The sequence below is a fragment of the Sorex araneus genome, chromosome 2 (assembly GCF_027595985.1).
Source record: "Sorex araneus isolate mSorAra2 chromosome 2, mSorAra2.pri, whole genome shotgun sequence".
Lineage (NCBI taxonomy): Eukaryota > Metazoa > Chordata > Mammalia > Eulipotyphla > Soricidae > Sorex > Sorex araneus.
This window is the reverse complement of record NC_073303.1, coordinates 104,424,906-104,496,994: the sequence shown is the minus strand read 5'-3', so window position 1 is coordinate 104,496,994 and position 72,089 is coordinate 104,424,906. Positions and strand designations below refer to the sequence as shown.

Sequence of the window (72,089 nt, the reverse complement as noted above, 5' to 3'; positions counted from 1 at the left end):
ACTGCTATTCTCAGATTTCCAGCAAAATACAATATAAATGAATATAAAAAATTTTTATCTGGAGAAATAAAACCTTTCATTCGTGTGTACTATAGGCCTAAACACCTTTCATTTTATATTCGTTCCCAAGCTATAACATCCAAAACACAATGAGTAATGTTGAATTAATGACAGTATATGTTCAAGAGTGACTGAATTATTCTAAGTGACTCAAGGATGGTAACTTAATATAAAGAAATAAGGTTTAAAATAGGCAGAGCGTTTCACTCTGCAGTGACCGAGAGCACTGCTGGATGCAGCCCAAACCCCCTCCCCCTCCTCACCTGCCATCCAAGTAGGGCATCTGAGATAGTATTGTATCCATTTATGTCTATAAACCATAGAAAACTAATGACAACTAACAACAATGAAGAGATCAATAAACTTCTTGGAGTGGGGGTACAGTTTGAGCAACACCCGGCTCTGTGCCCAGGGCATGCCTGGGGACTGTATGTGGTGCTCGGTATCCCTCCTGGGTCAGCAGCGTGCAATGCGAGTGCTCCACCCACTGTCCTGCTGCGCAAGCCAAATAAATCCTGCTCTTAAAACACCAACCCGAAGGGGGAAGAGAGAGTACAGTGGGCAGGGCACTTGCCTTCACCACGGCCAAGGGAGTCTGCTCCCTGACACCGAATGTGGTTCTCTATGCCCCACCAGAAGTGCTCACTGAATACAGCTAAGAGTAACCCCCAAGCACGGCTGGTGTGGTCAAAAACCAAACCAAAAAAGCCAAATCTGTGTAATAAACAAAACACATGTATTTACAGTAGCGTTGACGATACAGAAAAAACTATTCTAAGTTCCCCAAACCACTATAGCATGATTTTTAAAATCTGAGTGTTTCCTTAACTTGTAATAAAACTTCATAAACTTAAGAAACACTAATACTAATCTGGTTAATGTGTTTATTTCTAGGTAGGGCATTTGCCTTGAACGCTGGCCAACCTGGATTTGATTCCTTCGCCCCTCGTGGAGAGCCCGGCAAGCTACTCAGAGTATCCCGCCCACACGACAGAGCCTGGCAAGCTACCCCTGGCGTATTTGATATGCCAAAAACAGTAACAACAATTCTCACAATGGAGACGTTACTGGTGCCTGCTCGAACAAATTAATGAGATGACAGTGACAGTGAAATGAACATAGTATATTTTTGTTACAGGAAATCTCAAAGCAAGATATAAATACAAAAATTGAGGTGATGAGGGGCCAGAGCGATAGTACAGTGGGTAGGGCGTTTGCCTTGCATGCGGCTGACCCGAGTTCAATCCCTGGCATTCCGTATGGTCCCCCAAGCACCACCAGAAATAATTCCTGAGTGCAGAGCCAGGAATAACTCCTGAGCATATCTGGGTGTGATCCAAAAAGCAAAAAAAAAAAAAAAGAAAAGAAAAAAATAAAGAAAAGAAAAAATAGAGGCGATGATAAAGTTGACTTCAATGCACAATTTTATGTTTTAATATCCTTCAGCAAATGGCTATTCCTATTTTATGTATGCACCCCAAAACATACACTGGAAAATCTATATTCTTTTATAAGGGGTTTGTTTACACCCAGAAGTGTTCCAGGCCTACTTTGGACTCTGTGCTCAGACAGTTTTGGGGGAACATAAATAGTTCCAGGGATTGAATTGGGGTCTTAACTCTGTACTATCTCTCTGACCTAGAGAAACATTGATCTACAAGGATAATAAATAGATACTTGATTATTTTCTGCATGAAAAAGTGTAGCTTGGGAAATTACTTAGCATATGCAAAAGGAGGATCATAATTGACTGAAATTACTAAGTTGTAGAGAATATTAGAAGCAATCTTTGTTTAATTTTTTTCATTTTAACAGTTGATTTCAACAAGTGTTTATGAGCATCTACCTGAGGCCCAGAGGCCTCAATAACTGTCAACCCCTGCTGTGTATTGAATCATTTAGGGATACTTTATTTGGTTTGGCAGGTACACCTTACGTTACTCAAAGCATACTCCAGCCTCTATGTTCATCCATAGAGGTGCTCAGAGGACCATATGTGGTGCCAGAGGTTGAACCTGGTTCAACTGCTTGCAAGGCAAGTGCCCTACTTGTACCGTCTCTGTTGCCCCATCTCCTATATATATATTTTTTGCTTTTTGGGTCACACCTGGCTATGCACAGGGGTGACTCCTGGCTCTGCACTCAGGAATTACTCCTAGTGGTGCTCAGGGGACCGTATGGGATGCTGGGAATCAACCTGGGTCGGCCGCGTGCAAGGCAAACGCCTTACCCGCTGTGCTATCGCTCCAGCCCTGCCCCATCTCCTATTTTAAAAAAAATCCTCGGACTAATTTTTAAAAATTCTTTATCTTATTCACTGACATAACTCATTTGATGAGGTATTTACTCTCATCTCTCAATTTTTGGGGCCCACCCAATCTCTCAAAAAAATAGAATTGAATACTAGTTATGAAATTCACAGATATCACCTACTTAAGAATTTAATATTTTGAAAATAATTTTATAGGGTCAGATAAAGCTTTACAGCCTACTGGCTACCCAACAGCTCACTGAGGGGACAAAAGAAGGTTCAACAGTGACTGAAATTTGTATCATTACCAATGGCACCAGCTGCTCCAGTGGAACAATCTCTTAAGAACTAACTGCTGGTATATGGTGTTATCATGGACTGGACACAAATTAGAGAGAGGGTTTTAAGGACTTTTAGGTCAGAAAAAAATGATTTGTATAGAAAAAAATTATTTGTATGGATTTCTTCATAGAAATGAAGTCAAGAATTTGCTGGTTTTGTTCTAGAAATGTTGGGCCAGGTCGGCCCCTAGTGGACATCCTGACTATGACAGTTGCTCATCCTTGAGTGGCTGAGCTGGGTAGTAGAGTTCATTCATTTCCTCAAGAGGTCTCAGAATGGGAGACTAACACCCAAGAGTAGTAGAGATTAGGACCAGGATGTCTGCTCCACGGCTTGGAAACCGGCCTCACATGCTGGAGGAAAAGGCAGATAGAGAAGGGAACACCAAGTAAGGGATGTTGGGAAGACCCATTTGGGTTAAAAGAGACGTGCCAAAAGTAGACTATAGACCGAACATGAAGGCCACTCAATACCTCTACTGCAAACTACAACACCCAAAAGGAGAGAGGGAGCAAAAAGGAATGCCCCGCCACAGAGGTGGGGTAGGATAGAGGGGACGGGGTGGTGGGAGGGTGGGTGGGATGTTGGGACCATTGGTGGTAGAAAATGGGCACTGATGGGTACTGGATCATTATATGATTGAAACGCAAGCACTATAGTTTGTAAGCCTGTAACTGTACCTCATGGTGATTCAGAAAGAAAGAAAGAAAGAAAGAAAGAAAGAAAGAAAGAAAGAAAGAAAGAAAGAAAGAAAGAAAGAAAGAAAGAAAGAAAGAAAGAAAGAAAGAAAGAAAGAAAGAAAGAAGAGGTCACAGAGATCGCTTGTCCAGCTCTCCCAGAAGGGAGTATAACATGACGCCTGCCATAGCAATGCCACCGGACCCTTTGACAGGCTGTTTCACTTGGGGCAGCCCAGATGGGGTGAGAGCCCTCCCCGCCCCAAGGGACCCAGCTTGGCAGCCAAAAACCTCCAGAACCCAACTACTGCCATGCTCAAGGCTGCTCCCCACATGTCCGGCCTGAGCCTCACGCTTGAGTCAAGTTATTTCTAGATCTCGAGACACATTATAAGACACACCCTACCCATACTCCAAGAGTACTGCACCACATTTGATGGGATCCAAATAGTAGGTAACCAATCATAGAGGGACATATATATATATATATATGTTTATATACATATATACACACATATTTTTACAGATATATACATACAAAAGTTCACAAGGCTCAACCTTTAGCAACATGTTAGTGATATCTTATAGAAGATTTTAATGGCCCCTGTCAAAATAGAACAATCGTCACACTCTTTCCTCTATGGATACTTTTTTGTAGCATTTCCAGCAGGTTTTTCAGAGCAAACAATACAAAATACATTATTTCAGTTCTGCTTTGGGGTAGGGATTGGGGTTTGGGATGGAAACATCCCAAATATGGTGATGGGAAGGTGTAATGGTGGTGTTTGAATATTAAATGTAATCAAATATTGTAGACTACCTTATAAATTTTTTTTATAAAAAGAAAGAAAAAGAGGTCACAGAGATTTTTAAACAGAGACTCATTTCAGGTGGCAGAAATATGTTCTTCTCTCCACCACACTTAGCTGCACAGTGTGACTTTCATGACCCTGTCACAGAATATTGGTCTTCCTGTCTGTAAAAGAGAGAATTAGTAAAGACACTCTTCTACAGTTTCCCATCATATGCAGAAGGAAATTCTAGAAAACCCCCTCGCAGAGAAAAATGAATTTCTTGTATCTTGCTTCTTTTCCACTGCTTACACCTTCATTTTATACCTTTTCATAGTTCCATTTGCAGTGTCAGGAGCAGAAGGGAAAAGCATTCCTAAGAGAGGGAATCTATATGCAAAACACCAAAAGAATTCAAGAGTGCATGTTTAGGGAATTGCAAATGGATTAGTGTTTCTGAAGTGAAAAAAAAAATGTAAGAGAGGTTGGACAACTGGTTCTTTCAGTCTAACTCATTTCCTTAACTTGCTGCAGAGACAAGGAGTATTTCTCCATTCCAAAATAAACAGAGTGCAAATGGGCTGACAGCCTCTATACAGGGCCCCTGGGACATAGCCAGGGTGTGGATGAAGGGAAAGTCTAGCTTCTGTCTTAGCCAGGAAATCTGTCCTGACCTGGTGGAGGATTTTCTACATTTTCAGGCAAATCTCCACATCTGGACTTTTAGGATTCTGCTCCCACTGTAACATTATTTGTTTATTCGTTACTGGCTACTTTTCAGGGTATTAAGCCTGGGCATATGGCAAAGAACAAAAGGGGGACACTTTGGGGAGGCGAGTTGATTCCACTTTAATGGGGGAGAAAAATAATTTTAAAACCAAATAAAAAATATTGGATGGGGGAATCAGGTGAAAGTTCAGTAGTAGAGTATGTACTTTGCATCCAAAGGCCCTGAGTTCGATCCTAACACTTGCCCGCATGCTAAGTTCTATCCTGGTGGCCCTGTTCTTTGGGTGTCCTAGTACTGCACCACTGTCATCTCTGGCACTCCACAACGAAGAAGTGTGACCCCTGGGTAATTGCAACAACATCAACAATGGGAAAGGCAAGGAAACAGAATGAAAAACAAATTATTTGGTGGTAGTAAGTGCTATGGAGAATAACTTGGGGAGGAAAATGAGGAGGGCTGCAGAGGTGGTACAGTGTTGAGGAAGGTGGCTGGAGGGAGCCCACAGAGTAGGGCCTAAGAGCTCAGATGTCTTTTTTTTATTTTAAAAATTTTTATTAGAGGGGCCGGAGCGATAGCACAGCGGGTAGGGCGTTTGCCTTGCACGCGGCCGACCCAGGTTCGATCCCCGGCATCCCATATGGTCCCCCAAGCTCCGCCAGGAGTAATTCCTGAGTGCAAAGCCAGGAGTAACCCCTGAGCATTGCTGGGTGTGACCCAAAAAGCAAAAAAAAAAAAAAAAAAAAATTTTTATTAGTGAATCACAGCGAGGTACAGTTACAAGCTTATGAACTTTCGTGTTTGCATTTCAGTCATACAGTGATCATTTACCGATCCCTCCACCAGTGCCCATTCTCCTCCACCAATGTTCCCAGTATCCCTCCACCCCATTCCCCCACCACCCCACCCTGCCTCTGCGACAGGGCATTCCCCCTTGTTCTCTCTCCTTTTGGGTGTTGTAGTTTGCAATAGAGGTACTGAGAGCTCAGATGTCTTGTGACTGGTGCACTCATTGACATAGTGATGTTGATTGAACATTACTAGGGATGGATAAGGATATTTCTTCAGCAGTGGTTATAAATATATATATGTATATATATACACATATATATTAGTTTCATATTATCTCCTTTCCCCTTCCTTTGTACTCTTCATGTATCTTACAATGACCCGGGTTCACACACATACACACACACACACACACACACACACACACACACACACACGGATTTCATTGTGCTGTTTACACATTCTGGCTCTGGTGCTCGCCAGTAGTTACATCCTTTCACTGTAGGGTGACTAGCATATATCAGGCTAGAGTGCAGTTGGAAATGGCTTTCAATTCTGGAGTCACAGAAAGCAGAGCTGCCAGGTATAATCAGTGTAGCTACTAGGATCTCTGCCAGCATATGTGAGTGTCACTGGGGATCAAACTCATGGCCTCACGTTTGTAGGTAGGAACTTAAGCAAGGAAGCCATCTGTTGGCCCCTGAGAGCATTTTCTTGCTGGAATAAGCCAGATACCAAATAGGACAGAGTGAGAGTGAGAGAGAGCAAGAGAGTGAGTGCGAGAGCATGAGAGAGTGAGAGAGCAAGAAAGAGAGTGACAGAGACACACAGAGAGACACAGAGAGAGTCCTTACAACAAGAGAAATAAGCCAAGATGCATCAGAGGATGGAGAAGTGGCCCTGTGGATAGAGAAGCTGGAGAAGGCCAACTAGGAGATAAGGGTGGAATGAGCCAAGTCTACTGTGCAAAGTTCTGGGGAAAGTCATTGAAGGCCAAGAGCATAGCAAGGGCACAAGCTGGCAGGGAGAATAAAGCTCGGTCACAGTGTCCAGTGTCAGGTCTGTGGAGCAAAGCAAACACATATGGTATGAAAACCCACAGCCTGGAGCAGGCTCTTGTGAAACTGTGAAATAGGGAATGTTGATAGTGACTTTTCCTGCTGTTCTCTGTCCTAGACATTATTTCCCTGTCTCTAGGTGCTTCTCTGGCCTCACCTGACCCCACGCTCTTTGTCTTTCTTGCTCTCAGAAAAGGGCACTTAGCTTGTGTATGCTAAAAAATGATAAGGTGATGATTCCTCTTATGGGTATTTACATTCCAAGAATAATGATTTAATTATGAAAATTGATGCATCAGCTGTTTGGGTATCAATCAGAGCAGTTTATGGTTGGGGAAGTATAATAATTTCCTAGGATTCCTATAACAAATTAGTGCAAACTTTGTGGCTTAAAAACAACACAAAGTTATGATCTTAGAGATCTGGAAACTGCATGTCCAAAATGAGTCAGCAGCACAGGGATGGTTTGGCAGCTCTGGGGGAGAATTCGGTTCCTCTGGTTTCTTTTTCAGCTCCAGGAAGCTGCCCACATTTTCTGTCCTGTGGCTCTGTGTCAGTTGCCACCTCCACCCAGAGCTTCCTCCCTCCCTTTTATAAAAATCCTGTGATCACACCAGCTGACTCTGATAATCCAGGATCATCTCTCAGTCTCACGATCCTGACGGTAATCACATATGCAAGGTCCCTGTTGCCATGTGAGATAACACATTCTCCTGTTCCAGCAAGAAGGACACGGACATCTTTGGGGGCCACTATTCTAATGACCACCGGGAGGTATATATTGACACCCGATGGGGGTAGGTATGAAATTAGATCACCCAACAGTCTTCTTACTTTTCAGTTGCTTCTGTTCGCTTTGTTGGAATTTTAGGAATGAAATAGCTGATCTTTGTGAAGGGCAGTTTGCCCAAACCAATGGGTAATTTTCCTAAGTCTCAGTTGGTAAAGTTAGATAAGATGAAATCTCACTGCACTGGTGGTTTTGAACACGTTGTTTGCCCACAAGGCTAACTGAGATGGGAGCTTCTGGGCTGAGACTTCTAAAGCTCTGCAGTTCCTGACCTCTCTGGAATTTGAAAAACAAAGGTCTACTGAAACAGAAACAGGAGCCTCAATTAAATATAGGTGGTTTTTTTTTTTTTAACTGAAAAGCATGATCATGTAAGGAGTGCTGTTTGGGGGGCCCAATAAGAATTCTTCTGTTCCTGGTTTTTCAGCAAAGACCTGGCTCTGTACTTCCTGAAGAGGGAGACACTGACCCCCATGGGTTCACCTAGGGTCTCTGAAGGGCTGTGTTTCCAGTCTCAGTTGGGTCAACTTGGGGCATTGAGGTAAATTGGTATTTTCATTAGCACCCTGTAATTAATAAGCCAAACTCAACTACCGGTTCTTACTCTAAAGAGCTAGTTATTTGGATTCTACTTTCCATACATTTGACCCAGTGTCATTTCCTCCATCAAATTTCCTCTTTTCTCAGCTACTTGCCGAGTTAGAATCTTTTGTATTCACACTCTGGACATTTTCAAAGATTGGCATTTTATTGTCTCAGCAGGTGCATATTCATTCCCACTATCACTGCTATTCTTTTATAGATTTTTTTAATTAAAGAAATGTGATTTATTATGTTATTGATGGTTTGACTTTTAGGCATACAATAATTCAATACCAATCCCTCTACCAGTGTCAATTTCCCTCCACCAGTGTTACCATATTTCCTCCCCACTCCAAGCCCTACCCAATTCCCACCTGTCAACGTGACAGGCACATTATCAAGTTTCAGTGGTTGCAGGTTAGATCTCAGGTTAGATTTCAGTTTATGTTGACTCCGAGTTTTTGGTATATGACTATACCACTCTCCCATATCATCAGTATAACTGAAGCCTTGATGCCTGTTTACTCATTATTCCCCATTGTCTTCTCCCCCCCTTGATTTCTTTTCTGTCTTTGTCCTTCTCCTATCTGAACACTGGGGTCAAGGGTGATCTAGGCATCCCCCTTTTACTACAGTACATTTTTTGATCCAGTATTCTAATATATCACAGAGAAGTGGGATCATCCTATATGTCTTTCTTCTTCTGGTTTATTTCACTCAGCATAGTATCTTCCAGTTCCAACCATGCTGCAACAAGTTGTGATTTCATCTCTCCTTGTAGCTGCATAATATTCCATTGTATATATATATATATATACACATATATACATATATATATACTCCACATCTTCATGACCCATTCATCTGTCATTGGACACCTAGGTTGGTTTCCTATTTTAGCTACTAAAGTTTTTTTCTTCTTGTTGTTATTGTTTTTGAGTTTTTGGACCTCAAAGGCAGCACTCAGGACTTACTCTGGGCTCTGTGCTTAGGAAGCACTCCTGGTGGTGTTCAGAGGATCATATAGGATGATGGGTACTGAACTGGGCCAGCCACATGCTAGGTAAGTGCCTTAATCCATGTACAATCTCTCTGGACCTGCTTCTGTAGTTTTTGATGTGTCCAATTGATGAAAACAAAACAAAAGATGAATTTTCCAGGCACTCACCTGTTTCATCGCTATAATTGACTAAACTAATGGTTTACAGGGATTCAAAAACTATGTTACTTATCATCATTACTTATGCTGCATTATATCTTAGACTTGGGAAGACTATGGATTCTTCTATACTTAAGCTTGTGGTTATCTCAGAAAATCGACTGTTGATTTTTAAATGAGCTCAATAGGAATACTTGGAAGAAGCTGTAGTGACAGCTTAAGTCAAAGAACTGAAAGAGGGGCTGGAGAGATAGCACAGAGGGTAAGGCGTTTGCCTTGCACGTGGCCGATCCAGGTTCAAATCCCAGCATCCCATATGGTCCCCTGAGCACGGCCAGGGGTAATTCCTGAGTGCAGAGCCAGGAGTAACCCCTGTGCATCGCCAGGTGTGACCCAAAAAGCAAAAAAAAAAAAAAAAAAAAGAACTGAAAGAATAGCTGATGTTTGGGGCAGGGGAATGACCTGGGACTGGCAATAAACCTTTGCCATCTTTTGGGCAACCAGGCAGCCTGTAAAGTTTCTTCCTCTATTAAGTAGATTGGAGACAGTGGTATTCTTTCTCTTAATTATGAGGGAAAACAATCTATGACAAAAACGGGGATTTAATCCTTAAAAATAGATGCCCCAGCTTTAGAGAGCTAATGTATGAATCACAAATCAGACAGCAAGTAGAAGGGACTACAAGGAGCAATGCAAAGCAGAAGACTTACATGGACTGACGGAGGGTGGGACCAAATTCTTAGCCAAAGATTATTTTGGGAAAAACCACCTGCCTTAGTGGGAGAGTGTGTGAGATTTGCTCACAGGTGCAAAAAGAACTCAAGGCTTATTGGTTTAAGATTATAGCCCTGGGAATGGCTGAAACTGCTCTATGGTTAGGTCTTAAGACTGGGTGTAGTTGGCAGAATACGTCCACATAGGGCTCCCCCCTTCTATTATTTTTTCTAACTACCACAGCATTGTGTGGGTGTGAGTGTGAGTGTGAATTGTTTTCCTTCACACCCAAAAACTGCCCCAGGCATGTAATCCCATCAACAGCCAAGATCCAGAGACTATAAAACAAAGCTCCCGCATTTGCAACCATGCGACTTCATATAGCCTAGTTCTCCCTCGGGGAGAACCTGGCAAGCTACTGAGAGTATCCTGCCCGTACGGCAGAGCCTGGCAAGCTCCCTGTGGCATATTTCATATGCCAAAAACAGTAACAATGCTGGGTCTCATTCCCCTAACCCTGAAAGAGCCTCCAATGCGGCACCGTTGGGAAGGACAAGTAAAGACAGGCTGCTAAAATCTCAGGGCTAGGACAAATGGAGATGTTACTGGCGCCCACTCGAGCAAATCGATAAACAACGGGATGACAGTGATGATAGTGACAATGATACAGTGATACCACAGCATTGTGTAAGATTTCTGGGGTCAATATTCCACCTTGTGGTGGGCCTGGTGTTTCAGAGCTTGGATGGTAATGTGGTTCTGCTCTGGTCCGTAATTGCTGAGAAATAGGGGCTTAGGATGGGAACAGGTAATGGGCTGAGGTGCTCAGCCAGAGGATGTAAGGCACATGCTCCAGCCCTTTGAGCTACCTCCCCATTGCTCTCCCCATGAACTCTCACCTGTTTCAGCATTACATGGCAGACAGGCAAGCAGTATTTGTCAAATAAATGCTCTGGCCAGAGTTATGACAAGGTCTGTAAACATAGTATTCACAACAGTTATGGGCTCTCCTTATAGTTGGATAATATGAGACAAATAAACCTAACCAGAGAAGCTTGGGTCATTTTTTGTTTCAATTCATCAGGCATTCCATCTGTCTCACTTAATCAATGCATTCATTCCCTTTAAGCTGGCAAGTTCTTGAGGCATGCATCCTGCAGCTTATAAAAAGTTCTGAGGAGGGTGGGGGAGTCTGTACAGGGATAAGATGCTGGTCTTGCCCAGCGTAGATCTGGGTTAAATCCCCAGCAATGCATATAGTCCCCGAGCACTGCCAGGGTTGCTCCCCGCCTGGCCCCCACCACCAAGTTGAGTGTACATCTGTCATTCTCTAAGAAAGCCACTTAGAATCTTGTTTAAACCTAAAAAAATTATTGCAGAAACCAATGAATTTATCTCCAGCTGGGCCAGATAACTGATCGTGGATTTGCTAGGCCAGTTATCAAGGACCTCTGACTAGAACTGATCTGAAGATAGGACAGAGTTCTGCAAAGAGAAGGAACTGTAGAGGCTTGTGCGTGGAGCAGAGAAGAGCAGTCTCCCAGAGGCTCTAAGCCAAAGGTTACCAAGGTCTTAGCACCTCAGCTCCTCGCCTCCCTTGGAGTCTCCCCCATTGTTAGCTACGTTTTTGTAAGAATTCACCTCTGGCCAATCCCTACAGTTTAAGAATTTGGATCTGCGAAGGTGAGTCCAACATCCTGCAAGAAAGGAACTTGGAAGGAAGCGCCATGCAGCTTCTCTGCCCAGTGTGTGTGTGTGTGTGTGTGTGTGTGTGTGTGTGTGTGTGTGTGTGTGTGTGTAGCTCAGACTTGTACATTCTCACGAACCTGGATCCCATCGGGGCTCAGTGTGTGTGTGTGTGTGTGTGTGTGTGTGTGTGTGTGTGTGTGTGAAGCTCAGACTTGTACATTCTCACAAGCTGGATCCCATCTACCTGGGCGGGGTTGACAGTTGGCCATGAAGGACCCCCTTAAGGAGCACACTTCTCCTCCACTCTTGGAAGCTTGCTACCACCTCCTTTCCAAGTTTCTCCTCCTCAGAGAACCCACTCCAGTGTTTGCATCCTCCAGCTCTGGGCCCCTGGGTTCCCGTTTCGGGGAAAGCGGATCATTTATCAACCGTAGGGCGGACCCACGGGACCTCTGATAATCCTCCCATAGCGGGAAGGCAAGGGGACACCCGCTCAACCTGGGGAACCAACCGCACGCCCCCCTCGGCAGACCCACGTGGCCACGCCCCCCAAGCGTGGGGGCGGGGCCAGATCCCTCGGGGCCCCGCCCCTCCGGTCCGGCGGCGCCAGCGGGCGGAAGTGACGCGCGCCCAAAGCCATTTCCGGCGGGTCGAAACTAGGAAGAAACTTGGGAGCTGCCGAGGCGCCCCTGGCTTGCCCGTCGCCGCTGCCCCAGTGCCCCGTGGCCCCGGGGCCGCGCCGAGCTGCCGGGAGCCGTGGCCATGGGGCGGGCCGGGGTTTCCTTCGCGTGAGGCTTGCGGGGCGTCCCCGGGGGCCGGCGGGGGGTGTCGGGGCCGGACGCCGCCGCCGCCGCCGCGGGCCCCGGCTCTCGGCATCATGAACATAGACGTGGAGTTCCACATCCGCCACAACTACCCGTGGAGCAAGTTGCCGGCCAACGTGCGGCAGGTACGGGGCCGGCCCGCAGCCCCCGCGCCTCCCCGGGGCGCGCCCGGTCCGAGCCCGGCGCGAGCCTCGGGGACGCGGGGGCCGGCGGAGGGCGGGCGGGGAGGAGGAGGGATGCTGCGGGCCGAGCGGGAGAAGCGTCGTCAGAGGCGCGCGGGCGCGGGAGGGGGGCTTCGGAGCCCGCCCTCCCCGGAGTGTGGGGACAGGGGGCCGCCGGCGGAGGGGAGCCCCGCGGACGCCCCCCTCTGGGTCGGGCCTCGAAGGTGCTGAGCCAACTTATTATTTTTTTTCCCTTAGCCCTGAACTTTGTCCCGCTACCAAGATGCAGTGATTGTTGTCAGGGAGCCTGGGGAACGGGAGAGTGCGCCGGGACGGCTTGCCGTGTCCCCTCGCGGATGCTCTGCTCGAGGGTCCTTGGGGAGGGTGGCGTGGTCGGAGGCGGTGCGGACCGGGACGTGGGCGTGTGCGTTGCAGTGGACCGACCCACTCTGCAGTGGAGGCGGGAGACCTTCCCGCCCCTCCCTTCTCCCGAGGGTGGCCGGGAAGCTGCGGTCCTGGAGGTGTTTGCAAAGTGTGCGCGGGTGGGTGGTCGGGGACGGTCTGCGGATGGCTTCCCACTCCTGTACTCGGTTTGGGGGCTTCCTTCTAGGGCATGAATAACTTGACGTTCTGGTAGAGACCTCGCGTGTCGCGGCCCAGAAGATGTACGGTTGTGGGTCTGTAATTATCAAGCCGAGAAAGTCGGAGGAGACTTCAGAAACATAGCATTCTTGGATGTCAGTGGCTTTCGGACATTTGTCTTGGCCCGAGAAAACGTTAAGCTCTTTAAACTGGTAAGAGAGAGAGAGAGAGAGAGTTTCCCTTGTTGAATGAGGACTTGGGCAGACACTTCTGTCCTTGCCTCACTTGCCCTAAAACCCCTGGAGCAACTGACAGTTGTATTTTTTGGAAAAGGTTCGGTCCCTACCCTTCTTTTCATGAAAGGGGTGTTCCATACTGGGAGAAAGATGGAGTAGTCTCTGGCGCTGGTCAGCATAAATAGTTGGGCTTAAATTTTGCAGAAGTATTTCCAGTCTGTGACTGTGACATATGACCACAAGTTAGTGTTACTGTTTCATTATAGATGCAAATATGACAGTGGCATCAGTTCATTTTTGTGTGTGTGAGGGGTAAGATTTAATAAAAGAATGGCTTGGGATAAACTCCTATACCAAGATGGTATTGCAAAACCCCTTTTACAAGTTACTGCCGTGGACTTGGTCTGGTCTTGCCACTTGAATTCAGTGGATCAAGCTCCCTATTGGTTACTGCATCTGTTTTCTCGCTGGTCTGATTCCTCAGAGTAAGGCCCTCTCTTTCCTCTCTTTTTTACCTTTTTTTCCCCCTCTCTCTCGCTTTTGAACCACTTTTAGTGGTGTATTTGGGGCTTACTCCTGGCCCTGTGTTCAGGAATCACTCTTGGCATCACATCTGGTGCCAGGAGTTAAACACAGCTTGGCAGCGTGCAAGGCAAGTGCTTTTACCCCCTGTACTAGCGCTCATCCATTTTCACCCTAGGGTAAGGTTCTAAAATGCCTGCTCAATCCTGTCACTGCCACTTACAGAATACTTTTACCTTTCATTTTGCATCGCAGGAACAACACCAGGAAGGGTTTCTTTGCTCTAAGTCTAAATCTGGAGCACTTGACCTTGGGCTGGGTTGTCATTGTGTGTTCTCTTCATAGCACTGACCTCACTGTGTTTTAGTAACATTTTCTGGGTGCATTACTTGCTTTGCTTTTGTATCTTGAGTTCCTGACCTATAGTTTTTAGTGGTCCTTTTTGAAGTGAATGAATGATCATGCCAGCCTGAATTTTTTTTCCCAGGTCAGCTGAAATTCAGCTTAAGTGTGGGAAATACTCCGTGTATGGAAGGAATGTGTCTTTAGGCACTATAGCTACTAGGACTAGAATAGGTTTTCCAATAAGTTTTGATGATGGGTTTAATTTGGAAAGCTCAAAACCTGCCAAGTTTTTCAATTCTGAAAGCTAGGGGATGGTGACTCCAATTTAAAAAAAAAATTCATGCCAGTGTTTTTGATACTGGCCTAATGAAGTTAAATGTTTTTTGTGATACAGGTTATATTGACTGGATTTGACAAAGCAAATTAAGAGGTTATGGATGAGCTCTCTCACCCAGTTCTGCTGGGGTGATGGTCCCTAATGGTCCCTGATACCCAAGACCCTGTGCTTGAACTTTCTGGCCTTGAACTTGATGGCTTAATAATGCTGGGAGTGGCCGCATGGTGGCCCCATGAGCACCGCTTGGGAGATCCCTCCGCCACCCCTCCCCGGGGGGAAAAGCAGTTGTGGATAGAGCCATTCTTTCAGGATATTTTTGAAGTCGATAATTAAAAACCAGTAATACTTTAGGAGAACTTTTATGATGAGTATGGTCCAGATAATTTAAAAATGTGTGTGTTTGGGTACGGGAATGCATGTTGTATTTGGGGTTTAAAGAAGCAATGGCTTTAGAAAAAAATTCTTTGTGCTTTCAGTATAATCTCATGTACAGTGGCTATTTTATTGTTTGTAATACTTTATCAGTTACTGTTTTATTTGAAACTTGTCTTCATTTGTCAGCCCTGCCTCAGAGCAAATTGAGCTCTTCAGTGGTCTTCTGTGTTAAAATGGCATTGGTGAGAACTTTGGGATAGGCATGGGAGAGAAGGAATCTATGTGAACATAGTGAATCTATGTGAACATTGCTGATACTAATATGTGGGTATAAGAATAAAATCTCAAATGTGTGTATATATATATACCATATAATGATTGATCAGTCCAGTTATTAAAATTTTTTTATTAAATCGCACTTACAATGTTGTTCATAATTGGGTTCATCATATCATGTTCCAACACCCACCTCCTCACCAGTGGACATTTCCACCAATGGTCCTAGTACCCCCATCCCCCTGCCTTTATGGCAGTCACTTCTCTCTTTCTCTTTCTTTCTTTCTCTCTCTCTCTCTCTCTCTCTCTCTCTCGCTCGCTCTCTCGCTCTCTTGCTCTGTCACTCTTGCTCTCTCCGTTGTGCCTTATGGTTTGCAACACAGATATTGAAAGGTTATCAGATATATCTTTTACCTACTTTCAACAGATTGTTACTAATGCCTACCAAAAGCCTAGATGTTTGGTTATTTTAAAATTGCTTATGAATGAGGAACCCAATATTTTGTATAAATGGTTTGATTTTTACTTTGATTTGTTTGTTGGCCACATCTGGTTGCATAAGGTTACTCCCTACTTTGTGCTCAGGGATGCTCCCTGCAGTGCTGAGGGGTCCATGAGGCGCCAGGTGTCGGACTGGGCCTGCTCAGCACGCAGAGCCGGCACTCTGTGTATAGCTCTCGCTCAAGTCCCATGGTTATGAATTTTTATGGGTTAGAATAACTACTATTGAACTTAGAAGCAATTTTAAATTTGTTTGAATTTCTTTTTTTCTTTAGAGTCTTGGAAATTCACAAAGAGAATATGAAAAGCAGGTTGTCCTGTATAGTATCCGCAATCAATTACGATATAGGAATAACTTAGGTAAGTAGAAACATTTTGCATTGAGGTGGAAATAACCATTGCTGATTTATTCAGAAACCCATTCTGTTTTTTCAGTACAAATTTCATAGTAATATATTTATCCCATGGATGGAATTTTAGAAGCTGTGCTGACCATCCACCTAGAAAATTTTTACTTTGACTAATAGGCTTATTTCTGATTGAAAATTAGTTTTAGGGAGTTGCTTATAGTTTTGTTTTACTTTCAGAGTTTTAGTTTTGATTTAAATATCCTCTTTCACATAGTACGGGAACAAGTGACCAAAAGCATTGAAACGGAAGATTTTTATCTCTAGAACTTAACTTTCGTTGGGGGGGCGAGGGCAGGACTGTGGGTGTCTCTGGGGATGGGTGTGATGGAAAGTGATTAACAATATTGTAAATCACGGTTCCTCAGTAAAAAGGATGAACGGGGATGGGGGTGGGGGGAAATCCTCTTTTTGCTTTTAAGTTTTTAAGTTGGAGAATATGCCAGGAAAGTACATTGCAGGGTTTTTTTTGTTTGTTTGTTTGTTTTTTAAATAAACCTTCTTTTTCCTTTGTTTCATGGTTGTGATCACTGGGTCACAGTTGTAGTGTTTGCACTTGTGCGTGTTAGGAGTCTGGTTCTTGAATTTGGAGCTCTGCACATTGTGGGTGGAGCACTCCTGAGAATGCACACTTGGGCTTCGCCCATCACTCCAGCTATGTGCTGAACTTTGCATACGCTCTCCTGGCGCTAGGGGTCTCAAGCAGGACTGTGGGTGTCCCCAGGGATCAGACTCGGCACCTTACACTTGGGTGGCAGGTCCTTTTGTCACAGAATCATCCCCGGCTCCCATAAATCATTAGTTTTCAATTTACTTTGATTTTGTTCCCATCAATTTTTCAAATAATGTAACTTGAATGAAAACTATTTATTTTATTTTACGTTATTTTTTAAAAAATTGAATCACTGTCAGACACATAGTTACAAAGTTGTTCATGATTAGAACTGTCATACAGTGTTCTAATACCAGTCCCTTCACTGGTTGTAAGCTATTCCTATAATAAAAAACATACTTTGTTCCAGGATTTAATTGTTTTTTTAATCCCCCCACCCCCTTTTTAAAAATAGGGGTCAGAAGTCCTTCACCAGTTGTAAGCTATTTCTATAATTAAAAATATACTTGGTTCCAGGATTCAATTTTTTTTTTTTAAATCCCCCACCCTCTTTTTTAAAATAGGGGTCAGAGGTACTTTGGGAATCAGGGGCTGTTTCCATTGATACTCAGCCAGAAGTGTGGTCCTGCCAGTTCATTGCGTGGACGGCACTGCTGTGCTTGTCCCAGTGACACTGCGGTCACTAAGGCCACACCTGGCATCCTGGAAGCAGGGACATGCAGTACATGGAGCCATGTTCCTGTCTCTTTTCCCCTCTTTATTCAGTGCTTGTTTTTTATTCGTCACATTAAATTATCCATTGCCCTATTAACTGTTGTGTTACTTTTATTTTAAGCATAGTAGTTCAGAGATGGTTTTTCTGTTTAAAGGCATTCGATGGAAATCAAGTTCTATATGTTTAAAAACAAAAATGGAGTCAGGGATTTGATGAATTACAGTTTATAATCTTTGGTATCTATTGGGTGGACATTTCATGTTTTCTTTGCTTTCTGATTTCTTAAAAATTACTTCTTTATTGGTCTGGCATTTTATAGCCGTTAATTATAGACTATATGAAACATTTTTCTTGTGGTATAATTGTTCCGCATGTACTTTTAAATTAATAATGACTTACAAAGTGTTGCTTATTATATTTGTGTGTAACTTATATGAAAAACGAGAATTTTCCTCTTAATTCCAGTTAAACATGTCAAGAAAGATGAACGCAAATACTATGAGGAATTACTAAAGTATAGTCGAGATCATCTCATGCTGTACCCATATCATTTATCAGACATTATGGTAAAGGGCCTGAGGATAACACCATTTTCTTACTATACTGGGATTATGGAGGTGAGTTTGCAGTGCATGTAACCACTAGAAATGGGTGATGACAACATCAGGGACACTTTTCCTATGATGAGCAACCCTATAGCTCTTAAACACAGGGCACCTTGTTTCTGCATGGATGATGTGAAAAGGACTGTTGGTTGCAAGCTGTTTCAGTCACACTTTATTGTGACTGTCATCTTTTTCTCTGGAAAAAAAACCTGTCTATTCCGTGCTCTTGAAAGCATTGTTGATTCTGCCATTTTAGCACAAATCAGTCATTTATTTCAGCAGAGTATAAAATTTATTGCTCTTGCTGCATGATTAAAGTAAAAAATGTGATTTGGACATTAAACTTAGAGAAACAGTGTATTCACTAACTGCAGAAGAATAAATGATACTTGTAGATTCAGCATTATATAATATGCTAGGAAAAAATATGTTAATAGCCCTTACTCTTAATCTCTTTCTATAATTATTAACTTTTAGGTATTAGACTTTTTCCAAAGGTAATTTTTAGGCCTGTGTTGAACTTTTGGTATGAGTTATATACTGTTTTTAAGTGAGCTTTGTGTTAAGATCAGCAATATTTATTAGTATTCATTTGTTGATTTTATTTGAATCCTGCTGTGTTGTATTACCCTTCTCTTTAAGAGCTACCAGGAATTGGGAAGCTCCAGTGACAGGGAGGTTAGGTCCCGTTCTGATGTGGGGCAATTTTAAGAAGAGCTCCCTTTGCTTTTCTCCTTCAGTCTCTTTAAGGTCATTCTCCCATCCTGTTTCTCCTTTGTCCTTATGTTGGGATGCTGCATCTGGGAAAATCTCAGGTTTCTATTCGTTCTTTTTCTTTAGATCAGCATAATGAAGGCAGCATCTAATCTAGTGTTGTCCGTAGATTTAGGGGAGATAATAGAGGCACTTTTGTTCCAGTTCCAGCTTTCAGTTACATCCAGGTATGCTGTTAGGTATAGCGCCAGGATTGAAAGTGGGTCTCACCAGGAATATTGCTCCATAGTTGGAATCCTATCTCATGAGTGGGGGAGAAGGTAGCTGAAATTGATAGGGGACATACTCAATGATGTTTGGAGGAATTGTTTGGGATGGGAGATATGTGCTGAAGTAGATAAAGGACCAAACGTGATAGCCTCTCAGTATCTATATTGCAAATCATAGTGCCCAAAAGTAGAGAGTATGGGGGAAGTTGTTTGCCATAGAGGTAGGGAGAGGGGTCGGATGAGAGGGCATACTGGGGACATTGGTGGTGGAGAATATGCACTGGTAGAGGGATGAGTGTTTGATCATTGTATGACTGAAATGCAAACATGAGAGTTTCGTAACTGTATCTCAGTGTGATTCAGTTAAAAAAAAAAGTGGACCTCATCTCTAAAGTAGATAGTTGATTTATGATTGGAGAGATAGATGGGCTTGGAAAAAGCTCAGTTCTAAGTGTGACTCTTGCTGGCTTACGTAGCTGAAACCTTAGTTGAGCTGCAGGAATGGGATGCAAGTTGATGGAACTATGACTTTTAATGACATTCCCTCAGGGTGGGAATCTAGGATCAGATATGAAGTGTAAGCTCTACTGGAGGTGCTCCTTGCATATCTTCCACAAGGCAGAGTGACAGAGCAGCTGCCTGGGGTTCATAGAGAGTGCTCTAGGAATCCCATGCCTCTGTCTCCGCTTTGGTAACAAGGCAGGGACCCTTCCTGATAAGTTCCACAGGGTGGCATGCTTAATTTAGGTCACCAGACTTACATATCTCCGTGTGTTACTGTTTAACTGTAATCATATTTATTTCATGTACACTTTTATTGATTTTGCATTTGAAATTCTATTTTCTTTTTAAAAGGACATTATGAACAGTGAGAAAAGTTATGATTCATTGCCCAATTTTACTGCAGCTGACTGTAAGTATTTGGAGAAGTTAATGTTTAGAGTATGTCTTTGTGTGTCTGCATGTCATTGCCTATATAATAATGCCTGCTTTTACATGCAAAAAAATGGGTTTAGACCTTGACCTGACACCATGCACAAAAGTCAGATCAAAATGGATTAAAGACCTCAACATTAGACCACAAACCATAAGGTACATTGAAGACAAGGTCGGCGAAACCCTCCACGATATTGAAGATAAAGGTATCTTCAAAGGTGACACGGAACTAAGCAATCTAGTAAAAACAGAGATCAACAAATGGGACTACATTAAACTAAAAAGCTTCTGCACCGCAAGAGATACAGTGACCAGAATACAAAGACTATCCACAGAATGGGAAAGGATATTTACACAATACCCATCAGATAAGGGGTTGATATCAATGGTATATAAAGCACTGGTTGAGCTCTACAAGAAGAAAACATCCAACCCCATCAAAAAATGGGGCAAAGAAATGAACAGAAACTTTACCAAGGAAGAAATACGAATGGCCAAAAGGCACATGAAAAAGTGCTCTACATCACTAATCATCAGAGAGATGCAGATCAAAACAACCATGAGATACCACCTCACACCACAGAGACTAGCACACATCCAAAAGAACAAAAGCAACCGCTGTTGGAGAGGATGTGGGGAGAAAGGGACCCTTCTTCACTGCTGGTGGGAATGCCGACTGGTTCAGCCCTTCTGGAAAACAATTTGGACGACTCTCAAAAAATTAGATATTGAATTCCCATTTGACCCAGCAATACCACTGCTGGGAATATATCCCAGAGAGGCAAAAAAGTACAATCGAAACAACATCTGCACATGTATGTTCATCGCAGCACTGTTTACAATAGCCAGAATCTGGAAAAAACCCGAATGCCCCAGAACGGATGACTGGTTGAGGAAACTTTGGTACATCTATACAATGGAATACTATGCAGCTGTTAGAAAAAAGGAGGTCAAGAATTTTGTAGTTAAGTGGATGGGCATGAAAAGTTTCATGCTGAGTGAAATGAGTCAGAAAGAGAGAGACAGACATAGAAAGATTGCACTCATCTATGGTATATAGAATAACAGAGTGGGAGACTAACACCCAAGAACTGTAGAAATAAGTACCAGGAGGTTGACTCCATGGCTTCGAGGCTGGCCTCATGTTCCGGGGAAAGGTCAACTCAGAGAAGCGATCACCAACTACATTGTAGTCGAAGGCCATGTGGGGGAAGGGTGTTGCGGGCTGAATGAGGGCTAGAGACTGAGCACAGCGGCCACTCAACACCTTTATTGCAAACAACAACAGCTAATTAGAGAGAGAAAACAGAAGGGAATGCCTTGCCACAGTGGCAGGGTGGGGTGGGGGGGAGATGGGATTGGGGAGGGTGGGAGGGACACTGGGTTTACGGGTGGTGGAGAATGGGCACTGGTGAAGGGATGGGTTCCCAAACTTTGTATGAGGGAAGTATAAGCACAAAAGTGTATAAATCTGTAACTGTACCCTCACGGTGATTCTCTAATTAAAAATAAATAAATAAATAAAAAAAAAAAATCTGGACCCAAGAAGTGGGAATTGGCATTATGCGTCCCCACCCCACATAGTGATTTCACTGGGGCACCTAGGAGGGGGGCAGATGTGTCCCCCAACCTGCCCCATATGAACCCTGGAAGCTGCAGACCTCCAGAATCCTATCACTCACTGTCAACCTTCACGGGCTCGTCCTGAGCACCCCCCACATGAGAATAAATCCTCTGAAAAACCATGTATGTGGAACTAGTGACTGAAAACTCCAGGCTTCACAGAGTCAGGGATGGGCAAGCTCCCCTCATCTCCCCGCCCTTCCCTTTTCCTGGCAGTCATGCCCACAAACTACCTCTGGGTGCCATTTAAACGCATTAATGCCCATGATTCAGAGACTCACAAATGAATCTCAGAAGAGAACAGCATGCCACAAAAATGCCTCCAGACCCCAAATATTTTAAAAAAATTTAGAATCCCAGAAATGTGAGGCTGCTTTTGCGGCTGCACAGCATCTCATACTATTCATAACAAATAATACAAAATAAATTATTTAGCACCTGCCTATGGGCAGGCTTGGGTGGTGGTGGGAAATTTCAAAATAATGGTGCTGGGAAGGTGTAATGGTGGTGGGATTGGTGTTGAAATGTTGAAGGTAAATAATTACTGTGAACAACTTTATGAAAATAAAATTTAAAAAATTAAAAAAAAAAAGAATTTATTAAACTATCGCTAGTTAAAAAAAAAATAATGCCTGCTTTTAATTGGAAACACTTACGCACTGAGAACAGCAAGTGACATAATTGATGGGACTTTTAGCATAAGGTGATATAAGTTAAGATTTAGTCTAAATGCTTGAGGAATGTTTTGGGGTTGTAGAATGAGAAAAAGTTTACATTTCTGCAGAATGAAGTTCTTTCTAGTACTCGGTCCATATTGTATCTACCAAATGAGGGAAAGAAACTTGTGCACAGTATTTTCACAGTGGAAAATATGATTCTTAGTAACTAGTCTGTGGAGTCTTATTATGCTTATGTTAATGAAGTATATGATGGCATTAATGTAGTTCTTTGGCATAAGAAGAAACTTGGAAGGACTTTTTTGATTCTTTTTCTTGTTGTTTTATTGGGTCACATGTGGGAGTGCTCAGGAGCCGCTCCTGAGTTGGTGCTCGGGGGATGCTCCTGATGTGCTGGGAATCCCACCTGGGCCCCTGAAATATTATGTATGTGCTCCAGCAAATTGAACTATCAGCCCAGGACTGAGTTTGTGAAACATTTAGCATTTTTCCAAAAAATTGAACTTGAACACATTGCTTCCATTTTGGTTTTCTCTTTATTTTTCTTGAAGAAATCTTTTTAGTTTGGTATTGGTCATCAGTTGTCAAGGAATTTTCCCCCTGATTTGCAGGTGTCCTAACATTTAATATGTATTAGATTTTCTTTAAAGGGAAGGTTCTTTTTTTCAGGTCTGAGGCTTCTTGGCATAGGAAGAAATCAGTACATCGATCTGATGAATCAGTGTAGATCATCTAAAGTAAGTTAGGATTGTTCCCTTTCTCATTTGTTGTTTTCCTTATTACTCTCTCATTTTTATAAGTGGTGGAATTTTTGTGAATTATCATTTCTTTGATCAGATAAAGTATGCTTAATACAGAAACAGTACAAAACTCAGAATATACCTGGTTGTAGCTCAAGTGATTATTCAGTTAAACATTAATTCACGAGACATTGGGTTGACTTACTTGGGGGCCCCACCAACAACAGTCTGCCGTTCAGTGAAAGGGCTTGTGGATGTGGTCCTGCCTGGGCCTTATGCTGTGTGCTGTGGGACATTACTGGCCCACCCTGGGTGCTCAGAGCCTCTGGGCCACACCCAACATGCCTTGTGCCTTTGAGGTTATTTCTGTGATGCATGCCGGACCCGCTTATGCTGGGAATCAAACTAGTACTGTCTCCCAGCCCCAAAAACTTCCGTTTATTTTTAAAATTAATTTTGTCTGCTGATCTTCTTCCTCCTTTCTTTCTCAGGGTTTATTAAATGGGTGAAGTTAGTGTACATAATCTAAATGTATTTCACCCTTCAGGTTTTATTTTAGTTTATGGATTTCGATCCAGATGTAATGATTAGTGCCTCCTCCCTTTTTGTTGCTTTGTTGTTAACTTACAGTATTATGCTATTTTAGGGGTACACTTTCTACTTCTGTTAGTGTGTAGGATTCATTACACCCACCAAGTTCCAGAGTCTACCTACTGGCAAAAAGACCCCTTGCTCTTCTGCTCATCTTTCTTTCCAGTAACCACCATAGTTTTCACCTAGTCTTTAGTCAGTTTTGTTGATTTTTGCCAATCTGTTTGCTTTATTTTTGACATACTAGTGAAACCATCTGATGTCTTTCACTTCCTTATTTTGTTTACCATAGTCATCTTAAATGTCATCCATTTGTGTCCCAAGTGGTACAATGTCATTCATCCTCTCTTATTGGCAGGGTAGTATTCCATTAATTGTATATACCACAGCTTATTCATAATGGTAAATTGGTTATTTATTAATAAGCAGTTTCAAAGTAATTTGAATCATTTTTTTGTATTCAATACAACTAGAATACTTCAGATTTTAAAATTTGAGGTTATAAAAGGGGCCTTATTTAGCCCAGTGTGAAGAGTCTTGCTGTAATAGATTAAAAAATTAAGTCATAATTTGGGAATGATTGCAAATTCTCAAATATTTGTTCCACTGCAGAAATTTTTCAGAAGGAAAACAGCCCGGGATCTTCTTCCAGTAAAACCAGTGGAAATTGCCATAGAGGCATGGTGGGTGGTACAGTCCGGATACATCACAGAAGACGATATAAAGGTAGTTGTCTTTAAACACTGAATTTTTATAGAATTTTTAAAAAATTATTGAGTAATTTTTATAATTCTACAGTTTTGTTTTTAACACTTAATTTTTCCTGAAAATAAAAGTTTAAATGATCGTAGTAGACTAGAATATTGATAGGTTTTCAAGGTCCTTGCTACATTAGGGAAAATGTGACTCATGTCTGGGCATTTTGATTAGATTAAGTTTCGAGTAAAGGGATTAGTGTCTTGTCCTTCAGCAATATTGAGAATATTGGCTGATGCTTTGTTTGACCACACCTGGCCGTGCTCTGGACTTCCTCCTGGCTCTGCACTCAGGAATCACTCATGGCAGGGCTCCAGTTACCAAACCGGGAGCCGGGATTGAATTGGGTGGACCATGTGCGAGACAAGCGCCCTACTGTCTCACCAGCCCTGGCTGACAGTTTATGAGCATGTGCAGTGTGTCAGATGTGGCAGGCACTGTTCTTCCAAGCATTTTTGGATCATCTGATTCTCACAGCAACTCCACACTTCATTCTTTGTACCCCATTTCCCATGTGAGGAAAGTGAGCCCCAGGTGAAAAGGGGCACTGGTCCTTGTGGTAGAAACGGAGGCCACTTATTCCTAGTCAGCATGCCCAGGTGCTATCGGGCCCTGATGGCAGGTTATTGTCTCCTTTGGGGGAAGGGAGATGCTCAGGGGGGAAGAAGCTACATTTGATACGTGCATGATGTGCTTTAAAAGAGATTCGATTTAGAGCATAAGTTCCCAAATGCACGGGGCCTACTGCCTCCTTTCCAGAGAAAGGAAACACTCTGTAAAGGAAACACTTCTAAGCAGACAAACAGAAAGCACCCCCAAAAGCACCCCAGGCTGGTATGATACATCTGCCCCTTGCCCCTGAAAGTTTTCTAGTGCCTGACTTAGAGGGAAGGGGCGGGGCAGCAGATGAGCCCAGAGGCCAGGCCATGCTTCATCTTAGCTGAAGGAGCAGCAGTGAGCTTGTGGGTGTCCTTGGTGCTGTTATTGGACTCCAGGTGACAGAATAAACCCAGTAAGTGGAGGGCTGAGAAATTTTGCTTCAGATAAGAGCTTTCTCACCGAGCTGTCAAACTCATAAGAGAAATTTTTGTCACTGTGTTGCCTGAATGTTCATGTGGTTGGAGGCGCTGAGATAAGGAACGCGGAAGAAATGTCTTGATTGGAGGACTAAGGCTCTCTCTGGCTCTTAGCAAAGGCAGAGGGCCTTGTGGACCTCCTTTTATTGATCATGGTAGCTCTAAAGGGCGCAATATAGTGACGCCACCAAAGGCATCAAAAGATGTTACAGGAAGAACATTGAGGCAACATTATTTCCTTGTATCTGTAATCTAGGCCTCCGAAAGAAGATGCAAAACCAAAACTGAAACCTTCCTTGGGCTAGAAGCACTTGGATTTACATCCCAAAGACAAAACTGGGCCTTGCACCTGAAATCTACATCCCAAAGACTAGGCTGGGCCAGAGCCTACAATTTACAATATCAAAGTTCAGGCCTGGCTAACACCATCTGCATGTCAAAGACCAGCCAGGCTTCTGTGAGAGAAGGAAAACTGCTCTTTTCTGTATACTGAAATTATTTTTCTGAAGGCAGCTTGAAAGGGAAAAATGTTCAGCTTCATCCAAAACAGTCAGGACACAGGAGAAATCTCGCCCATTTTCATGGGTCCCTATGACAGTACAGTACAGTATACATGGGCTCGCCCTGGTAGTTCAGTCCAGCCCCAACATCACTGATAATAATCATGGGGGTTTGAGTAAACTTTTGATTGAGTGATTCAGAACCAACAAGTGGATTAGACTCCAAGGCAAATGAAATGAAGAATGTTGGTATTAGTGAGTACTTAACCACTTAGCAGCAAGTATTGGTATTTATGTTTCAAATTTTTGTTGGTAGCATGTTTGAGCACCCTAATTATTAGGTATATGGGTTTTTTGGTTTGAATTACGGAGTGATAAATGAAAAACATTGGTGACTGATTCAAGCCCTGAAATAAGCACTGGTGAATAGTAATTTGAGAATACTTATTTATTTGCATAGAACTTAATTAAAACTATTTTGCTTTCCTTAGATATGCACTTTGCCTGAGAAATGTGCCATTGATAAGATCATCGACTCTGGCCCCCAGCTCTCTGGATCACTAGATTACAATATAGTACATAGTAAGTGGTTAGTAGCAAAGGTCTTTTGTCAAAAACTTGGTTTTGGAACATAAAACTTGTATTGTCAAAAACTAGTTTTAGGTACTAGCAGTTGTTTACCAATTAGGTAAGAATAATCTTATGTCATACTATTATTAGAATTTATCCATATGAATCATAAGGATAATTGTGGACTTCGATGTGTATGAGGGAGACTGAGATTTGAAAGCTTGATTGTTTTCTTCAGCTTGATTGTTCACATAGCATTGTTATTAGAAATTTTACATAAAATCAGTGATCTTTTTGATTCCTAATGTTAATGATAAATAAAATAAGATATTTTTGCTCACAGGTTTGTATAACAAAGGCTTTATCTACCTGGATGTGCCCATATCTGATGACAGCTGTATCGCAGGTGAGGATATGCTGACAGTTTTCAGTGGGTACCGAGTGACTGCTGTTTGCTGAGCACTGCAGAACACCCTAATGCATTAGCAGACAACTCCAGGATTTTTCATATTAGGAAAGCACTTCTTTATTATAATAGTGTCATTTGGTGGTTTCCTATTTTCATTTTACTTAATATTGTCATGTACACTACTGGAGCTATACCTCGTTTGCCTGGCACGAGGCCCACCCGGATTCGATTCCTCCGTCCCTCTCACATAGCCCGGCAAGCTACCAAGAGTATCTCGCCCCCACGGCAGAGCCTGGCAAGCTCTACGTGGCGTATTGGATATGCCAAAAACAGTAACAAGTCTCAAAATGGAGACGTTACTGGTGCCTGCTCGAACAAATTGATGAGCAACGGGATGACAGTGACAGTGACACTATAGAATAATAGAAAGCTGATAGAAAGTTCTCAACCCCAAATATTGAAAAGATGAGTGAATTTATAAACTGATGTCACCTTTTTGTCATTGTTCAGTGCTTAACAGCGGTTACATATATGTGATAATAGTTTTATGTTGCTCATTTTCATTTAATATATGTCTTTTCTCATGTCACTACTATGGGTTTTCTTTTTTTTAAATTTTTTTATCCTCCCTACCACCTTCACCTTTCTAAGTTAAAGATTAAGACTTGTATTTTCTTCTATATCTTACTGGATCTATTGATTTATTAAACTATCCTTATCACTGGTTGTTTAGATTATTTCCAGGATTTTTGTTTCATTTTGTTTGGCCACACATGACTGTGCTCAGAGTTTACTCCTGGCTCTTTGCCCAGTGATCACGTCTAGTGGTGCCTGGGGGAAGTATGCGGTGCAGGGAATCAAACCCAAGTCGGTTTCATGCAAGGCAGGTGTCTTGCTTGCTGTACTGTTGCTCCATACCCCTGCAGTTTACTTTTGCTGGTATATGAACAGATTGGAGCTTTCTTCCTTACCGCTTCAAATTCTTACCTATTATAGAAGCATGCACTATGTTTAGGTTGTGTATTCAAGTATATTTCTCGGCATATCTTTTTTTAAATGTTTTTTTATTTTATAAGTTAGTTCACAATATTTGATTGCATTTAATATCAAACACCAATCCAACCAGCATTACTCCTTCCTATCACTAAATTCGGGATGTTTCCATCCCAAGCCCCAATCCCTGTCCCAAAACACAAACCGAAAGAATATGTTTTGTATTGTCTGTTATGAAGAACTGCTGAACATGCTTACAAAAAAATGTTTATGTAGGAAATAGTGTGAAGACTGTTCTATTTTGGCAGGACCCATTAAGACAATCTATGGGATATCACTAACATGTTGTTAAAGTTTGGGTGATGTGAACTTTGGAATATATATCTGAAAATATGTATATATGCATATATATATATATTTCCCTGTATGATTTGTTGCCTGCTGTCTGAACCCCATCAAATATGGTGTGGGAATTATGGAGAATGGATAGGGATGTCTTATGATCTATCATGGCCGCGCGGTCCAGGAATATGTTCACTCATGTGAGGCTCGGCCCAAGCGTGTGGGGAGCGGCCCTGAGTATGGTGGCGGTTGGGTTGTGGAGGTCAGCTGCTGGGGCTGGGTCCCTCAGGGCAGAGAGGGCCCTCATCTGCCCCACTCTGGGGCGAGTGAAAACAGCCTGACGCGGAGTGGTATGGCTATGGGGGCCCTCATGTTATGCTCCCTTCTGGGAGAAACAGCCGTGTGATCTGGATGGTGATTATCTGGTGCTGGCAGGAGGTGGCTTATGGGAGTGACCCCTTTGTCGCTGGAGACTGGGTAGGGGGGAATAGGCAGAGAATCTCAGGTTCTGGGTCTTGTTGAGTCCAGAGTCCAAAGTCACTGGACTTGGTTCCGCATTACCTGGCTTCCGTGGGACTTGACTCACATGTGAGGCTCTGCCAGAGTGTGTGGGGAGTGGCTTGGAGTGTAGAGGTGGTTTATCTTTTGACCATTGTTTTTGTTCCTGACATCTTTACCATACAAAAGATGACATGTTTGTGTAATTAAATGTGACGTGTCAAAAATTATGAATAGCTCAGTAGTGATAGGGCTCATCTCAGAAATGTTTCCTTGTTTAATTGTTGAATCTTGTCTATCATGCTCAAGTGTGTCCTGACCTTTGTGTTAAGAAAGTGTGCTGATTCTTTAAAATGTATTTTGACACCCATGCACAAGATATACATTGCTTTCACCTTAAAAAAAAAAAATCAAAACCAAAAAGCAGTTAAGATAAAATAGATACTTATCCTAGGTTTGTATAGTAGATGTAATAAGAAGATACTTGTAGTTATGTTTGAGAGATTTGACAAGGAAATTATTTCTGGGAGACAGATTTTCTGTCAGTTTGGAAACATGAAAGCATAACTCATCACTTTAATTCCTCCTCTAATTTGAAAGAAATGGAGTCGACTAATTTGCGATACACCAAAAGGAGTAGTCAGTGTTTAGGGGACTTCAGTCCATTTTGATTGATAGTTTGAAGACTGGCTCATTAGCAGTAAGATTATTTGAGAGAAGTAGCCAGAGAATGGTCAGGTGGGTGGCTTCCTGTTCAGTGACCTGTTGTGCCCTGCAGCCCTACATGCCTGGCAGTGACGGGGGTTCAGAGACTTCCCGTGTTGCTGCCTCTCTTTGGCTGTTCCTAGGCTTGCAGTAACCATGAAATGAAAGCAGTTTGACAATGGGGAAGCCACTAATTCAGCAGAAATCTGTGACACTGATTCAGATGTGTTTCAACAAAAAACAAGCCCTGTGGGTTGTGAAATAGTGGGTGTGGGTGTTGAGGGTGCATAATCATGAGAGAATTTGTTGTTAAATAAAAAAGTATTCCATCATCAAACTTTAGGTGCACGTTTTATGTCTACCCTCTTAGAGCTTCTAGATTTCTGTTACGCTTAAATAGAGTAATACTTCTTAAACAATATTAATAATCCAGGAAATCTTTGATTTTTATTGTGTATATTCAGTACTTACATTCAGAAACTTATTCAGAACTTACTGTTACATTTGATGCAAAAGATTCCCCACTTGCCTCCCGTGCCTTCTCTTCCCCCCACCTCCCCACGCCCAGTGTTTTGTATAACTTTTGTATAACTTGAATAAATGCTAGCTACATTTTAGGGCTGGGGTTGGAGGGCAGGGAGGGGAGGTACATCCAGTGGTGCTTAGGGTGAACTTACTCTGTACTCAGGATTCACCCCTGGTGAAATCAGGAGAGCATATGGGATGGTGGTGATCGAACCTGGGTGGGCTGTGTGCAAGACAAGCTCCGTACCTAGCCCGTGCTGTCTGTCGGCTCCTCTAGCAGTGTTTTCTTCATAACCCTCTGCCACTGAATGGAAGTACTTATGTCAGGCACTAAAGCCCCTTTATATTGGTTCTAATGCTGATAGCCTTCTGCTTCCCGTATTCGATTTTACTCTTAGACCACATTGTTTCGATCATAGTGGCAGAATAACCGTTAATATTACTAGATAGTCCCTGCGAGTTTTTTTGCATGTTCATAGCTATTTTAGGGTTTTTAAAAATATTTATTTTAAAAAGGTTTATAGCTATTTAAAAACTTTTTTTGTGAAAATAATTAGAAGTTCTAAATTTATAGAGGCATAATATAAAACTACATATCTCTTACCCCTGTTGTTAGCTTCCATATTTTTCTCAGCAGCTACTGTCTGTAGTTGTTTCTTTCCAAACATTTACTGTACACATAAACACATTTCGTGTGTATTTTTACACAGATGGTGTACTCTATCCCCCCTTTTATTTTTTAATTTAATGTTTCATAGACAATTCCATATTTTCTTTCTGTAGAGTTGGCTCATTCTTTTTGCTAGATGTAAGTGTTATATTCCTAGCTTCTTAGTGTTTCAGTTTCTTAATTATTATAATGGAAATGCAGTTCTGAACAAGTCACAAGGTGGGAGGGCTGAATGAAATTGTAGATGTAAATTACATGGTGTTCAGTAAAGGCTTTCTAGTATTCACACAGCCGAGTGTGCCAAAAGGAATGAATGGTATCAGATTTTCTGTTTCAAAAACTGTTTTGGCTTTGTGCTATGTTCGGACCACATGCTGTGCGGGATTGAACCTGGGATTTTGTAAGCAGAGCCTGTGTTCTAGTCCTTTGAGCCACCTACCCAAATTAAAAATTTTTTGGCTGTAGTGATTATACAGTGGGTAGGGCATTTGCCTTGCTTGTGGCTGATGAGGGTTCATCCCCCAGCTTCCATATGGTTCCCCAAGCATCACCAGGAGTGATTCCTGAGTGCACAGTCAGGAGTAACCCCTGAATGTGGCCAGGTGTGGCCCCCAAACAAAGTATCCCCAGAAAGCCTCTGATTCATAAAAAACAAATTGGATAACCAGAAATATAGTTAGTATTAAAAAATGAAGACTTAGATCTGTAAAGTGAATAACCTGTGCTAAATGTACATTGTAGATTTTACATACTGTTTTCATTTTTGAGGAGGTCTGGGGGCTCATATCCAGCAGTGCTCAGAGCTTACTCCTCACTACTCAGGGATCACTCCTGGCAGGCTTCGGGGACTTGTGCTGTGCTGCAGTTTAAACTCGATTCGCAGATTCAAGGCAAAACACCTTAACCCCCTGTGCTATCTCTCTGGTCTGCCTTCTTTTTGATGACGTGAATTTTGTTGGGAGCAATTTAAGTTTTGCATATAATTAGATGGTATTAGGGCTAGAGAACATAAAGGTTCTCAAGTTGTGCTGTATCTTAGGCACTTCTCCCAGAATAATTTCAAAGGACATGTACATAGGGAGAATGCCAAGGTAAAGCATTAGTGCCCCTTTGATAGCAGCTTGGCAGAGTGCTCTAGTAAACTCATGCATTGATTGGAGAAGAGCGTATGGATCAGCCTTCTGGTAGAAACAGCTATGGGGCTGCCTCCTTAATTGAGACGCTCTTAACCTTCCTTAAGAAGACAGTGGAGAGTCCCAATGGGCAGATTATCCTAGTGATCGATGAGAGAAGAGGCAGTCATGCAAATGGATTTTCCTCTTGGCAGGATTGATTGGGAAGATTGGACAAAGGCGGAGAGCTCTTGGTTTCATCTGGCCTCACGACTCAGTTTTAATCTTTTGCTTTTCTGCTTTATGCAGTCAACCCTGCTGCCATGGAGGGGGGGGCATCAAAAATTATCTGTGATGATTTTCCATTCTAGAGCAGTCCAGGTCCCTCGACTTTGTACCTAGTTCATGTCTTCTAGCACTTCCTTTGTAATGCTTACGTCCACAGCTTAAAATAACTCTTGGTAAGGTTTGTGCTATAATGTCAGTATGTACTGTGCAGACATGATTGTATAGGGCCTTACTTTGAAAGTTTCAGTGAATGTGAAATGAAGAAAATAAAAATATGAATTCTGTCTCTAAGTTAGAATTTTCTCTTTTGATATGGCTACTTGAATTATACTTTTTTTTAATCACTGAAAAAAGTTTATTTTATTTCAGTTCCTCCTCTTGAAGGCTTTGTAATGAATCGAGTGCAAGGCGATTATTTTGAAACTCTTCTCTATAAGATCTTTGTTTCAATAGATGAACACACTAATGTTGCAGAGGTAAGTGTGATTTTATTTGTGGAAGAATTTAATCTCAAGATTATAAGTTTATATAAAATAGGTAAAAATTATTTAGTGATATTGCTAAATGTTTCAAGTTTATACCTCGGCTGATTATAGACAATATATGTAAAGTTAATTTTGATATATACATACTTTCTAAATCATATAACTTGATAAAAAATTACTTTATAGTAATAGATGGTAGATTAACAATCTAGGAACCTTCTTATTTATGTTTTTTGCTTTTGGGTCACACCTGGCAGTGCTCAGGGCCTACCTCTGGCCCTGTGCTCAGGAATCACTGCTGGCCATGCTGGGGCTCAAATAATGGTCAGTATGTGTTAGGCATTGCCCCCTTACTACCTCTGAGGCCCATGAATTTTATTTTATTTTTTATTTTTTATTTTTTTTGCTTTTTGGGTCACACCTGGCGATGCACAGGGGTTACTCCTGGCTCTGCACTCAGGAATTAACCCCTGGCCGTGCTCAGGGGACCATATGGGATGCTGGGATTTGAACCCGGGTCAGCCGCGTGCAAGGCAAACGCCCTACCCGCTGTGCTATCTCTCCAGTCCCATGAATTTTTTAAATACAAAATGTGAAAGTATAAAGATTCTTAAGTTATGAGCACCACTTAGATTCATACTACTATATTTGTCTCAGACTTGGAAATTTTTGATCCAAAATGTACTCAGTGTTTCAGTTATTCATAATTTTAAAATAAGGTGATCGTGGTTTACATGTTTACTGCAACTGTGTTTTGTGCAGGTAGTTTTAAGAATGTAAAATGATTTGAGATTTTATTTTTGCAGCTTGCCAATGTCCTTGAAATAGACTTATCCCTGGTTAAGGTATGTCCTTGTGTACTTTTACTCACTCAGTAAATCCTACTGTAGATTTTCCTAGTGACGGGGACTGAAAAGGGAAGCAGGGAGGTTGCTGTCCGAGTGACGCACAGTACAGGGAATCTGCACAGAGACGAGCAAGCAAAGGGCCTCCTAAGCTGTCTCTGGGAGTCAACGTGGGGACTCAGTTTGTGTGGAGCAGAAAGCAGAGTGACCAGGTCAATTAAAGGGTTCACTCTTCCCTGGGTTCATAGCAGAGGGAAGCCGTACCGGAGAGTACTTGCTCTCCCATATCTACGAAGAGTGGGAGTTCAGAAAGTTGTTTTTTCTAGTTCTGGGGTAAAAATGTTTTCAGTATCACTTAAAAGTCTGTGACTCTTGTTTCTGTAGATTGAATTGAGTGTATTTTAAGTGCTGTTCTCTTTATATTCCTTTCAGAATGCTGTTTCAATGTATTGCCGATTGGGCTTTGCCCATAAGAAGGGACAAGTAATAAATGTGGAGCAGCTTCATTCATCGTGGAGGAATGTTCCATCTGTAAACAGATTAAAGTAATACATTTATTCAGTTTGAGATCATAGTGTTTTCTTTTGAACAAAGTATTCAGTTTTTCATGTAGAAATTTTACTTAATCTTTCAGTTGAAGTGAACTCTGTATTAGTGGTTTTTAATCTTCTCTGGTTGTAGTCCTTTCAAGAGTATGAAAACTCTCCCAAGAAGAAGGAACATAGTATTTGGCACATTATTTTTTTTAATTGAATCACTGTGAGATAGAGCATTACAAAATTGTTAATTATTGCGTTTCAGTCATACAATTTTCCAACTCCACCAGTGTAATTTCCCAGCACCAATGTCCCCAATTTCCCTCCCACCCCTTCAAGCCTCCCCCCACTCCAGCCTGACTGTATGGCAGGCACCTCTCTTTTCTCTTTCTCTCATTTTAGGCATTACGGTTTGTGATACAGATGCTGAAAGGTTATCACGTATATCCCTTTATCTGCTTTTAATGCTCAGTTCTTGTCCAGAGTGATCATTTCCAACCAGTATTGTCATACTGGACCCTCCTCCATATAACTACCCTCTATCCCCCACACCACTCACCAGTCCTCTGACCTGATTTCCTGGCCTTGGACATTAGTTTCATACTTTTTTTTTTATATCCCACAAATGAAGGTAGTCATTCTATATCTGTCTTTCTCCTTCTTACTCATTTTACTCAGCATGATACTTCCAATTCTATTTATAGATAGATTTCATGATCTCATTTTTCCTGACAGCTGTGTAGTATTCCATCGTATAGATGTGCCATAGTTCCTTTATCCATACGTCTCTTCTCAGGCACTCAGGTTGTTTCCAGTAGTGTTGCAGTGAGCATAGATATGCAGAGGTGTTTCTGCTGTGTGTTTTTGGACCCGCCAGGGTATATTCCCAGAAGTGGTATTGCTGGGTCAAATGGGAGCTCAATTTCTAGTTTTTTGCGGACTGTCCATATTGTTTTCCATAAAGGATGGATCAGTTGGCATTCCCACCAGTAATGAATGAGGGTCCCTTTCTCCCCACATTTCATCCCCAGCACTGATTGTTCTTGTTCATTTGTATGTGTTATAATTTTTAAAAGTTCCTGGATTCCTTGAAATCTGTCTTTGGTTTATGACTAAGTACTGTTAGTATATGTGAGCAAAGCACTTGAGGGCTAGGTTTTGATTTTATGTAGATATAAGCCTGGATTTATGTGGTTCATATTTAGTAATTTTATAAACTGTTGGCATGATTATTTTAAAGTGACTTTTCCTAATTATTAGAAGTACTTTGGACCCCCAGAAGATGTTGCTCTCGTGGGATGGCGGAGAGAGTAGGAGCCCTGTGCAAGAAGCTTCATCAGCTACTGACACCGATACAAATAGTCAGGAAGATCCAGGTGAACATGAACTTGCTCTCACTGGAGTCTGTCAATATAGAAACCAAATGTCTGCACGTACGTGCATGCAGTGAATGCTCACACAGAGTTACTTACAGTTTTAGAGTTCTTTTGGTATGTAGTCCTTATGTAACCACTCAGATGTTGAGTGCTACGCTAGGTCTTAAGGGATACAGAACTGTCAAGAATATAGTTCTTTCTGAGAATTCTGACTAGAGAGAGAGAAGACTTTAATCACAAACCACAACAGTGTGGAGTGTTTTTGGTGCTTGTGGGGAGCAAAGAGGAAAGTGCCCCCTTACTGCCTGGAGAGGTTGGGTGGCACCATGGAAGACTGGGCTAAGGAGGCGTAGGAGCTTCCCAGCTAGTGGGTGAGGGAAGGCAAGATTGCAGAGTGAGGCCGACTTAGTGGACCTGGGCCCTGTGCATGACTATGTCCTGAGGCGGGAGAGGAACACAGTGTCTGCCCACATCGCTCTGAAGAGGTTATACTAGTTAGTCTGATTCATCTGACACTTCTTAGATCCTGATTAATTACTAGTTTTCAAGCAGTTTATTCCAGAAGTGAAAGTCTACTTTAAAAAATTTCTCCTATAATATATATTGGCCAGCTAATAGGTTTGTTATGACCTCTTATGACTTAGATGTTTTCCTTTTATTAAGTCAAAACTACTTTATCGTTTCAAACAATACTTTTTATTTACTTGATTATAATTATGATTTTCTTTTTCAGCTGACACAGCCAGTATAAGCAGTTTGAGTTTGTCTACAGGCTATACAAAGCGTATTGCATTTCTGTTTGATTCAACTCTTACTGCCTTTTTAATGATGGGAAACCTCTCACCAGTAAGTCACAGTGTGAAATATGAGAATGTTTGAATTATGAAATCTTTTATGAAAATGTTTTAATATGAAAATGTCTTAAAGATAAAAAGTGATGCAGTGCTTTTTAAAAATGTTTTATGTACTGTTTTTATTCTTGAAACAAGCTTGACTTCTTTGCATCTTTTAGGTTACTGTTTTTCAGCACTTTGACTTACTGGCCTCTTCTGGCCATGGTTTCTTCCTGAGGGCCCCTGTCCTGCTCCTTGTCCCCGTAGTTTCATGCCTTGAAGCCCTTTAGACAAGGTTTACCTGTGGCCTCCTTGCAATGTCCTGGTTGATAATGTTGTTTCAGAGAAATGGGGTAAATTTTCAGTGAGGGCTGTTTTTGTAATCAGAACCTCACCTTAGTTTGAAAAATAGACTTGTAAAAACCTCTAGAGTACAACTTAGGTTTTTGTTTTTGTTTATTATAGAATTTGAAAAGTCACGCAGTCACGATGTTTGAAGTTGGCAAACTCTCAGACGAGTCTCTGGATAGCTTTCTGGTAGAACTGGAAAAGGTGAGTCCAGCCTGCCCATTGTGGCATGTCAGGGTATTTGGAAACTTACCTCAGTATTGTGGCAGTCATTTAGACTTCTGTATATTGAGTGGACAAATTAATGTTAAGTTTTAAAGTAGTACTAACTCTTAGCATAATTTGAGATAATGAAGAAATTGAGTATAGAAGCCTTAATCTGAATTTTTTAAAAAGTTGTCTTTTTCTAACATTACCTCTTATTTTTCTGATATGAGTGTAATATCCTGCAAGCTGATTTATTTTGGGAAACTTTTGTTCTTTCATCTTAAATCTGGAACATTGCCCCTGGGTATCGTATTTATGCTCCCACCATCCCTTTTAGCATCTTTTTAAAAATTTTAGGTACCACGATTTACATGAAACCCTGCCTTTAACCCTATAGCATCTGCCTCCTTGGGTATTTATGATTTTCTTACTATGCTTTTTTTTTTTAATCCCACCTGTGAGGGAGACCATGCTCTATGCCTCTTCTCTGACTTTTCTCAGCATGATACACTCTAGATCCATCCATCCATGCAGCAGCAGATTGCATGATTTCATCTCATAATCAAGTAATATTCCGAGTACTTTATTGTACTGTACTATACTCCTTTGTACTGTAGTTTTCTTTATTCAGTCATCTGAACATGTGGCTGTTCCAGATTTTGGCTATTGTAAATAATGCTGCAGTGAATATAGGCGTGCAACTTTGGGTTCTTAAGGTAGGTGTCAAGAATTGTAGTTGCTAGATCATATGGAAACTCAATTGCTAGTTTTTGAGACATGTCTGTACTATGTTCCAAGAAAGTATGGACTAGTTGACATTTCCACCTGCAGTGAATGAAGGTCTCCTTTCCCCCATATTCATGCCAACATTGTTTGTTTTTGTTTTGTGGTATGTGGTATGTTCCCTTGTCACTGGTGTGAGATGGTATCTCCTTGTTTTGACTTGCTTTTCCCTCATGATAAATAATGCAGGGTATTTTTTTCATATGCTTTTTGCCATCTGTATATCTTTTTTGAAGATGTTTCTGTTCATTTCTTTCCCTCACCTTTTGATGGGTTGTGGTTTTGTTTGTTTGTTTTGTTTTTTCTTATGCCAATACCTTAAATATTTTTGTGGATAGCAATTCTTTGTTAGGTAAGAGGCAAAAATTTTCTCCCAGCTGGTTTGTATGGACGGAGTGTGTTTTATTTTGTCATTGTTTCTTTTATGCAGAAACTTCTTGGTTTGTGGTTTCATTTGTTTATTTTTGCTTCCCTGTGGCCAGTGCACTGCATTGGGGCATTGAAGATACCTCTAACAGCAGTGTTAATGAAGTGTTCTACCTCTGTCTCCCTCAGTATAATTTATAGACTCAGTTCTAATATCAAAGTCTGTAATCCATTTTGATTTGGCTTTAATGAATGGTGTTATTTTATCTATGTCTTTAAAAAGTATCATGATATTTTTATAGGGACTGTTGAATCTGTATAATGCTTTGGGCAGGATTGTCTTTTTGGTAATATTAATCGTTTCAATCCATGGTAAAAGACATATTTACATTTCCTCATGCCTTTTTTATTTTAGTCGATTTATAGTTCTTATTTTAGTCGATTTATACTTTTTATATATTTTTATATATCTTTCATCTCTTTTGTAGAACTGATTCCCAGTTATTTGATTTTTCTGAAGCACAGTTGTGAATGGGACTAAAAGGAAAAAAAAAAAAGTTCTAGCCGTGAATTTCTGCCTGCACTTTACAAGTGTATTGTTTCTAGAATTTTTTTTAGGGCCGCGCCAGGGCTGTGCTCAGGATTTACTCTTGGCTCTCTGCTCAGGGGTCACCCTTGACGGGGTGTTGGGGACCGTACAGGGTACAAGGGATCGAACCCAGTCAGCCCTTTAAAGGCAAGTGCCCTTAACTGCTGTATTACCTCTCCAGCCCCAGGGTTTTCTAAGTGTAGCCTCATGTCATCTGTGAGAGCCTGACTTTTCCTGTCTGGGTCCTGTTAGTATCTCTTTCTTGCCCGATTGCTATGACAAGAACTTCCAAGACTGTACTGATGATAGTGGAAAGGTGGGTAACCTTGTCTCGTGCCTTAGAGGAAAGCCTTTCAAGCTTTTACCATAGAGCAAGTTTCCTGTGGTCTTATGGTAAGTGGCTTTAAGTACGTGAGGAAAGTACCTTCAGCTCCCTGTTCATTGAGAATTTTTATCATGAATGGGTATTGGATCTCACTAAATGTTTTCTTCGCATATGTTGATAAAATCATACAATTTTTATTTTTTCCTGAGTTGATAGGGTGGTATTATGTTGTTTTACTTGTGTTTATCATACCGTCTTTGCATCTCCAGGATAAATCCTACTTGATCATGGTGTATCACTTTTAATACTTTGAAGACCCATTTTATTTATTTATTAATTTTTTTTCATTTTATGAAGTAGTTCACAATATTTGATTGCATTTAATATTCAGACACCAATCCTACCACCATTACACCTTCCTACCACCATATTTTGGATGTTTCCATCTCGAACTCCAACCCTTGCCCCAAAGCAAAACCAAAATAATATATTATGTATTGTTTGGTATGAAAAACCGCTGAAAATACAACAAAAAAGTTTCCTTAGAGGAAAGAGTGTGAAAATTGTTGCATTTCACCAAAGGGGCCATAAAGCCCTTCTATAAGAGATCACTAACATGTTGTTAAAGGTTGAACCTTGTGTGCTTTTATATATATGTGTGATATGTATATATTTCCCTCTAAGCCTCCTGCTTTGAACCCCATCAAATGTGGTGTGGTACTCTTGGAGTATGGGCAGGGTATGTAGTATGAAGTGTCGTGTGGTCCAGGAATGGTTTCATTCATGGGTGATGCTCGGCCTGAGCATGTGGAAAGCGGCCATGAGTGTGGTGGTGGTTGAGTCCTGAGAGTTTCGGCTTTGAGGGCTGGGTCCCTTGGGACGGGGAGGGGCCTCACCCGCCCCCCTCAGGAACTCCCTGAGTGAAATAGCCTGGCGTGGGGTCTGGCATGGTTATGGCGAATGTCATGTTATGCTCTCTTCCGGAGAGATGGACATGCGACTCTGGATGGTGGTTGATGATGAGATTATAAAGACCTATTTTAAAGACCATATTTCTTATTTGTATCATTTTCTGCCAGTGCATTTTTTATATTTAGCGTATTTTAAATTTTTGTCCCTTTTTTTTCATCCTAATTAGAAGTTTTAAATCAAGTGTAGCAGGTTAGATTAGCTACATTTTTTCCTCTAATTTTTTATGCCATGATTCTTTTTCTTTGTTTGTTTGCTTTTGGGCCAGCCCCAGCACTGCTCAGGGCTTACTCCTGACTCTGCACTCAGGAATCACTTTACAGTGTCCATGTGACCATATGGGATGCCTGGGTATCTGCATGCAAGGCAAATGCCCTACCTGTTGTACTATCGCTCTGCCCCCACCATAATCCTTTTTTTTTTAAGTCACAGTAAATCCTTTTTCATTTTCTTTTTTTTTTTCCTTTTGTTTGGGGGCCACACCGGGCAGTGCTCTGGGTTTTACCCTTATCCTTTATCTGGGTTTTACCTTTATCCTCTGTGCTCAGGGATCACTCGAGGTTGGTCTCGGGGAACCTTATGTGGTGTCTGGAATCAAACTCATGTTGACTTGAGCAAGGCAATCAACCTAACCTGCTCTCCTGTCTTTCTAATCTTAGAAAAGACTTTTAACTTGAAGTCTGATTTTTATGTTTTGTTTTTGGATCACACCGACAGTGCTCAGGACTTGCTTCTGGCTCTGAACTCAGGTGGGCTCGGGGGGATTATATGAGGTTCCAGGATTCAAGCCCAGGTTGGTCATGTGCAAGGCAGACGCCATACTCATTGTACTAGCTCTCCAGTCTCTGAAGTATGATTTTTAAAAGTCGTTTGACTTAAGAAGCCTGCCCTTGATTAAACTTAATTGGTTGATCATTTTTAATGCAATTTTTTTTTTTTTTTTGCTTTTTGGGTCACACCTGGCAATGCACAGGGGTCATTCCTGGCTCATGCACTCAGGAATTACCCCTGGCGGTGCTCAGGGGACCATATGGGATACTGGAATTCGAACCCGAGTCGGCCGCGTGCAAGGCAAACACCCTACCCACTGTGCTATCACTCCAGGCCCTTTAATGCAAATTTTATTATTTAGTTTTTCCTGTAGACCAGTTCTTTTATTTTTCATATTGTCTGTGGGATGTATATGTTTGTAATTATTAAATAGGTAACAGGTGTTTTTTTTTTTCTTTTGAAGTAAATAGATTTTATTTGGAGGGTTTTTGAAAGTGTGGAGAGGGAGAGAGAGACAGAAATGTGCTCGAGAGAATCCGGGCTTCTCCAATGGCGGAGGGAACCCCTAGACACATCCCAGCATTAGACACGAAAGCATGAAAGTATACATCTCAAGAGGAGAGATGCGGGTGACACGTGTGCTCAGCCACATGGGTGCAAGCAGCACATGAGGCTCGGGCAGCAAATGTGCATCAGTAGCATAATAATACATATTTTTTGATTGAAAGAATATTATTTTAAGAGCCTGTTAAAGATATGTATTATCTACTATTCTACTCTTATCTCTTAGATCGTAGCGCATGGGATTAGTGTATTTTTATTGAATGAAAACTGTATGTTCATCAATGGCTAATAGCTACACTGAATCATTTTCCAGTGTCCCTTAAAGCCGTTGCCTAAAGTTTTTGAGTCAGACATCATAATTGGATGGAGCACTTTTCTGGATCAAGCAAAATACAGGTCTTAGAGTTTTTAAGTGCTACCTCTGATATATGGGTCACACAGCTTATATAATGATGCAATGTAGCATTATTGGGCTGCTAAAAATGATAGTTTTAATTGTTTCAGTAATTTTATGTTCAAAGATGTAAAATGGAAACAGTGAGGTTAATATTTATATTAGTATTGTCTCAACAGATTTTTGATGTATTGATTTTTATGTCTTAATATGACTCGAAAGTGGCATAATTTGTTGCAAAATTAATTTTTTCTTGGTATAGGTGCAGAGTACTGGTGAAGGAGAAGCCCAGAGATATTTCGATCACGCCCTTACTTTGAGAAACACAATACTGTTTCTGCGTCATAATAAAGATCTTGTTGCACAAACTGCACAGCCAGACCAGCCTAATTATGGTATGACAAATATACTTGATTTGAAAATATTATCCTGTGGAATGTCTGAAAATTGGCATGCTCATGTACTGAATCATTACTCATTTAATGCATATTGTATAGGGAGCAGATTGAATTTATCACTAAAGGCTTGTTTTGTAAATTTCTTCACTTGTCCATGGCTTCTTTATTTTGCATTTTATTTCTGTATGTACCAGTGAATAAGTTTAGGCACCATCAGTACCTGGTGACCCACTCTTCAGCCTGACTCTGGTTCCGGGGTAGACCTTAGCAGAATTACAAGTGATGCTGTGCTGGACACTGACAATAACAAAATCATTAGATGCCCTGAAGTCTCAAGTACTGTCTGAGGAGCATCTGTTGATAGTCTCCAATTTGGAGGGCTATCAAGTTGGCGACTTGATCTAAGAGAATGACACAAGCTGGGAGACGTCTTTGGTTGTGAACCATCTTGGAATTTCTGGGATTTTCTTAGTGACTTTTGAAATAATGTATTGGATTATTTGAAATGTTCTGTTACAGCCATCTTTCCTATTCATCACAAAGTAATGGACTATTAGAAAAGAAATAAACTAAACCTTTTCTTGGCTGAACCTCCTGCCCATTTAGTCCTTAAGGTCCCTGTGATGAGTGAGTGGAAGAGCTGGGACATGAATCCATGTTTTGGAAGTTTTTCTCTGTCCCTTATGTTATTTTCTCTTGAGCACAGAGCTTTTTATTTATATCTATAAATATTTATTTGTGGTCTGGATTAACCTTTGGTTTTCCTGGTGAATAGTCTGTGTACTATCAAGTAAACCTATTCTGTATGACAATAGTTAAATATAATTCTAAATGTTAAGATAGATTAATAGTGAACTGATTATAGCACCAGTTGGAGATTTAAAACTTAGAATAATGTGACTCCAAGGTTAAATTATCATTTAATTCCTTCACGTAAGTCCAAATGTACAACTATTTATAAAGTTTTCTTTTCCCGCCAAGCTTCATTTTTTCATGAAGTTGTATTATTTCAGCCAAGTTTTTTATTTCTTAATTAGGGCTTTGAGTGGAATCACAGTCTAGAACATCATTTGAGTGACTATTTCTCAGCTTACACATCATTAGTAATGACCCTCAAGGGTCATTTATTCCATACAGAGGATAGCTTGTGGCGGTAGGACTTAATACTTTCCCTCCTAATTGAGAGAGATTGCTTGTTGTTGGTACTGGATCCGATAGCTTAGTATTACTCTCACAAAGTTAAAAACCTATGGTGTTGGTTTAGTTTTATGCATCTTTGAATATAAGTGATTTTTTTCTGTTACTGATCATTTGCAGTTTATCTTTTATTATTATTATTATTATTATTATTATTATTATTATTTTAATTAGTGAGTCACAGTGAGGGTACAGTTACAGATTCATACATTTCGTGCTTGTTTTTCCCTCATGCAGTGTTCGGGAGCCCATCCCTCCACCAGTGTCCATTCTCCACCACCAATGAACCCGGTATCCCTCCCACCCCCCAATCCCATCCCCCCCCACCCCACCTTTGCAGTTTATCTTATACTTGATGTTCACTGTAAAGGAAATAGCTTTGTTAAATTATCGTAGCAGGAAATGACTAATATATATTAAAAGAACTAATTTTAATTTCTTGGTTTAGTATAGCATGAGGCTCAGCTTTTTAATAAAAGAGTGCACTCTAATTGTTTTTCATTTTATAAATGTTTTTAGATATCTTTGTCTCAGTAAAACATCTTTTTACTAGGTCTAGAGCAAGTCAGGTATAAAAGCCATTGTTGATAACTTGGCAGTCTAGTTCTGTGGAAATGATTAGAGATTAAGCCGTGTTTGTAAAGAAACTCAGAAACTCACATATACAGACCCTCCAAATTCTCTTTGCTTCATAGCTGAACTCCATGTTGCCACTGATGAAGAAGAACCAAATGCTCATTGACCAAATTTTGGTTCAGGCTCACTCTTTCAGACTCCTTAACTGTGAGTCCCCCTTGCAACGGCAGGCTGCTAGCCTGGTGCTCTTCTCTTTCCTGGAGAAGGAAGAGGCTGCCCTGTCTTTGGAGGCCCTGCACCTGATTCTCCCTAGCTTTGTTCATACCTCTCTCTAAAGGGATGCCCTTTTCTTGCCTAACTTCAAAGACCTTTTTAGCTTGGTGTTTTCCCTCCCCATTGTAACAGTCTCCTTAAACCCTGTGGGAATGGTTGAATTCAGGATTACTTATGTTTTTGTCACTTCTCAGTTTGATTCTGAGAGTAAATTTGTTTGTACTTAACCAGACATATATTCCTAGTCTTCAAAGGAATTGTTCTCTTCTCTCCTTTTCCTGCTGACTTTTTCATTGTTCTTTTTATTTTTTTCAGGGGGATGTCCCCCTTCCCTTGTTCTCCTACTTATGTCTTGCTAGTTGTCCAGGTGCTCTTTTATGACTCACACCATTTAAACACATTAAATCCTATTTTTGGCATTTAATTTGGAAAAGCTTTAAATTTACAGAAAAATTTGTAAGAAGAAATAGGTTACTTTCAACCTAGAATTGGGAGTAAGTTGCAAGTCATAGCTTTCTCCTTTAAATTATTACTTACTTCTTAAGGTTATATTCTTGAGCTATGTTTTTTAAAGAAAGGGTATTTCTCTTATGTCAGCTGCAGAAGATTTAATATTGATAGAACAGGGCCAGAATGATAGTGCAGTGGATAGGGCATTTGCCTTGTATGTGACTGACCTGCTTTTGATACCTGAGCCCTATGAGAAGTGATCCCCGAGCTTAGAGCTTGGAATAAACCCTGAGCACCACTGGCTGTGGCCCCCAAAACAAAACAGATTGATACAACAATCTACCATTTGCGTTCCAGTTTATCAGAGACCCCAGAAATGTGCTTAGTAGTATCCTGCACCTCTCAGGTATAGGATTTAACTTAAGACAGGCTGCTTTTAATTACCTTTAATTGTCTAATTGTTTTGAAACAAAATCTAAAACCCTTTAATCTTGTTTTGTTTGGGAGCCAATCCTGGTGTTACCCGGGCTATTCCCAGCTCTGTGTTGGTAGGGCGATGTCTTGCCTAGAGGAGTTCTGGGACCACGAGGAGCAAAGAGCATTTGTTCCAGACAGCTCCCTAGCCCCACCTGCTCGTCTTTCTTGACATTCTTTTCTTTTTTTTGGGGGGGGGGGGTCACACCTGGTGATGCACAGGGGTTACTCCTGGCTCTGCACTCAATAACCACTCCTGGTAGTGCCCAGGGGACCATATGGGATGCTGGGAATCGAACCCGGGTTGGCCGAGTGCAAGGCAAACGCCCTACCGCTGTGCTATTGCTCTAGCCTCTGAACCTCTATTTTTAAAAACATTTTCTTTTGTGGTTGGAAGGTGGGGGTCAGGGGATAATTCTTTACTTTCTTCAAAATGATCTTATCTTTCTATTGCATATCTGGAATCAGTTTTCTTTTATTGTTGGGATTAATACCAGCAATACCTGGTGCTGATTGTGCTTATTGCTCTAGATTCTTTCATCAGCTGTATAAAATAGTTATTGTGGGGGGGCGGGGCGCGCACAGTGACAGTGCTTAGGGGTTCTCATGGTTCTGTACTCAGGAATCCCTCCTGGTAGTGCTCAGGGGACCTTATGTGATACCAGGGATGAAATCTGAGTTGGCCAAGTGCAAGACAAAAAGCCCTAACGGCTATACCATTGCTCTGACCCCTTGATCAGTTGTTCTTGATCCATTCTTGCTTGAGAGGAAGTTGGGCTAAGTTGATCAGAATTTAAGAATTTTCTCAACCTTGTATATCTCTTTTATAAAGAGCAGTAAAGTTGATAGTTTCAGATAGTGAAATTGATAGTTCCAGAAGGTTTAAGATTGGCAGCCCCTAAAAACTGTTGAAGATTTAGAAGTTCATGCTTTGTGGATGACCAGTCTATGCCTGTATGCTATATTGAGAACTTGGCTATGATGAAGTTCTTCAGAGAGATTAAAGTTGGGGGTGGGAGGGAGACCGTTTCCTAAAGGCACCGAGATTTTCATCATACGCCACTGCCGTCAGGTGGTGGAGATGGCAGGAAGACAGCCAAGATAAATCAGACCCCCATCTGTTTAAAAAAAGAAATATATGTGTGTGTGTGTGTGTGTGTGTGTGTGTGTGTGTGTGTGTGTGTGTGTGTGTGTGAAAGGCAGCCCAAAGGAACACCAGTAAACAGTTTTTCTTTTTAGATCTGAGAATAGATAATTTCATTTTTATTTACATTTGAATTTAAATTTCATTTTCATTTAAATCTTAAAGTGTCTGAGTGATCTAGGAAATTTGTTACTTTCCCACAGAGCTATTTTACTTTATACTTTTCTTTTCTTTTTGGGTCACACCCAGCGATGCTCAGTGTTTACTCCTGGCTCTGCACTCAGGAAGTAGTCCTGGTTGTGCCTTAGGGACCATATGGGTTGCAGGGATTGGACCTGGGTTGGCTGCATGCAAGGCAGATGCCCTACCTGCTGTGCTATCACTCCGTCCCCTACATTTTTTTTTAATATCAAGGCAGTTATTAATATATTGTCTCAGATTTTTTGTTTACCTATTGTCAGTCTTTCATTCTTCGTATATGGTTGGTTATATTCAGGTTTTCCTCTGGATCTTTTACGATGTGAAAGCCTTTTGGGTTTGGACCCTGCAACTTGTAGCCGAGTTCTGAACAAAAACTACACACTGCTTGTTTCCATGGCTCCTCTTACCAATGAAATCCGGCCCATCAGCAGCTGCACCCCTCAGGTAAAGCCCCAGTTGGAAGGTTGCTGGTGTGGTCCTTTCATTCTCCTCTGCAGTGCCTGAAGCAGAGGTTTAACTGTTTCACTATTCTCAGTTTGCCAATACCTGATAGTAAAGTCATTGACTCAGAAGCTTGTTTTCTTTTTCATGCTATATTTTGTGAGATGTAATCATTTTATTTATGTATCATTTGGTAGCTTATGGATCATTAAATTTTTCTTCATGCTTGCAGCCTTTTGAAGAGAATGTTTTTGGCTGCGCTAGCCTGTATTGCATGAGGGGTGACTAATAGCAAAACAGAGTGTTTGGGGAATGGGGTTATGACACTCAGTAAGCTGAAAAGGAAAGATTGTGCCTGAAAGCTAGGACGTGATCTTTAAATTTTACTTCGGAGAATTGCCGATTCTGAAAACAAATGCAAACAGAACATGGGCCGTGACTATGGTGCTAAGTGGTAGAATGTATGGCTCACATGTGCAAGGCCCCGGGTCTAATGTCCAGTACCGTTTGGCCCCCTAAGGAGGCGCTCCGTGCTGTTGTCAGCCTGAACCAGGTGTGATCTTAGTGGTCCCTAAGCACCACTGGACTCAAGTACAGAACTCTTGAATTCTGTGTGGGTATCACTGAGGGAAGCACCTAGACTCTCACCTTTCCCCTGCTTTACTGGATGTGGTCCCGTAATTTTCTTTTAAAGTTGCGTTTGTGTATTTAGCCAGGATAAAGTGACCTGCAGCATTTTTGAAAAGTGGAAGAGTTGGAATTTTGTTGCTATTTCCAGTGCAGCCTCCTGCCTACTTCCTGACTTGCACTGATGATTGCCATACAGGAAAAGAAGAGATTCTTGTACAAGAGTGATTTTGTTGTGTGTGTTCTTTTATCTGCCTCAGTGAGCCTAGTCCTCACCTCCCGGCTTTATTCTGTGATGAGGTTTTGGTAGTGGGGGCATGCAGGATTGGGGCCTCAATCCTGTAAGTAGTACTTGGAGCTCTCCGTGAGCTGTATGCTCAGGGAGTATTCCTGCAGTGCTTAGGGGCCTGCGTTTGTGTTGACTCTGGGTCAGCTGTGTGCACCGCAGACACTTTAATAACCCTGTGCTATCACTCTAGTCCCACTTTGATGACTCCTTATTGTGTGTCTTCCCACATCCAATTCCTGTACATTTTTTCTCCTGTTCTTTACGACAGACTGTAGGTGTAGGAAGAATCATAGGAATAGTGTGAATGATAAGTTAGAAGGCAAGTTGGACATTCTCATTGTGAATAATTGCATGTGATTAATGATAATATAGCTGACATTTTGATATATAGAGCTTTATTAGATGTCAGGTAGTATCTAAAAATATTTTTTGAGCAACCTTAACATCTTTATGTGTTAAATATTTTATTGTCTTTTTACCGATGAAAATAACTGAGCCATGGAGTGCTTAGATACCCTCTTAAGACATTATGATTGGAGGGTATGTAGGCAGAGATAACCCTTGAATAAGTCTCCCTCAGTCCTTTTAATTTCGGTGAGAATGTGTGCTTTCTCATTCCAGCATAAAACAGAAGAAGCACTTTGAATGGAGCATTTAAATTTTTTAAAAAAATTATTTTTAATTTAAGCTCCATGATTTACAAAATTGTTCCTGCACAGTTGACCCACCACCAGTGTGCCCTCCACCAGTGTCCTCAGTTTCCACCCACATCCCCAAGCCGGCCTTTTTAACCGGCACTAACAAATTTACTGCCCATTGCTTGGTATAACCAAATGGCAAGAAGTAGAATTTCAGAAAATAGATCAATAAAAGTGAATTTGTCATAATTATTATATCTAAAATAGCATTGCTAACGTCATTGCAGATTTACTGAGCTGGTTGTTGTTGGTTGAGCCTTCTGTGTCATTGTTCTTGCTCGTGGAACTTGATGGGCTTCGACACAATTTTCCTATCACATTCGCTGTGCTCCTACTGGGCTATGAGCACTGTGAAATGTGGGGGGTGTTTTGTGGCTGCATATGTGACTGCACTTGAGATGCTGTGGAACTGGGCAGTTTATATGTCAGAGGATGTCAGGTATGGGGGCTGTTGGACCTATCCAGAAGGGAAGGGAATATTGCCCACCCCTATTTTGAGAAGGCCACAGAGTTTTCAGCCTGAAGATCAATCAACCTGGGACAATTGACAGCTTAGTGACTTGATCTTAAAATTAATTTTTATATATAACTTTTATTTAGAGTAGTTGTTATAAGACTACACTTGGTTGATTGTGAATTTGGCTTTTTTTTTTAAATAAGTATTAAAATTTTGTCTTATATATTTTGTTGCTGTAGCATATTGGACCAGCCATTCCAGAAGTCAGTTCTGTCTGGTTTAAACTGTATATTTACCATATTACTGGGCAAGGACCACCATCTCTTCTACTGTCCAAAGGTACAAGACTTCGAAAACTGCCAGATATATTCCAGGTATGTCATAGGAGGTATTTGTTTTTTTTTTTTTTAAATTTTAGTTTTGAGGGAGCTCATAATTGTTAAGCAGAACTATGGAAAAATTTAACTTTTCTCCCCCTTGTTTCTAAATTTTGTTTCTTTTCCATAGGGTTATGACCGCTTACTAATAACATCTTGGGGCCATGATCCTGGGGTAGTTCCCACATCAAATGTACTCACAATGTTGAACGATGCTTTAACACACTCTGCGGTTTTGATTCAGGTATAGTAACTGTGGGAAACAATCAGTTTTGGGTTTTTATGTTAACAACCATAATCTGTCAGGCTTCTGCTCAGTTGCAGTCGAATATCAATACTTTATAATTTGTGGAACTGAACATGAGGGATGGGAGCTGGGTTTTTAGTCCCGGCCTTGGCAATGTGGGGATGGTAGCCAGTGTGGACGTTCAAGTTAGGACCTGGGTTTGATGTATTTAAAAGAGAAAAACAACAAACCTCCATTGAGATATAGTTCACATACTATTCACCAGTTGAAATTATAAATTCAATAGTTGTTTTTAGTGTACTAAGTATCTAAAGCCGTCATCATGTTCGACATTTTCATTCTTTCAAAAAGAAATCCTATAACTTTAGTTCTTATTTCTCTATTTCTCATCTACTTCTTCTACATTCCCAGTCTTCCAGCCCCCAAAAACTGTAATATTGTATCTTTATACTATCTATTTGGAGCATTTCACATTCTTGAAATCATATCTGTCTAGTGTTTTGTGACTGGCTTCTTTTCACTTTGCAGAGTATTTTCAGGGTTTTACCATGTGTAGTGTATCACTACTATATTCTTGGTAATGACCAAATACTCTACCCTGTGTCAGTAAAATATTCTTTTTTATTCATTCATCAGTTGATTGATTTTTAGGTTTCTCCTACCTGTTGACTCTCATAAATAATAGCCACTGTTGTAAACACCATGTTCAGGTTTTTTGTGGGGGCATATTTTTATTTCTCTTGGGACTCTGACAAGGACCTGAGGTAATTTTTCTGTGTTTAATCTAGGTTTGGCTATTTTTTTTAAAGTGGCTACACTATTTTATATTATATTCATACCACCACTTGGAATTACCTGAGATTTTTATTACAACCAACTTGATGTTGGTTGTAGTGTTACTGTGGTTTTAATTTTTTATTGTTCTGATGTTAAATTTTTTTTACTGAGATGTTTGGGCTGTGTGCCATGTTATAGATATTCCTCTTTTACTTGGTTTCCCATATGTAAAATGGAGATGAAGATATCAAGTACATAATATCAGAATAGTAGTGACAGCTCGTGGTGTGAGATGAGCAGTATGTAGGGAGAGGGTTGCTGGTTGAGATGAGGCTGTATGTGTGAAATACACAGCACACCTTCTGGTACGTAGTTGGCTTTCGGTGAAGAGTTCATTAGTTGCCTGTGATTGTATGTGCCAACTCTGTTTATTAATGAAGATGTGCAGTCAAGACATGGTCTGTCTCCACGAGACTTAGGTCTGGTGGGAAGAGCTGTAGTCAGTGTTTTGTTGTTGTTGGGTGCTGAATGGACAATGATGATGGTTCAAGCATTGAAGAGAAATCCTGAGTCCACCCTTTGGCAGGAAGGGCTCCTGGGACATTGCCTAGAGAAACTTAGACCCAAACAGAGTATGAAAGAATGATTTAGAAGAGAGCCAGGCCGGACAGGGTCAGCAGGAATTCACTTCTGGACAAGAATTTGTTCATTCTTCTTTTCCACTGCTCTTCTAATGCTCAGGAGAGTGCCTGGCTCATAGGAGCTACTCAGTGAGCATTTAACAAGTGAGTAGGGAGACGAAGCGGCAGCCTCCGTGAACCTCTGAACTGTTGGTATTTTTTGAGGGTCTGGTGACCAGAAATGGGGCTAAAGTAGGCCAGTGAGCCGGCTCTGCTGTGTGGGATCCCTGACTGTCCTAGCATGAACTTGGACTTTATAGATGGGTGACACCCAGTCAGGAGAGGGGGCCGGGCAGGGAGTTTAACACAGTGAGTTTGTGTTTTGAAGACATCAGCTTAGATCTGTTGGGAATTAGAATTCCCCGTAGGACTCAAGCTGTGAGAACAGCCTAGGCTTAGGGTAGTGGTTTAACAAGGATTGAAAGGAAGTGGAGAATTATTATTCAACTATCACTAGAAGAGAATGCATCCAAGGAGGTTTAAGAAGGATATTTGAAGACGAGAAGACTGAGTCCTCAAGCAGTTAGCCTGCAGCTGGGGCGTGGGACAGGTGATGAGTTGCTGGGGGCATGTGCCTGTGGGTGTTCGGAAGGTCGTGCTCTCTGTTAGCTAGTCAGAAGTGTTCTGAAAGTGGAAGAGTTGGGCTGGACAGGGAGCCTGGCTGAAGTGGCAGCATCAGGGTTTAGGTGATTGAAGCCACGTGAGCAGGCGTCAGCCAGGGGGAATGTGCAGGACGCAGAGGAGCGGTGAGGAGAGCAGGGGTGGGCAGTTTCTGTGGGCACTGGAGTGGGCCAGCCACTCGCTTGTGCTTCAGTTCCTTATCTGTAAAGTGATTGCTGCTGCCACCGCCTGTCCTGTAGACAGTGTTCAGTGCATGAAGCCAACTTAGGGTAGATTTTCTTTTTTAACATCATAAACCAGAAATTTAATGAACTGTATTTGTAATTTATATTCTTTTTTAATGCTTGAAGCTTGCTTACATGTGTGTGTATATATATATATATATGTATATATATATACATATACTCCTCAGTTTCTTGTTTCTTTTTTCAAATTTCTTTCTGTTTTCCAAATTTTATTTTATGAAAACACCTGATTTGCAGTTTCTCATGGTTGGGATTTAGACATTCCATCACCAATCCTGCCCAGTTTCATCTTCCCTCCACCCGTGATCACAGGCTTGCGCCTCCCTACCTGCAGCCTGACATCTTGACAGGCACCTTTTAAAGTTGGTTCATATGCGTTTGGGTCTGATGATTCGAGTGTTGACTCTCGTTTGGATATTTAGCTCTATGATTCCTTACCAATACCAGTGTGCCAGTGTACCTTGACTGTTGCCCCCGTTGCTTATCTGTCTCTGCTCTCCCTGCTCACACACATCTCTCTCTTTACCCCTCCGCTCTCTCCTCTTTCTTCCACCCTCCACTCTCTCTCCTCTCTCTCCCCTCTGCGCGCTCTCTCTCTCTTCCCGCCCTCCACTCTCTCTCCACACCCTGTGCTCGCTCTCCCCCCTCCCCCTGTGCGCTCTCTCCCCCTCCCCCCACTCTCTCCCCCTTCTCCTCCCTATATATATATTTCATTAATAATGTAGGAGTACTGGTGCATATGCTGCCTGAGCCCACGTGCTGCTTGTGCCCACATGGCCAAGCACATGTGTCACCCGATCACGTGTCTCCCGCATCTTCCCTCTTGAGATGTGTACTTTAATGCTTTCATACGTTTGTGTCTAAAGCTCGGTTATGTGTAGGGGCTTCCTCCACCCTTGGAGAAGCCCGAGTTCTCTCATGAGCACGTTATTTTCACTATTCTCTCTCCCACTTATCCCTTCCTCCTTCCCTCAGAAACCTCTAAATAAAATCTATGCACTTCAAAAAAAAATAATGTATGAGTACTGCTATTTATTCAGCCATTGATTAAACTGATTGAATTGGGCATGAACTCCACATTACTTTTTTAATTTATTCTATTCTGAATGTTAACTTTATTTTTCCCCCTTGATGTTTGAGCTTCAGTCATATAATCATCAAATACCTATCTCTTCACCAGTGCACACTTTCCACCACCAGAATCCCCAGTATTTCCCCCCCACCCCATTCCAACCCATCCCCTGCTTGTGTGGCAGACAATTTTCTCCATACTCTCTCTCTACTTTGGTTACATTTGATATTTTGACAACTGTCACCACCACTCAAGCCTGCCGAAGAGTCAATGCTAGACCTCCCTATATTTTGTGACCAACCAAGGTACAAATCCTTCATTAACATTTAAAACTTTAACTAATTTAAGATTTTCATTAAAACCACATTTATTGTAGCCTGCTTGTTTAGAGCTTAAATCAGAAGTCTCTCAATGGAGTAGGAGCAGGTTATCAACGAAATATATTCGTTGTTTGTTAATCAGTGTGATTTTTCTCTGAAATTAATTTTTTCATTTAAATGAGGGTATCTGGCAATGTAGACCTCCAGTGTTAAATTTTATTTTATGATACTTAATGTACATAAGTATCATAGTTAAATTATTTTAGTATTTATTGTTTAATAGTTAAATTTAATTTTACAGAATTATAAAATCAAAACAAACTTGGGAATTAAGACTTTAGCATACATTGAAAGTGATATGAGGAGACAATTATTTTTAATATGGGAGTGGGTTGGTTAGATTCATAGACAAATTTTAATTTTTAATATGTAGCACACTTAGATGACTCATAAATAAATTGTTCAAAGATATATAGAGAAAAGGATCATTGCCCTTCTAACATAGTTGATCCACTTCTTTCTCCCCATGTCTCCTCCAAATGAGATAACTGCAGCATTAGATTCTTCCTTGCCTCTCTAAAGTTTGTCTGCGAGCAGTTCACACTAATATGCCCCTCTTCCGCTTAGCAGTTGGAGAGTGTATAGATTGCTTCCCCTTCTCTTTTGCAGCTGTAATGAAAATACGTGCTTACTTAGCCAGTCTGTCTTCTATTATGGGCATTTTGGTGGTTTTCAGTTATCAGATGTGTAATTGGAATGATGCAGTAAATAAAAGATTATGTATTTTTTTTCAAGGCAAATTCTAGAGTTTTGTATTCTTAGTACATGATATGCCAGATGATGATGGGAATTCTTCCTTAACTTTTTCAGAACTGTGGCCAAACCTTGTATGAGTGTACTTAATCTTCTCCAAAAATCTTCATTGAACTAACATCTTATTTTTCCTGTTAAATCAGCCTCCTTTAACTCATAAACTCAGCTTAAGGCACATTGCCTCATAGGTTTGTAATCAGATAAGATTGTCTTGTTGTTGGACAATGTTGAAATTTGTTGACATTTTTAAAATGAGTTAATGTGGAATATGTCATCACATGATATAATCTTACTGTTTGAAAGTCTGTTGCCAGGAATGCAGGGTTTTCATATCCTTTTCACCTTGTGTTTCATCACGTTTAGGGACATGGTTTGCATGGGATAGGAGAAACTGTCCACATACCGTTTCCATTTGATGAAACAGAACTACAAGGAGGTACCTTACTTTTGAATTGTAATCAGTTGACTTATGTATCAGTCTTCTTTGTCAACCGTTTGTTGGAAAACAGTAGGAAATGAAGTCTTAAGGGCTGGCGAGATAATAAAGTGGGTAGGGCACTTGCCTTGCATGTGACCATCCCGGGTTTAACCCGTGGCATCCTGCATGGTCCCTAAAGCCCACCAGGACTGATCCTTGTGCACAAAGCCAGGAGTAAGCCCTAAAATATAGGTATTTTAGGTGTGGACCAAAAACAAAAAAAAAAAAATTTTTTTTTTTAAAAGAAGTCTTAAATTTTTCAGTTCTAGTATAGTAACCACCATTCTGTTTTTAAAGAAAATTCGGCATGGGTTAGTTTTCCAATTATATGCCTTTTCTTATCAAAAGCCAATTGAGGACCTTTCAAAGGAATACTTTTCCTAGAAAGAACTAATTGTTGAGGACCTTTGATGAAGTATGAGTCTGCCTCAGAGATAAAGAGAATAAGCAAATACCTGTCTAGATGAATGAGAAAGTTTCTTCTCTGTTTAAGATTAGGGAATAGGGGGAGTCACAGGAAGAAGATTTTATCCTCAGAAAGTCACTTTTTTTTTTCCCGAAGATATAGTGTTCTTTTTCATGGCCTTTTAAAAAGATATTTTAGAAATGGATGCTAGTGAACATTTTTGCACTACTTCATAATATTCTCACTGATAAATTGTGGGGTTTTTTTATTATTAGGATTTGAGTGGATGGTAATATTTAAGAGAAATTCACCTACTTAGAATCTAGGAGGGAAAGCTTAAAGGTGAATGTGAACTAGAGTAAGTTTGGTGAAAGATGCTCAGAATTCCTTTTTTTAATTTTTTAATCCAGATTTTAATTTTAAACTGAAAAGTTGTTAATACAATTTAAAAAGAAAGACACAGTCTGTCTCTTTTGTGCCACCTTTCCCACCAGGTTTGTTTAAGTATACTTGGAGAACATACAGAATTTCTTTTTAAGCAAATTCTTTCTTCCTTCTGTTTAGTGTAGAAGATATCTTTTCTCTGTTAATTGCTCAATTATATATTAAAAATGTATTAAAAATAATATATTCATATAGCACAGTATTTTCTGCTTCTGTAAAGCAGATTTTCTTTGTATTACCTGTTTGTCTAGTCCTGGAAATATATTACATGGGATTTTAGAGAATAAATGGGTTTAATTTATATCAATTCATAAAAGAACTTAGGGTTCTTCCAAAATTATTTAAGTCACCATTGTACCCCTTTTCTGTGAAGAGAAAAGGAAAAGGATTTTGTAAATATCTCTTTCCTTTTCATATGGTTAAACTGCAGAACCGCTTTTTTGAATCTAAGGTGCTCTCTTTGGCTGTTGTGAATAAATGTACTCAGCATTTGAAGATAAATTTCTCTTTCTTTGGAAATTAAAGCCCCTGTTTAAAAATCAGCATTTCTTTGGAGCTATACTTTGCCTTTTTATCCTTTGATACTTTATAAATTCTATATACAAAACAATTGTTCATATAAAGATACAAAACTTTAAGTTCTGAAGAATTGATTGATGGTTCTCTTTAACCTTGGCGATTACTTTGTGAGTTTTTTTTTTTTAAGGAATTTTCATATTTAGGTATAAAACATCTTTCAGTTTCAAATATTTATGAGAATTTGGTCTAATATTTAAATAATGATTATTGAGATGATTCCAAGTAAATTGGTAGTTTTGGTTTTTAGAGAAATTAGTTTCACTTCAAGAATAATTTGAATTTTCTTAAATATTTGGCAATATGTATATTTAATACATGTCCCAGTAGAATATTTTACCAAGTAAACATCTGAGATCTCAGAATAGAACTACAAAGTATAAAAATTTACCACTGATTGGTCCAATTGCTTATTTAGCAGATAATTAGTTGTAATACATCAAATGCCTCCCTCCTGAAGGCTATCAATATGTCCTGTATGTGCAGTATCCTTTTGCTTTCATGGATACTTGATAAAATGAAAGTATACTTATGTTTTGGTATTATGTTATAAAAGCTCTTAAAATGTGATGTCTACTCTTCATTTTTAGAGTTCACTCGTGTCAATATGGGTGTCCATAAGGCATTGCAAGTATTACGGAGCAAAGTGGACTTGCAGCACTTTTGTGGCTATGTGACCATGTTGAATGCGTCTAGCCAGCTTGTGAACAGAAAACTCAGCGATGCTTCTGATGAGAGAGGTTGGCCAACAATTGAGTTTAAATTAAGAGTAATACATTCTTAATGTTGAGAAAGCAGAGTGACCCTTGGGGATTTTGAGTTTTTAAATAATTTTCTTCTGTGAGGGTAGGAAATACTGTGACATTCTTTGGACATCTGTCTGTTCATATATATGGATTAATCACTAAAGAAACATTTTTCTTGGATTGTGTGTCATTGGTTGGTCTGAGTCTCTTGGTCTGAAATTCTGAGGGAAGGTGATTATTGCTAGCCCTCCAGTGGGTTGATTGCCTGGGCTTTCTTTGAATGGGGTATCTTTTCCTCACCTATTCCTATGGCCAGAGCAATTGTGTGACTTTCAACAATCAACTACCAGATATGGCAGAGGCATTTTTCAGAGACGTCGCCTTTAGGTTTGGAACAATTTTCTAAGTGTGTTTACTATAGCTGACATTTTTATTTTAGTTTTCTACAAACACAGAATTTTCTACAAACACAGACCACCTAAGCAGTTAGGTGCTAGAGGTACTCAGATTGGTGAATACTGATTTTATTTCAGTGAGTAAAACCGTAGCTGGGGAAACAGGCAAGCAAATCAGCTGTTGGTGTGCAGTGTTGAATGACTGCTGTGGAGGGGCTGGAGAGACAGGGCAGCAGGCAGAGTGGCGCTTGCCTTGCCAGGTTCACTCCTTGGCTTCCCATATGGTCTCCTGAGCACTGCCAGAAGTAATTTCTGAATGCAGAGCCAGGAGTAACCCCTGAGCATCAGCCAGGTGGTACCTTAAAACAAACAAGATCGCCAGGGAGGTGTTCTGTGACCTAAAGTGCTGTAAGAAGACAGGGTAGGCACGTCTTGGTCCCATTAAACTGTCAGAGAAGGCCTCTTAGAGAACGTAGAGCTGGAAATGAGTTTTGGAAAAATGACAGAAATGGATAGATCTTGAGAAAATAGCAGCCCTTCAGCAAAATGAATTAGCTGAATGGAAGGATTATTTTGGCCAAAAGAAAGGATTTATCTTACAGTGGATGATAATAAAGGAAGAGAGAGAACTTTAAAGAGGAAGAACATAATCAAATTACGTATTTCCACAGGAAAGGAAGTGACTTTCTGATGTAAGTGAAAGTCTAAAGTCGTGTTCTGCCCTTGGAATCTTGTTTCAGTATGCCTAGGTTTCACAGCCTCAGCACTGTTTAGATTTTGAGTTGGCTAAGTTACAGAAGCAGCCCTGTGTATTGTAGGATATGTAGCAACCTCAGAGAGCAGAATCTCCTTTCATGTTACGACTGATTTATTTATGACTTACGCTAACTACCAGGGTACTAATAAAGAGTATTTTCTTTAATTAAAAGGAGAACATGATTTGGCTTCCGGCTCAGATGTAAATGGCAGTACAGAGTCATTTGAAATGGTCATTGAGGAAGTAACTGTAGATTCAACCGCAAAGCAAAATTCGGGTAAGGTTTTAAAAATTATGCAGACTTTGATTTCTGAGGGTTTTTTTGGGGGGGTTTTTTTTGGAGGGGGCTACACCCTGCGATGCACAGGGGTCACTCCTGACTCAACATTTATGTATATCCTTACTCCTGGCTGTGCTCGGGGGACCATATGGGATGCTGGGAATCGAACCCGGGTTGGCTGCATGCAAGGCAAACGCCCTACCCGCTGTGCTATTGCTCCAGCCCCCAAGGGTTTTTTTTTAAATGTCATTTGTTTTCTCTTCCTATCCTAATGAAACTTTTCAATTATGTATGTTCTGAGAATATTCATACGTAAGAATACTAATTAAATTCCAGAACTGTGACTCAAGAATAATAACTTCAGTTTTATTTTTCCTGTGTTAAATATTTTTAGTTTTTCATCTTTTTTGAATAAAATAGTATTTTCAGCATCAGAGAAAAGCTGTGTGCTGTTGCTAGAAACATTTCCAGAGTTGGAGCTGTACTTACCCTGTCCCTGCCCCTGCTCTGTGTAGGCTGTTAGTGGCTGTTGCTCAGTGGGACAGTAGTTCAGTTGGGAGCCCTCACCAGCCACAGTCAAAGTGAGTATCTGTATGGCTAATGAGTTCGTGTGTCCGTTTGTAGTTGCCACAACAGAAGCAGATTGGGTTCCTCTGGAGCTGTGCTTTGGAATTCCACTGTTCAGCTCTGACTTAAACCGAAAAGTGTGTAGAAAAATTGCTGCACATGGCCTTTGCCGAAAAGAGAGGTGAGGGTTTGTATTCATCGTCATCTTTTCTACTACTAGGATTTGGAGCTCTCAGTAGTTGATACAGCTTAATTTTCTTTATTTTCCCACACATGGCCACAGGAATTGCTTGTGTATATATATTGTCTGTGTTTCAGTGGCTTGGATACGAGGCATATGCCGACATGTATTTTAATTATATTAGCATGTTAATTGGCATATTTTTGTTATGTTATACCGGTTTGCTGAGATTGTGGTGAAATGACATCCTTATAAGTGATTAGGAACTTTGCTTTTTTAAGTAAATAACATACACAGACTCAAGTTATATTTACAGTGATTACATTTTTTTGTGGTGACGTAGATGAGTATCTGAATTTCCTTCCTGTCATACATTTTTTAAAGTGAGCTTGAACTAGTTATCAGATGCCATGCAGGTGACCCCCATATGTCCTCTCTGGTCCCTCAGGAATGGTTAGCAAGAGGGATTGTCATGGTCAAGTACGTGAAGAGGTGATAGGTACAGAGTACAGGAACTTCTTTATTTAGGAAAACAAACTTGATAACGTGATAACTTATTTACATCATTAAGCTGGCTTCATGTAGGTTCTATTCAGTTTGCAAATAATTTCAATTATGCTTTGAAAATAAAAAATAGTGTCATAAATCAAAAGTAGAAATGCATAGCTTTAAATATAGCTACTTAAAATGTCACCTGTTTGACAAATACTAATTTAGATGAGTTGATATATGTTATATTTAGCCTTTTTCTCATGATGGCTTTTAAAATTTACTTGTATGTTTAATGTTTGTGTCATATTTATCATTCCTCAAAGTTCTTACATTTGTTTTAAAGATTTTCTGTAACGTTCTACTTGTTAATGGTTTTTAATTTATTGGCAAGAATTTTTCATATTGATTATATGTAATGTTTTAATTAAAAACAATTTTTTTAAATTATTACTCCATGTTAAAACAGGTAGGAATTGCATTCACAAGCATTGCATTTAGGTGTCTCAAAATTCTTTGTGATTAGTAAGGATATACATACAAATAGATACGTATTTCATTTGCTAAAATTAAACTCTGTGAGCTATTTGGTTTTGCTATTAAATTTTAAGAAAATTTCCTCCTCCCTTTTTTTCCAGCCTTCAAGACCTTTTACATTCCAGTAGAAAACTCTCTCTACAAGTCCTTAACTTTGTTCACTCATTCCAGGTAACAAAATCTAATAAATATAAATGATTTTATATAGAGCTATAAAGAATGCAAAGCACCTTTTGATCTCTTTGGCACACTTGCAAGATGTGAAATAAGCACTTACCATTATTATTACTGGTTTTTAAACACACTCAGCTGTACTCAGGGCTTTCTCCTGATTCTGTGCTCAGGGATCACTCCTGGCAGGGCTTGGACCTGGGTGGCCATGTTCACAGCAAATGCTTTAACCTCTGTACTGTTGCTCCTGCACCTTTAAGCATTAATTTTAATTGATAAATGAAGACACTTAGATTCAGGAAGTAATCAGTTTACCTCTGATTTCATTTACCTGGTCTTGGGTCTAAAGCACTGTTACGCAAAGTGGGCAATATGCCCTCCTAGGGTGGGCTGGGATGCTGGGTGAGCTGTTGTGTGGTAGTAGCCGGGAGCATAACTGCAGGGAGAGTGGTGCTCTCTCTCTGTTTGCTCAAAGGAGGTAGATTTCCAGGGGCTACTGAGTGATTTTTGTTTTTATTTTGTCTGAAAAGTGGTGGCAGGCCAAAGAAGTCTGGGAGCCTCCGGTGAACTGTGCCAGTGGCTCAGTAGAAACGTATTCAGCATCTGTTACGGGCCACACTCCTATAAGGTGCTGATTGTAGTCGTAGTCCCCCTGCGTGGATTATTGCAGTAGTGTTTCTGTGGCCGAGATGGGATTGTCTGTTGTGGTAAAAGACATTGGTTTAGACCAATGTTCCCCCAAATGATAATTGCCCCCGTTGGGGGCTGCTGACATGATTCAGGCCAGGCAGGTGGTAGGAGCCTCAGGTACAACTGGGGTTGCTTTCTGTTACTCACTGGAAGAAGGCAGATGGGATTTGGGGTCTTTTTTTTTTTTTTTTAACTTAACGCCAAGTAAGTTTGGGAACTTTGCTCTAAACTTTTGTCTTATTAGGAGTGAAAGAACTTCTTAGATATTATTTGTAGATAAACTTTGACAGAATTTTCTCTCAGAATATCTGATCCAGCAGTATGAAGTCAGTAGTTTGAAACTTTTGCTTCATGGGTGTCTTCTGTGAATACTTGAATCTCTGCTGGAGCCTTTTTCAAGTGCTGGAAAAACGGCGCAGCCTGTGCTATTGGGCTTCCAGTGTTACCCGAGATAATAGTCAAGGGGAATTTGAAGTCTGGAAGTAAATACTCAGATTGAAACAAACTCCTTCAAGTGTAAGGAGTTGAATCCAGTGGTAGAGCAGATTTTAGAGATCTTACATAAATGGGAACCTGAGCGTTGGGAAGAGGGTTCCAGACAGGGCTTAGGATATGCTAAGTGCTAAGACACGGTCAGGACAGTCTCTGTTCAGGGAGACTCAGCCACTGTGGCCTGATATAATCTGCCTTGTGATAGAGAGGCGTAACTGCAGGGCATGGTGGAGCTTCTATAGAGGATATCAAAGAATTTTCACCTTATATTGAGTATACAATGGGAAGGCTTTAATTTCCTTTGGGGTGAGAGATTGGGTCATTTTCAGGATTGTTCAGTGGCTACTCCTGGCTCTGTGCTCAGGAGTGACCCTGACCCCAACCCCCTCTCCTTTGCAAAAAAAAAAAAAATGGTTTAAACAGTTTTTCTTTGAACCCAGGTCACATACATGCAAGGCAAGTACTTTTATCCCTTGTACTGTTTTTAAATAGTACCTCTTATACTGTGTCTGAAAGTGTAAGCCTTTAGACAGAGGAATGGTATTGCTTTAGATGGATTTTTTTTTAAAGTTCATTATTAAGGGATAGATTAAAAGAGGACAAACAAAAACATAAGCTCCAAGACTATTATAACAACCCAAGTGAAGGTAGTTGTTAAAATGATAGTGGGGGCTGGAGCAGGTACAGCAGGTAGGGCATTTGCCTTGCATGCGGCCGACCCGGGTTCGATTCCCAGCATCCCAAATGATCCCCTGAGCACTACTGGGAGTAATTCCTGAGTGCAAAGCTACAAGTAACCCCTGTGCATTGCTGGGTGTGACCCAAAAAGCTCAAAAAAAAAAAAAAATAGTGGTGAGGGCAGGCAGAGGCGGCAGATGGTTCTGACGTCAGGGTATTGGTGAAGTCAGCAAGGTGTCAGTGTGAGACCCAAACTGTAAGAATGTAAATTTTTTAAAATTGAATGCCAAGGAGGGTTGGGATCGGGACAGGGAGGGAACCCCTTAGATCATTAGGGATGGACACTGACACTGGCCGTGGATTTTTGGTTTATTTTGTTTGGGGACCATCCCAGTGGTGCTCAGGACTTACTCTTGGTGATGCTCAGGGAACCCTGTGTGGTGCCAGGGGTCCAACCTGGTCCCTGGTCTGGCTACTTGTAAGGTAAGGGCCCTACCCTGCTCCAGCCCTGGTGGTGGGTTTGCAGTTGGAATATTGTATACCTGAGGCTCTGTTATCCATAACTTAATGAAACAACAGTGAATAAAAAATACAGAAATTACTGGGACTGCAGAGAACTCATGTTCCCCAGCACCACATGGTCTGGAGCACCAGGCCACACAAAAAGATTACAATAAATTCACACATATTACTAGAAGAAGTTTATGACACATAAGTTCTGTTATGCCAGTAAATATGCATATTAAGACCCCAAATTTTTAAGGATGCAGTAAGTTGATAGGATTTCTGAAGTTTTCATGTACGGGCTCTTTCACTGCACTAGGCACACTGGCGCAGTGAGAGCCGCTGTGCTGGGGACCACTCAGGTATGGCTTAGGCTGCACTGGTGGCTCTGGGGGGTAGGGGGAGTGAGTCACTCTGACTACTGGCTGATAGAACGTGGCAGGGGAGGGAGGAACCAACAATGCCTCTCATTTCTGTACTCATCTGCTGACACTTGGCCTAAGGCGGGGAGGGCTGGGGGACAGGTGAGAGAGATTCTTGAAGTTGGGTAATGGACAAGGTGAGTGGGTGTGTGGGTAGTGGAATGTTGAGGAAAAGAGGGCAGGTAAGGTGGAAGTTTTGAGTTGGAGATTGGGGAGAAATCTGTGGTGAACTTGGGAACCGGGGAACCCTGGCGGTGCAGAGGTTGCTCTTTTGTTTTTTTCGGAGTTGTAGGGACTCTGTTCTTCCTTAGCTCGGAGCCTCCCCTCCTCCTCTTTGTGTCAGCTCAGCCACCACAGTCTGACTCATAGTGATCATTTTTGCACCTCTTAACGCAAAATCATTGTTCTTTGGGTTTGTGGAGAGGATCTTCGCCTTACATGCAGGACCTTGGCATTTCATAGATGTTTTTCAGCTGTAGCAAGTGGTTTGGATAAAGTGCTGACACTACAGAATCCCGCTCTTGTGTCTTCATCTTTTAGGAAGGTGCTTCGCCATTGGATCTTCACACAGAGGCCAGCTTTTCAAGTTTGCTTTCCCAGTCGTCCTCCTCTGCCGATCTGGGGGTCCCTCTGCCTGCAAAGAACTTAATATTTAAAGATGGCATCTTATCAGAATGGAGTGGACGGTCGCCCTCCTCACTTCTCGTCGCTAATCTCCATTTGCAATAATTCGGTTTCGCCATTCGTTGCCCACACTTTATGCCTTTTTTCCTTTTAACATTAGCTTTATGGTGGCAGCCACCGAGAGGCGCCCTGCTGCTGCCCTGTGGGTCCTGCGTGACTGGTGCGAAATGCTGGGGGGAGGGGCAAGTGCTTCTGAACGCGCCTTGTTCCTGCACTTCCGAATGCAACAGAGCTTCTCAGCAGCTTGCACTGTATTTTTTACCTGGAGACAATCTGCATTTCTTTTTTAAAACTAACAATATACTTTATAGGCTTTATGATGACTGTTAAGTTTATCAACAGTCACTCTGAATATTGCGGTGGTAATTTTATATGTTAGTTTATCAAACATAAATCTTGTTTAATTTTATATTTTGTTACTTACTCTTTGGGGGGATCCGGGGGAGAGGTGGAACTCTTCCTCTGAAAAGGTTTCTTGGTACGTAACGCAAAACTCTTAACAGTGAACATCCAGTATCGAGAGCTGATCCAGTGGGGCATTAAGATTTTCTCTGGATGTCTGTAAATTATGTATATCAGCTGAGCATTGTTGGAGGTATGTAAATCAGCATAGCTGTGTATAGTTTAACCTTGATTTATAAGGTCTTAACTCAGAATATGATTCTACATTGACATCTCATGAAAAGCTTTGGAAAACATTCTATTTTTTAAATAATGTTTATATGTGGACTTCTTTTACCATTCTCTTTGGGCTTTATATTTTCAGAGTCTCTATGGAAAAAACAAAATTTATTTTCCACTCATAACTGTGCCTGCTGCACATTTCACCCAGACTCACTTTTTGTTTAGTAGCTTTACCAGTGAATTGTTCGGAGATTGAATTTTATGTTTTCAAACCAAGGATTGTGATTTTTAGGTTATGATTAGATATTAGCGGCATTAAGTCTGTGTCTTCTGATCAAAACTCTTAATGATAAACCTACTTTGAAGACCTCATTACTCAATATGGGTTTTAAATTCATGTGACTAGTTTTGGGAGGAAATGATAAAAAATTATTATTTTCACATGTTTCTTGAGTCATTGATTCTTTTAGTATCTCAAATACTAGAATAATTGGAATCATTTTTTAGATTTTTCAGTTTACCTTCCTTGGGAAGTTTGTGCATTGTTAGCTTTTCTCATAGGATAATATGGTTTGTTAGTTTAAAACTGTAACCAAATGATCCAGTCAAACATGTATTTAAAACTTTAGAACTAAACTAACCTAAGCATCTTTGCTGATAACTTTTGTTCTTTATAGAACTAATGTTTGTGTATTAGCATACTTCTGGAAGTATATATGCCTTTTTTTTTAAAGCTGTTAAAAGAACCATGCATCCAATACCATGGCCTGTAGAATTGAAATTTTTGGAACAGGTCACGCATGGCACGTTCGGTGCTGTGTTTGGGGTAAATGTGGTAACACTTAGTTTTCTACTTTGTGTCATATGAAGTAGATACCAAGTGTTTATTATATGTTTGTCTATAAGAGAAAAAAATACCAATAGTAAAATAATTTCTTATGACTGTGAATCACCCATTTATTTTTCCAATTATTGATATTGTACATTCCCAGTGCAATTGATTAGGTATGTATGTAGTTTCTACAGTTTTTCAACCAAAATTTCTAACTTTCATTAATTCAATCAGGGCTCTTTAATCTCATCTTTATTTGCTTTGTTTGAATTAACTGTATTTATTCTTCTGTTAGTAGTTGAGAACATACTGTAATAACTTGTACACTAATAAAGAATTGAATATTTTTAGTTGTTTGCAGTGAACCCCAGTGGTGAATTTAGGGTGTGAAATATGGGAGTGATTTGCTGCTCTGTCTCTCTTCACAGATAATGAAGAGAGAGATAAAACCCAGTAATGATCATGAATTTTAGGAAAAGTTACTGAAAAAACATTAGGTCATATCTGGTTTCCCTTATGACTAAGAAAAGACTGATTCCTAGCTGAAAGCCTCTCTTAAGGAGAGGAAGTCTGCTTTTTATTTCGAGCTTATATGAAAGCTGCTTTTGTGCTTTGCCTGTGAATTTGGCTGTTTTATTCAGATGTTAACTCACATTAGGACCTGTCTCCTTAATCTTAAATGTTGATCCAGTTCACAAAAGGTAAATTTAAAGTATAGTTCATATTATTTACCAAAGATTTATGAAAACATTTTATCAATTCTTTGTGTGTGTGCAAATGTCTAAAGTATTTTCATTATACTTTGGGCTGCCTTTCCACTCCCCCTCCCACCCGATTCTCTAGTGTAGCTTAAACCACAGCAAACATTTTTCAGAAACCAAGAGGAAAAACTATCAAAAAGGGCATAGAATTTAATATGGTACAGTTTCACCATTCATGTGGGTCAAAAGACCTGCGAAGTTTAAGTCATTAAAGATTAATGCTCATCTGATTTTGATTTAAAATATGCGATCAGATGATGATTTGGGGTTTTTTTTGGGGGGGGCGGGTGTGGCTTCTTTTATGTTTTTAGTTTTCTCTGCTGAATATTCATGTTTCTCTTTTCTGTTCAGTGTTTCAAAATACAGTTTGTATTCAAAGATTTTAACGTACCAAAACTGTAACCGAGTACAGTGGGTTGTTTTCTGTATGATGTTAATAGTATACAATGATATGTATAAAGTGTTGTCAATTTGATTGTTGACAAATAGACTATGTTTACAATAAACTGTGTTGTTGATCAATATACTGCTGATACGTGTCTAATCGTCTATAAGTCCCTTAATTCTAAGTTCAGGTTTTCAGTGCAATGGCTATCCAGTATGTTTTTATTATAGTAATTTGTTTTTTTATAATTGTTATTATTTTGGTTCCCTTTTTTCAGGGATTTATTTGTTTAACACCAGAATATTTATAAGTAATACTCCTGTGAGAAACAAATTGATCAACTCTCTAGTGTTTAAATAGCACTGTAGCACTGTTATCCTGTTGTTCATTGATTTGCTCAAGCGGGCACTAGTAACATCACCCTTGTGAGACTTGTTACTGTTTTGGCATATCAAATACACCACGGGGAGCTTGCCAGGCTCTGCTGTGCGGGTGGGATACTCTTGGTAGCTTGCCAGGCTCTCCGAGAGGGACAGAGGAATCGAACCCGCGTCTGCCACGTGCAAGGCAAACACCCTACCCACTGTGCTATTGCTCCAGTGTAAATATTTTGCTTTTTTTGGTTTTTTATCATTAGACTTAACACTCTCCATCAAAATACCCTTTCTAAAGTAACGTAGTTGAATAGCTGTTCCCCACTCCACTGTGATCATGTTAATGCCTTTTTAAGACAGATTGACTTGTTTCGGCATTACATCTGAAACTTTTTTTGCCATCTCAGTTGATTTTTTTTCCATACCATAAAATTACTCTATATGAGCTTTGACAAATATGAAATCATGGATCTGCTATTCAGTGCTATATAGTTCACAACTCATGACTTCTAAATCTTTGTCTTCAGTCTTGCAACCACTTCTATAAACACCTATTTTCCATTCTCATAACTTTGCTTTTTCACTTATTTCCCAAATATCATGTAAAGAGTAAAATTGTGCAGTTCCTGGCCTTTCAAGTGGCTTCTTTAGCATAGCAAAAATGCATTTTAAATTCATGTACATTTCCATAGCTTATTGAGTAAATACCAAGAAGTATTTCTGTGTCTTGTAAATATATTTCTCGGGCGGGCTCAGTAACCTCTCATTTGTCCTTTCCCTGAGATCTTAGAAGTCTCTCTGGACTCGGCCCTCCCAATGATGTCACACTGGAGGCTCTTCAGGGTCAGGGGAATGAGATCCAGCTTGTTACTGGATTTAGCATATGAATACACCATGGGAAGCTTGCAAGGCTGTCCCATGTGGGCAGGAAACTCAGAAGCTTGCCAGTTTCTCTCAGAGGGAGAAGTAGGCTACAAGGTATCTGGGCGCTCTGGGAGCTTGCTTTTAAGTCTGTGGATGTTGGCTGTTGATGGGATTACACACACCTGGGTTCCTCTGCCGGTACTTTCATGCGTGAGGCCTGTCCGAACATGTGGAGAGGGGCCCCGAGCATGGCTATAGCTAGGTTCCGGTGGTCTTTGGCCACCGGGAGCTCTGCTAGGGGTGGGGAGGAAGCTGGAGCCCATCCGTGGGGCCCCGGAGAAGACAGCCAGGCGTGCGAGCAAGAGATTCTCTATTTATTTATTTATTTGTTTGTTTGTTTATATATCATTGTACCACTGTCATCCCGTTGCTCATCAATTTGCTCAAGCGGGCACCAGTAATGTCTCCATTGTGAGACTTGTTACTGTTTTTGGCATATCGAGTATGCCACGGGTAGCTTACCAGGCTCTGCCGTACGGGGGAGATACTCTTGGTAGCTTGTTGGGCTCTCCGAGAGGGATGGAAGAATCGAACCCGGATTGGCCTCATGCAAGGCAAATGCCCTACCCGCTGTGCTATCGCTCCAGCCCTATATTTAAACATCAGTTTAGTAGATAGATAGATAGATAGATAGATAGATAGATAGATAGATAGATAGATAGATAGATAGATAGATAGAAAATCTATCCTTTGGCAATAAGAAATGACCACTCTTTTTCAAAGTAACCGCCACTTTGATTCCCATCAGCATTGAATAACAGTTCCCATTGTAGTGGTATCTCACTGCGGTTGAAATATTCATTTTCCTGTGCTTATTTGCTATCTGTATTTTCTTTGGTAAAGTGTTTAGATCTGCTGCCCGTATACTTTAAAGTGGGTGTTACTACACCATGTTATGTGCACCCACACACTCATAGCAGCAGCGTTCACAATAGCGAAACCATGAAACCAGCCTAAATGCCCATTCCCTCATGAGTGGATAAAGATGTGGAATATGTATGCAGTGGAAAGCTGCTGTGCCAGTCAGAAAAGATTGAAAGCTTGCCTTTTGAACAAAACCAGATGGAGCTTGAAAGATTGTGCTAAATGAAATAAGTCAGGAGGGGAAGGAAGGGGCAATTTTGCTCATGGGGAGTATAAGTAGCAGAAGCAAATCATTTGGCAAAACTAATGGAGGCCTGGCTGAAAACGGGTGGGAGAGGGAGCCAGGAGAGGAAAGAGACAGGTGGGAAGGGGTAGTGGGGACTGAGGCTGCCCCCTCAGGGTCTGTGTGGAGCTTCCTCGGGGCTCGGGGGCTCAGATTCCGAGAGCACACTGCCCGGCTGATAAAGTGAAGCGGAAAATCAGATGAGTTAACTCAGTTCAGGGGACCTCCGAGATGGCCAGATACTGTGTTCCCTGAAGGAAGCATTCTTTCTCTGCAACTCTGAAATCTCCAGGTGGGGGAGCGGAGCCATAGTGCAGCAGGTAGAGCATTTGCCTTGCATGCAGCCCACCTGGTTCAATCCCCTGGAGTCCCATATGCCCCCACTCCCAGCACCTCCAGGTGTAATTCCTGAGTGCAGAGCCAGGAGTAAGCCCTGAGCACTGCTGGGTGTGCCCCCCCCCCCCACCAATAAAAGCAAGAGTAAAATCTCCAGACAGGACACAAAACAGCTGAAAATGGTTTATGCATGTAGTAGGGAGATGAAACATGTCTGTTCCCTTTCAGACAAACCCTGGGCCCATGATTTGAATAGTGACCCGGGGTCACTACTTACAACGGGTACTGTGAGACCTAAGATGTGCCCACATAGACACACGTCTCCGTGGGGCCCCTTGTATGCTGCTGGTGAAACAAGCTCTTAAGAAATTCTCGAAAGTTTTTTACATTTCCTGAAATGTAGGAATTATTCCTGCAAAAAAACCTCAGGAGCCCAATAGCAGCACTGTGTTTGTAGTGGCCAAAAAATGGCCAAAAAAGAAAAGGAGGGGGCAACCCAAAAGTCAATAGAAAGGAGGAATGTTTAATAGTGCCACTCTGAAATATACAGAAGTGGAAGCTTCTTTTTGACTGTTAAGGACTTGTAAATTACTAATGTTTACATTAAATTTTATTGATCACTGTCACTGTCATCCCGTTGCTCATCGATTTGTTCAAGAGTGCACCAGTAATGTCTCTCATTGAGAGACTTATTGTTACTGTTTTTGGCTGGAGTGATAGCACAGCGGTTGGGCTTTTGCCTTTCACGCGGCCGACCCGAGTTCGATTCCTCCGCCCCTCTCGGAGAGCCCGGCAAGCTACTGAGAGTATCTAGCCCGCACGGCAGAGCCTGGCAAGCTACCCGTGTGTATTGGATATTGGATTTAGATATGGATATGGATATGGATATGGATAGATAGCTTTCTAATATCCCCTGGAAAGAACTAATTACAATTTTGATGTTTTCTTCTCCTTTGTCTCTATTTTCTGAGTTCTTTTGTTGTGTTTGTGCTTCTGGTTGTCTTGAGGCTAGTGATGGTAAATTTTGAGTATCTGCGTGGTGGGCAACAGTGGGGAGGGAGGGAGAGCTCCCCAGAGTCTGGGTCTGGAGGTGCTGAGCTCAGAGGGTCAGTGTTAAAGACGGCGGGGAGGCGCAGCTGTAAAGAGAGGCCCCAGAGAAGGTGTTGCCAGTTTTCTGACCAGACTTTATCCGTTCAACTGCAAATTTTGGGTGTTGGGAAGGGAGGTACAGCATCGAATCTTCTGCCTGACTCTGGTCCTGCGCCTCATTCCATTTCACCCCGGTTCAATTTCTCCTTAGTATCTTTGGCGGAGCAGGAAGAGATGGGATTTGGGGCCGTCCGTGTTCTACACTCAACTCTCTTTTCTGCTGAATTCTTCATTGTCGGCTCTACAGAGTCATCTGTCCATTCAACCTGTTTGTCATCTATCTTTATGTATGTCTTTTGGCTTTGGGTTACAATCTTTTTAGTGTGGTTTTGTTTTGTTTTGGGGTCACACCTGGCAGTGCTCAGGGTTTACTCCTGATTCCACTCAGTAATTATTCCTGGTGGTGCTCAGGGACCATATGGGAAGCTGGGGGTTGCACCCAGGTTGGCCGTCTAAGGTAAGTTCCCTACCCACTGGACTGTTTTTCGAGCCCCACAGTCCTCTTAGTTGTATCAGTTGAATCCATATGAAGAATAAAAAATGGTTTTTACAATTTTACATACTTGTTGAAAGTATGAGGTAGGGAATGAAAAATTCTAAAGAATTTTCTCTGGAATGGGTATTTGATTTAGCTGGTGGGTTCGGAGATGGTTTTAAGTTTTATTCCCTCATGTTGTTTCAATACTATATTTTTTATAATAATATACAATTACTAAAATTCACTTGCCATGTAGCTGGGGTAGTCATCAGGGCTGGTTACCAACTTTTCAGTTGCTACAGTGTCTGGCTCATGGGTGGGCTATAGATGCAGTCTCATGATGAGTGAGTGTGTGTGTGTGTGTGTGTGTGTGAGAGAGAGAGAGAGAGAGAGAGAGAGAGAGAGGCAGACAGACAGACAGACAGACTTCTTTAACTTATGGTGAATAGAAATGAATGATGCAAATTCTGGCCAGAAGACTTTATTGCCAGTTCGAGATCTTCTAGAACTCTCCTTCCCATCTGAGAAGGTACCAGCAACACTTAACATGGTGGGAGCTTCCTCAGCCTTAGTGCCCCATGACTATAATGAGTACACCTTTCCCTGACCATGAACTGTAATGGACAGTTGTAGTGAACCCATGGAAATGTAGGGAAAATAGAACATACACCATTATGTATAGTGGTTAAACAACTCATCTCAAAGTGCTTATCAACAAGTGTTATCAGGGGAATGCAAAAACAAACTACAGTAAGGTGTTGACACATCTCACACCAGTGAAAATGCTATATATCAAGATAACCAGAAACAACCAATGTTGGGAATGCATTGCTAAAGTAACCCTCATTCACTGTTGGTAGGCTGTCATCTGGTTAGGGCTTGCTAGGAAGCAGTATGGAGATCTCTCATAAAGCCCTGTAGCACTATAGCACTGTCCTCCCATTGTGCATCAGTTTGCTCGAGTGGGTACCAATAACGTCTCTATTGTGAGACTTGCTGAATTTCCCTATGATCCGGTGATTCCACTCTTGGCATCTACGCCCAAACATCAATTCATAAAGATACGTGTATACCTATGTTCATTGTAGTGTACATGTAGTACAATAGCCAGGGAATGAAAGCCAAATGTCCTAATGTCCAATGACCTAAATGTCTGATGACAAATGAATGGATAAAGAAGTTACGTGGACATTGCCCAAAAGGGGTGTGGGGGAGGCAGGCTGGAATGGGGGTGGGGGTGTTGAGAGGGAACCTGGGGACACTGGTGTTGGGAAATGTACACTGGTGGAGGGATGGGTGTTGGAATACTGTGACTGAAACCCAGTCATGAACTTTTTCGGAAGGGTCTATCTCACAGTGATTCAATTAAAAAAAATTTTTTTTTAAACAAAGGTATTATCTGACTCATAGGGGGCTTATAAAACAAGGTACGATCTTTGATATTAATTCCAAAGTAGAAAGCTAGTTGTGGGTTTAGAGAAGAACATTTTCCTGAGAATTGGAATAAATATATTATTAAAAATAACTTTGTGTGGATACGTGATAGAATTCGAGGCACTTCTAAGAGAAGATGAGCTCCTGCAATTTGCAGCAAAGTGGATGGACCTGGAGGGCATCCTGAGAGCAGAGTTCACCAGAGGGAGAAGACAAATCCCGGATAATCTCATGATAGGACAGAACAAGAGAACTGAC

The 72,089-nt window shown here is 41.0% G+C and overlaps 1 protein-coding gene across 2 annotated transcripts; it reads left to right on the top strand.

Moving 5' to 3' along the window:
* The first annotated feature begins 12,278 nt into the window (after positions 1–12,278).
* On the top strand, positions 12,279–66,135 carry FAM91A1 (family with sequence similarity 91 member A1). 2 transcript variants are annotated; one of them, XM_004607635.2, is made up of 24 exons: positions 12,279–12,578; positions 16,064–16,148; positions 17,989–18,140; positions 19,967–20,024; positions 23,017–23,084; positions 24,291–24,404; positions 26,502–26,592; positions 26,924–26,986; positions 32,492–32,598; positions 33,414–33,452; positions 33,885–33,997; positions 35,249–35,364; positions 36,098–36,210; positions 36,663–36,749; positions 41,776–41,908; positions 46,522–46,670; positions 48,978–49,112; positions 49,246–49,359; positions 54,254–54,326; positions 56,385–56,534; positions 57,865–57,969; positions 58,597–58,720; positions 59,848–59,917; positions 63,244–66,135. In XM_004607635.2, the coding sequence occupies exons 1-24, from the start codon at positions 12,507–12,509 to the stop codon at positions 63,430–63,432; spliced, it is 2,520 nt and encodes an 839-aa protein (XP_004607692.1). In that variant the 5' UTR covers positions 12,279–12,506; the 3' UTR covers positions 63,433–66,135. The 2 variants fall into 2 exon arrangements, with proteins under 2 accessions (XP_004607692.1, XP_054983540.1); XM_055127565.1 differs by lacking the exon at positions 12,279–12,578 and adding an exon at positions 13,001–13,408.
* The last annotated feature ends 5,954 nt before the right edge of the window (positions 66,136–72,089 follow it).

Bases quoted from the DNA above. Each gene is read 5' to 3' on its own strand.
- FAM91A1 (XM_004607635.2), top strand. From the start codon at position 12,507: ATGAACATAGACGTGGAGTTCCACATCCGCCACAACTACCCGTGGAGC. The intron at 16,149-17,988 runs GTAAGTAGAAAC...TCTTAATTCCAG, and splicing joins ACGATATAGGAATAACTTAG to TTAAACATGTCAAGAAAGAT. The intron at 23,085-24,290 runs GTAAGTTAGGAT...GTTCCACTGCAG, and splicing joins ATCAGTGTAGATCATCTAAA to AAATTTTTCAGAAGGAAAAC.